Source organism: Panicum virgatum, chromosome 6K (assembly GCF_016808335.1).
Source record: "Panicum virgatum strain AP13 chromosome 6K, P.virgatum_v5, whole genome shotgun sequence".
Classification (NCBI taxonomy): Eukaryota; Viridiplantae; Streptophyta; class Magnoliopsida; order Poales; family Poaceae; genus Panicum; species Panicum virgatum.
The window spans coordinates 1,254,809-1,322,994 of NC_053141.1; the positions used below are offsets into that span (position 1 = coordinate 1,254,809).

General features: G+C 46.0%; 7 protein-coding genes and 1 pseudogene across 28 annotated transcripts; 2 read left to right on the forward strand and 6 right to left on the reverse strand.

Annotated features, from left to right (window-relative positions):
- Window positions 1–5,429: 5,429 nt before the first annotated feature.
- Window positions 5,430–8,940, reverse strand: LOC120711147 (survival of motor neuron-related-splicing factor 30-like). Of its 9 annotated transcripts, XM_039996577.1 has the most exons (10): window positions 8,781–8,851; window positions 8,091–8,168; window positions 7,813–7,900; window positions 7,650–7,709; window positions 7,450–7,557; window positions 7,164–7,243; window positions 7,025–7,100; window positions 6,319–6,504; window positions 6,074–6,202; window positions 5,430–5,868 (listed from the first exon to the last, which is right to left on the reverse strand). In XM_039996577.1, exons 5-10 carry the CDS (start codon window positions 7,549–7,551, stop codon window positions 5,698–5,700), a joined length of 744 nt encoding a protein of 247 aa, XP_039852511.1. In that variant the 5' UTR covers window positions 7,552–7,557; window positions 7,650–7,709; window positions 7,813–7,900; window positions 8,091–8,168; window positions 8,781–8,851; the 3' UTR covers window positions 5,430–5,697. The 9 variants fall into 9 exon arrangements, with proteins under 9 accessions (XP_039852511.1, XP_039852505.1, XP_039852510.1 ...); XM_039996571.1 differs by having other exon boundaries at window positions 7,450–7,709; window positions 7,789–7,900; window positions 8,781–8,940; XM_039996576.1 differs by lacking the exon at window positions 7,650–7,709 and having other exon boundaries at window positions 8,781–8,936.
- Window positions 8,941–9,626: 686 nt separating this feature from the next.
- On the reverse strand, window positions 9,627–13,398 carry LOC120711149. Of its 5 annotated transcripts, XM_039996581.1 has the most exons (7): window positions 13,037–13,398; window positions 12,764–12,916; window positions 12,288–12,406; window positions 11,319–11,453; window positions 10,647–11,186; window positions 10,403–10,552; window positions 9,627–10,307 (listed from the first exon to the last, which is right to left on the reverse strand). In XM_039996581.1, exons 2-7 carry the CDS (start codon window positions 12,819–12,821, stop codon window positions 9,897–9,899), a joined length of 1,413 nt encoding a protein of 470 aa, XP_039852515.1. In that variant the 5' UTR covers window positions 12,822–12,916; window positions 13,037–13,398; the 3' UTR covers window positions 9,627–9,896. The 5 variants fall into 5 exon arrangements, with proteins under 5 accessions (XP_039852515.1, XP_039852513.1, XP_039852514.1 ...); XM_039996579.1 differs by having other exon boundaries at window positions 10,647–11,453; window positions 12,764–12,906; window positions 13,037–13,328; XM_039996580.1 differs by having other exon boundaries at window positions 12,764–13,328.
- Window positions 13,399–25,973: 12,575 nt separating this feature from the next.
- On the forward strand, window positions 25,974–30,108 carry LOC120711150 (putative methylesterase 12, chloroplastic). The gene is made up of 5 exons (XM_039996584.1): window positions 25,974–27,218; window positions 28,738–28,977; window positions 29,071–29,214; window positions 29,292–29,426; window positions 29,520–30,108. Exons 1-5 carry the CDS (start codon window positions 26,919–26,921, stop codon window positions 29,850–29,852), a joined length of 1,152 nt encoding a protein of 383 aa, XP_039852518.1. The 5' UTR covers window positions 25,974–26,918; the 3' UTR covers window positions 29,853–30,108.
- Window positions 30,109–31,636: 1,528 nt separating this feature from the next.
- On the forward strand, window positions 31,637–33,998 carry LOC120713841 (annotated as a pseudogene).
- Window positions 33,999–35,982: 1,984 nt separating this feature from the next.
- LOC120711151 (putative pentatricopeptide repeat-containing protein At1g68930) lies at window positions 35,983–39,477 on the reverse strand. 3 transcript variants are annotated; one of them, XM_039996587.1, is made up of 2 exons: window positions 36,909–39,477; window positions 35,983–36,502 (listed from the first exon to the last, which is right to left on the reverse strand). In XM_039996587.1, the coding sequence occupies exon 1, from the start codon at window positions 39,403–39,405 to the stop codon at window positions 37,162–37,164; it is 2,244 nt and encodes a 747-aa protein (XP_039852521.1). In that variant the 5' UTR covers window positions 39,406–39,477; the 3' UTR covers window positions 35,983–36,502; window positions 36,909–37,161. The 3 variants fall into 3 exon arrangements, with proteins under 3 accessions (XP_039852521.1, XP_039852519.1, XP_039852520.1); XM_039996585.1 differs by having other exon boundaries at window positions 35,983–36,808; XM_039996586.1 differs by having other exon boundaries at window positions 35,983–36,832.
- Window positions 39,478–39,769: 292 nt separating this feature from the next.
- On the reverse strand, window positions 39,770–41,997 carry LOC120711152 (splicing factor U2af small subunit B-like). 4 transcript variants are annotated; one of them, XM_039996592.1, is made up of 3 exons: window positions 41,806–41,992; window positions 40,270–40,992; window positions 39,770–40,239 (listed from the first exon to the last, which is right to left on the reverse strand). In XM_039996592.1, the coding sequence occupies exons 2-3, from the start codon at window positions 40,965–40,967 to the stop codon at window positions 40,068–40,070; spliced, it is 870 nt and encodes a 289-aa protein (XP_039852526.1). In that variant the 5' UTR covers window positions 40,968–40,992; window positions 41,806–41,992; the 3' UTR covers window positions 39,770–40,067. The 4 variants fall into 4 exon arrangements, with proteins under 4 accessions (XP_039852526.1, XP_039852524.1, XP_039852523.1 ...); XM_039996590.1 differs by having other exon boundaries at window positions 39,770–40,992; window positions 41,800–41,997; XM_039996589.1 differs by having other exon boundaries at window positions 39,770–40,992.
- A 1,137-nt stretch (window positions 41,998–43,134) lies between these two features.
- On the reverse strand, window positions 43,135–46,466 carry LOC120711153. Of its 4 annotated transcripts, none has more exons than XM_039996593.1 (4): window positions 45,977–46,184; window positions 44,833–45,105; window positions 43,784–44,582; window positions 43,135–43,703 (listed from the first exon to the last, which is right to left on the reverse strand). In XM_039996593.1, the coding sequence occupies exons 2-4, from the start codon at window positions 45,058–45,060 to the stop codon at window positions 43,246–43,248; spliced, it is 1,485 nt and encodes a 494-aa protein (XP_039852527.1). In that variant the 5' UTR covers window positions 45,061–45,105; window positions 45,977–46,184; the 3' UTR covers window positions 43,135–43,245. The 4 variants fall into 4 exon arrangements, with proteins under 4 accessions (XP_039852527.1, XP_039852530.1, XP_039852528.1 ...); XM_039996596.1 differs by lacking the exon at window positions 45,977–46,184 and adding an exon at window positions 46,446–46,466 and having other exon boundaries at window positions 43,149–43,703; XM_039996594.1 differs by having other exon boundaries at window positions 43,149–43,703; window positions 45,997–46,233.
- A 1,968-nt stretch (window positions 46,467–48,434) lies between these two features.
- LOC120711154 (phytolongin Phyl1.1-like) lies at window positions 48,435–50,152 on the reverse strand. Of its 2 annotated transcripts, none has more exons than XM_039996597.1 (2): window positions 49,900–50,152; window positions 48,435–49,735 (listed from the first exon to the last, which is right to left on the reverse strand). In XM_039996597.1, exon 2 carries the CDS (start codon window positions 49,650–49,652, stop codon window positions 48,807–48,809), a length of 846 nt encoding a protein of 281 aa, XP_039852531.1. In that variant the 5' UTR covers window positions 49,653–49,735; window positions 49,900–50,152; the 3' UTR covers window positions 48,435–48,806. The 2 variants fall into 2 exon arrangements, with proteins under 2 accessions (XP_039852531.1, XP_039852532.1); XM_039996598.1 differs by having other exon boundaries at window positions 48,435–49,707; window positions 49,900–50,148.
- Window positions 50,153–68,186: the final 18,034 nt, after the last annotated feature.

Genomic DNA, 68,186 nt, shown 5'->3' on the forward strand with positions numbered 1-68,186 from the left:
ATGACAAGCGCGGGTGGCATGTTATAGCTACATTCGAATCTGTGGAGTGGGCAAACGGGCGACAGTGGCATCACCAGATCATCTCAGAAGCAATTCAGGCAAGATGCAGCCGTTTCAGATGCTGGTTTCTTGTCGGTGAATGGTGATGGTTGCAACGACATAACCGTGTTGGCAGCTGGTCCTTCTTTAGTTCTAAGGGATGAAAAGTTTGATGCCTTCATGTTCAAGTCACCTCCCAAGCAGTGGCGGACCGTGAAGCAAAATGTAGGGGGGCCAATTTTAAAAAAAAATCCAAGTGACATATAGCTGACGTCAGAAATGACATTATATATATATATATGATATATAGCACCGGTCACATATAAAGTGACTTGATAATGTTGCAGTAACCATTACAAGTCTATATAGAATAACATTAGCTATATATTTATGTAGTTGTGTCACAATTCACAAAATCTCTGCTGGTTCTACTTCTGCCTGTTGGTTTTCTTCTTCCCTTGGGGAATCCAATCCTAACTGACCTGCTTCCCTTGGAGGTTCCAATCCTAACTGACCTCCTGCTGTTCCTTCTTGTTCTCCTTGTCCTTGCAGTTCCAAACCAGGTAACCCAAGGGGCAAAGCTAGTTAGCGCGCGCGCGCCAGGAGGGGTTGCAACGCTCGATCTCGGACAGCGTGTGTTTTTTCTTTTTAAGGAAAGTTTATCTCTCCACAATTTTCTACTTTTAGAAAGTTTCTTACGGCCAGCGTGTATGGATACCTTTTTTCATCGGGTAATATTTTTCAACATAACCATAGGTTTTACAGTAACTTTTACGCATAAACTTTTCCAACCAATTATAGATAATTTTTTAACATGACAGGCACAAATTTTACGCATAACTTTTTTCCAATCTACTTACTAAATCAGAATTTTGAATATAACTTTCACAAAATTTTCGTACACAACTTTGATGCATAAGTTTGTCAACAGCTTGTAAAAATACAACTTGTCGAGATAAATTTTCAACACAAATCCTATGAATATGTAACCAGAAAGATTTCTCGGACAAACTTTTACATATAAGTTCATCATACAACTTCTAAGCACAATACTTGATACAATATTTTAGTACAATATTTTTAAAATATTTATCAACAAAATTTCTCTAGAGAAACACTGTAGAGTGTAAAAAGGAAAATTCAAACTAAAAAGAAAGAATGATAAATGCTACTAGCTGCTGCCCAAGTGAAAGCAGATTAATACCTGAGCAGTCACGTCTGGGCACGGACAGCCGGTCAGCCGCGTCGCCAGCTATAGCATCGCGCGCCACGAAGCGATACAGCGCGCAATTGTTGTTTTGGATTTGCGTAACCCAAGTACGGGAGGACAATCAAAGATGTCTTCCCCTTCCACAACAGCCTGCTCATCATCTCGTTTTCTTTTGTAAAATGAATGGAGAGTTTTCAGTTGAACCATTGCTACCTCTACCTGATTCAACCATTCAACAATCACATCTACTCAATTAATTGCTAGCTTGGCAGAATCGGACTTATAAAGAAACTAGGGCAAAAATTGGGGATCGCAAAAATCACCTGCGGGCTGCAACCAAGTTCCAGGAGTTTCCTGCAGTCGAGTCTCGAGTGTGACCCTTGATGGCTTGATTTGTACCTACGCTAGGACGACGACGAGCGTGCAGGTGTATTTGCGGTGGCCGCCTGGCTGGAGCGTGCGGAGCCGCGCCGCCAGTACCCGCCGCCGCCGCCCGTTGCGACACGAGAACGACTGCTGGCTTCGGTTGCTTGCTCATGTGTGGATGGGCTTCGCTAGCTTCTTTGTTTCAGCGTTGACCCGTTCGTGGGCTACTGGGCTTAAGTTTTATGGGCTGCAGAGATATAGTTTGAAAATTTCTTTTGGGCAAGGGGGGGCCGGAGCCCAGTTTCGCCGCCAAAGCGGTCCGCCAGTGCTCCCAAGTCCAGCATGATACATGTTCAGAGTTCAGACCAATATTTTCAACTGCAAGCAACGTTAGTTCAATAAACGCAATCGCGGCAGTTACGCAACACTTGTATCGTCCCTTTTCTTTTCCAGCTTTAGTAGGAGCTTCAGTTTGCAATACTCATCAACTCCAACTAACAACGGCCTCAAAAAATGAAGTCCTTGTACATGCTTCACCAATAAAAGAGCAAAGTATACTTTCAACTACTAAGCCAAAAACAACTTAATCCACCTTAATCTCACTAATTAGTAATTGAATTTGATAGCTAATGATTTCAAAATATAAGCAAAAACAATAAAATGCTGACAAGGATCATGTGACAGATTCAGAAACTGCAGGTTGTTTTATTGTCTAACTGGGAAAGAAAAACAGAGGAGCACCGAGCGGACTGGTTGCAAGTTACTTTCATCTAGAGATCAGAGAAACACAAAGGAGACTTGAGTGAGCAAGCTTTGGCAATGTCAAGAACACAAAATGGAGATGCAGCTCCCACAGCAGAAGAAGACAAAATGGAAGCTACCAGTTTAAGTAAACAGCATGACAAGCACGGGTGGAATGGTATAGCTACATTCAAATTTGATAGCTAATGATTTCAAAATATTAACATGAAGGCATTAAACTTTTTCGAGGTCTGCATGACCAAAAATTGATAACTCTTTTTGGTCTGCACTACTAGCCAAAAAAAAAAAACTTATCGTCCGTTACAGCCTAAAAAAAAATTCTATTTTAGAAGGAAACGGTGCTCGTAGCCTAAAAGAAGGAGATGAATTAGACAAACTAAAAACCTTAACATATGACTCCAACTAAATTGCAAAAAATATAAACTAGAGCAAGCTATCTAAATGTACAACTGCAGTTCATTTAGTGTGGAACTCTTATCCCAAAATAAGTTTTACAACCTATAGTCACTAATAAGAATGTAAAGGCACACAAGTTGCAAGAATGAAATGCAGAAACGTAAAGAAGGGATGAGAGAAGCAAACTCTCAACACAAAGATTTATTCCGTGGTATCAGTAGGCACTGAGTCACTTCTAGTCCACATTGTTAAATCACTCAATTGAGAGTATTGCTTCTCGGCAACCAAGTCTTCTCTAAGGACACCTTGACTTGCCACTAAGGCTAGGCCACCAAAGCTCATGTCAAGTTCCCAGTTAGCTTGATCCCGCTTTCCACTAAGGAGCTTCTCCATGAAGGATGGGGTCTGCACGTGACCTGCACAAAGCCGTCGACGCCGCTCCACACCAAACTAGAGGGTCAAAGACGTGCCGGCGAGTCACCAAGACTCCAAGGAGTCGGCACATTGTGATACCAGATGAGGTTCACTCTAGAATCGGCCCCAAGGCAAACACACCTTGCACACTCACTCAAACTTGAGCTAGTCTAACACTCTCACTCACAAAGCATGTGCTAAACCTAAGTGTTTGATCAATGAGCTCTTGGAAGGTTTGGAGAACTTCTTCAGTACGTGGGTAGCTTCTCACGAACTCCAGCAACCTCAAATGACCCGGGGTGAGTCATATATATAGCCCAATCACTCAATAGAGCCATTGCAAACTTTTGGGCTGTCAGTGCACAAAGCGTCAGTTAAACCATTCACATACATTGGTTTAACCGGTCAGACTGAACCTTTCTTCTAGCCGTTGGACTTCTAACATCCTTGCGTTGTTGACATCATTGCACGACGATTGCACCGACCTGTTGGTGACGGTTTAACCGGTCCTTAAGGCTTGATCCCTTGCTGCTTGACATGCTCTATGGACAATGCTAGCACCATTGTACTGATGCTTTTTATTGTACCCTCGGTTCAACCAGTTTTGAAGGCTTTATCCCTCAGCTTCTTCTGCAGCTCGACACGCTCTCTGGACAATGGCAATACCAATGCACCGATACCTCTCATTGACCCATCGGTTTAATCGGTGCAATAAGAGTTTCTTCACTTGCATCAGCATTGCGCCATCCAATACACTGACCAGTTGATTTTTCAGGGCGTCGGTTTAACCGGTACACTATCTTATGCTGAACTTATCTAATTCGATGTTTCTTTGAGTATCCATTTCTTGTTTTGCTAGGCTTTGTACTTCATCATTGGGACCTAATATCATTCACTTGATGCACTTGTTAGTCCCACAATTATATTGTCACACAACCACCAAAATCACGAACAATAGTCTAATGGGGCCATATTCCTTACACATTTTTATCCACCTATCAAAAACACTTTATCGAGGCTACATGACCAAAAAGGATCTGCACAAGTTACACTGTTTTAGAGAGAAAACAAGATTTAAGTTTTCGCCGATAGGTGTTCTGAAAGAGCTTCTAACTTATCTTCAATTTAGAAAATTCCTGCCTTTTGTTTGACATCCTTGCATGGGAAAAGAATAGTAGACGCACAGGTCGCAAGTTATTGTCTTTTTTATCCTAAATAAAATTTAGAAAAACACTATGCAAAAGGCTTGGGAGGAGCTACAAGTGCATGGGATTGCCAAGATGAGAATGAGATGCAGCTCCCTGTTGCACAAGAAAACAAGCGACCGAGCAGCTGCAAGTGTGACTGGATAACAAACTGAAAAGTAAGTTATTGAGTTTGACAAACCGGCAACGATGGCCTCTTGCTCTGTGAATCGGCAGATTTTCACTCTAGGATGGAGAAATTTGCATGCTTACATGTTCAACTCGCTCACCTCCCAAGCTGCCCTGCGTGTACTCTGTATCTGTACCTGTCAAATCCTTCTCCTACGTGTTTTAAGGGCTCAAGGAAGGAAAACTACAAGTGCTAAAACTGTATCTACGATTGAACGGTGCCAGCTCTGAAGAAACCGAATGGAAATTGCCTAAAAATTAAGCTAGCTTACAAGCTGCAAATCTCGATCTTATTACCAGTGAAACAAACGCAGAGATCAGCTGACGGTGTGCTAGCTCCTGCAGCTGAATGAAAAATCTCTTGGCCACCGTCATCGGAGTATATTTCTAGCCGCCTGGAGGACCCTGGTAAGTGGGCAGGAAATTGCATTTGGCATGCAAGGGATCTTGTTGTGTTGTCAGCAATGCAGTCCAGACTGTCCAGTGCAGGTGCAGCGCTTCAATGAGACAGTAGGCAGACTCAAGGCATCATATGCATATACTGCGCTCCTAAAGGGGTCACCGGCCGGCATCAGCAGGTTTGCAAAGCATGGCGCTTTATTTGTAGGATTTGTCAGATTTCAGAGCTTGTGATGAAATTGATAACAACATATATACAGCAATACTCGGTTCAAAAAAACATATATACAGCAATTGGAAAACCTGACAGGAGAGCAACAACTCTTGTGGTACGACCTGTAACTGAGCAACAGCTGAGACCGAGCCTGAGCCAACGGAAAACCTTGTAACCTGCAGGCAGAGAATGTTTGCAGGACCGATCGAATATGATATTACAACAGCGACGACGGACAGCGGCTACAGCCGGTCGGTGCTGGAGACGACGACCCACTGGGGTTGAAACTACACACAACGACATGGTGTCTATCTTGGCACAAATTTCATAAACATGAGATGGGGGCACCAGAAGTCCAGAATGCAACATGAAATCATTGATGATATATCTGTGAGAATTCTAGATCCGACAAGTTTGACATACAGAACTGGCGCCCCTCAGGACCAGCTCAGCAAGCAATAAACACCAGGCATGGAAATGTTTGGTGATAAGCTCGCGAGCTAACAGGGCGACGGCACACCAGTCTATTCCTCATCATCCAATGCGTCCCCAGAGCCACCCTTGAGGTGCAGATGCTTCTCCCTCCTCTGGAAATCAGTCAGGCCTTTGCCGCTCCCGGTGACACCCACCTTACCTCTGTGGTCGTCCGGCGACTTGAAGATGCTCTCCTTCTTGCGACCAGAGAAGAACCCCACCTGAAAAAGCAAACCACCCAACTTCAGCTGATTCTGTTACATGAAAAGTCTCAACTATTGGTCCACTGATGCTGGGGATGTTTTTCAGTCATGGGAACGCGAAAGCTTGATGAATTAGAAGGCTGGTACCTTGAGATACAGACTCAAAACTTAGCGGACAAGCATCTAGCCAAATTAAAAGAGAGCGGAGCACAGAAGGGGCTACCTTTTTAGCTTTACCCTTGGTCGTTTGAAACTGCTGCCATGCATTCTGCCGCTTGTTTTGCGCAAATTCAAGCTGCTCAAACCGGGCTTTTGATTTGAAAGCATGTATTTTCTTACGCTTAGCAGCTTTCTGTAAATGCAAAGGCTAGTCAGAACACATGATAGCTAATGATTTAGATCAGCTGCAAGGCACATCAACTTGACTGGCAGTGTAAATACGTGGACAAGAATGTGGCATTCACTTACCACGTCCTCAGGATCACTTGGTTCGATGCGAAGTTTGGCAGGCAAGCTACGCGCTTGAAAATCAGACGTTGCAGCTTGTTCCATTTTCCTCTTTATTGCCATTTTTGTGGCTTCAGCTTCCTTTTCAGCTTGCCGCAAAGCATCTGCCGCTTCTTCCTCAAGCGGCCTCACATTATCTGGGTCTACCTATATAAGGCAGCGAAATCAATAGTTTGGAACAAGAATATTATTAGAAGTGAAGGAAAAAATACATGAATATAATATACAAATACTATAAGATAAATAAACATAAAGCAGGAGAACGATATAGGTAGGATGCTACAAGAAACTTTTAGCTGAGATGCAAAGTAGATTTGGCACATGTTTACAAGAACAATGAAAATCACTCATATAATAGCAATAAACTTATGTCAGCCATTTGATAAAACAATAAGATGAATGTGCAAGTCCATCACATGAGCATTATGAGAAATCATTCAGTTTCGGCTAGTGAAGGAGCAGCTTTCTGCTCAGTAATCTATACTCGTGTGTGAGTACACCTCCGATATTTAAGAGCAAAAAAAGAACTGCTATTTCCAGAGAAGGAAGCATCAGTTTCGGCTAATGAAGGAGCAGCTTTCTGCTCAGTAGTCTATACTCGCGTGTGAGTACACCTCCGATATTTAAGAGCAAAAAAAAACTGTTATTTCCACAGAAGGGAGCATACCTCTTCACTGTTTCCCCAGCCATCATAAGCCACATAATATCCATTTGGTGTCAAAGCTTCAACTGTTGCATTATACCTGACAATTCAGCTAATCAACATGTTGCAATGGAATGATGCACAAAATGTACGACAAACTCACCATTCCCCATCTTCACTCCAGACAGCTTGCACTCTAGCCCCAACAGCAAACTTATGGGAATGTGAAAGGTCATCCAGTCCCTGCCATAAGACTAAATGTGTCAGTAGTGTAGGAAGATAACAGGCCATAATATTTCCGAAATATGTAATACAAATATATTCATCAGCATATTACATTCATCTATGGAACGACTGGCATGAATTTCTGTTGTATGCAGTGAATAAAGGAAATGTTCAACGCAGCTGCCTGCAACAAAAATGCAGCCATCTAATGAAGAACAAAGTACCTCTGATTGCACTCCAGCTGAATAATTCGGTGGTGATAGACCTGCAACATTCTGGGCACTCTCAGCTTGCTTTGCAGTTGCCAAAAGCTCTTCGGTTAGCATGATGACCTGCAGTGGTCACAAAAAAAATGGTATTATGCATCATAAACATAAGGAACATCCCAGCATTATTAAATATGCGCCCATTTTCGAGATCCAACTTAGAACAGCAGCATCGACACCCAAAATCAGGAGGAGGTACTCTAGCATGAGACACAAACCTGCAATCAATCAAGATAAAGGGTAATGGACAACTTTGAAGCTTTATACAGTGTTCATTTTTGCTCAGACAGTCCCTACCATTGTTTTAACCAACCTTCTCACCTTTCATCGTTACAAAAAATCTAAATTCCCCAAAAATAAATCTTCTGTTGCAAGCTGCCTTTTCATGCTACCTTGCCGGGCATGGCTCCTTGTAACAAAGAAGAGAAAGTAATCGATAGAAACATTCCCCAAAATCAGAGAAATCAAATATCCTTTTGTGAGAATCATTAATACAACTTGGCTTTGATGCAACAGAAACAGTATCTGATGGGTAGGCAGGTAGCTAATACCAGCACAGGAACATTACAGTCTAAAAGACAATGTGGACAATAACACACCTCCTGAAGCTCTTTCTCCATATCGAGATATTCAGAAATTCCAGGGTCATTCTTTTTGTCCTTAATAAGCTTCTTAACCTGCGAAGCATGGACATAAGACACATCATAAATACATGAATAACAAGATGTATTTCACAGAATAATGAATTTATAGCAAGGAAAATAAAGGCAACGAAGTAGCATGGGACTGCAATGAGAAATAGGACAAATAAGGACAGTGAGAATATTAATAAGTGATCGACAATTCCACTCTCAAGTGAAGCTAAGACAGGCACAAGTCGTACAGCATCAATACAATTAACTTACTACCCAAATGCCTTAAATCCCCTAAGCTGAATAAAACTCGATAGGTCACGCTAAGCCTAATCCTACAAATCGATACAAGATACAAAGAAAACTAAAACCTAGATTTTCTCCAAGCTTACCTTGAAATCTTACACGAACATCCTTAACAAAAAATGAAACCTAAATTGACCAATTTAACTGATCGATTAAAAAAAAACTAGAAGCAGCACCCGAGCAACGCCCAACCCTAATCAGCGAATAGGCAGCCCAAATCCTCACTCGCAAAACAAGGCGCCCGCTAGAACGCAGCGACATAGAAGAAACCTCAGGCGCCAAGGGAAGGGATAATCCCTCCCTTGACGGGAGGGGGCAGACGAGATCGAGGAGGGAAGTGGGAGAATAGACCTCGAGGAGCTGGTCCTTGTAGGTGGAGAGGTTGGAGGCGAGCTCCTCCACGCTCAGGTCCTCCATGCCTGCCTGCCGACGCCTCGCCGCCGATCCCCTCGGCTCTGGTACTTATCGAACTCGATTGGGGATTTGGGGTGGTGTCTTTTCTCTCTCTCTTCCCCCAAATCTGGTTTCAATTCTTTATGCGGCAGTTTTTTTTTTCCTTAGGAAGATGCGGCAGATAAGAGGAAGGCCGACGAGCCGTCTCCCCTCTCTCCCCCATGGGCTCCTGGCAAATTTGAGCCCACTTTACTCGGAGCTTCTTATGGGCCGAAAACTCCTTGGACTCAGAAATCCTATCCATCTTCCGGAACAGAGGAAGGATGGGTTGAATCTTACAGGAAGAATGGGTTGAATCTTCTGGAACAGAGGAAGGATAGGTATAGGCCCTGTTTGGGACCGCGATGACGTCGCGAATGAGCAAGAAAAGCGAAAAAAGCCCGCCGAACACCTCGCGACAGACGCGCGTCCGCTGGCCGCGTGCGAAGGCAAAACGCAGGATTTGAACTGGGCGGCCAAAAATCGCAGAAGCGAGCTCGCGGCCGCGTTGCGCTTATTCGCCTCGCGCTTATCACCCACGCAGTCCCAAACAGGGCCATAGATAGATATAAAGATTAACTTTTAGGTCTTGTTCTCTTCAAAATTTCAAAACTTTACAAGATTCTTCATCACATCAAATGTTTTAACGCATGCATGAAATATTAAATATAACTAAATAAAATAACTAATTATACAGTTTGCCTATAATTTGCGAGACGAATCTTTTGAGTTTAATTAACCCATGACGGGACAATAATTATCAAATACAAACGAAAGTGCTACAGTGTTGTACAATCTGTACACCTAGATCATCCAGGTTCAAAATCCTCTTATCTTGGAGAATTTAACGTAAGTCCCTAACTCCCTATATTTTCTCTTAATTCCTTCTAACATATACACACACCTAGTTCAAAATCCTGAGCTAGCATTGGATACATCTCCATCACCAGCCCTCCCCTCATGCATAATTAAGATAACTTTATGACAGCTTCCACCCTCCATCATCGTAGCATCATCATCTGCAACTTGCAGGATCTACATACCAAAATAATCCAGTACTGTAGTGGTATGACACCATGGGCAAGGTTCCAGAACCACCAGCTTAGCTGTAGACGGGACTTTATCCTCAATGTACTTCCTTATCGCCGCCACCCCTCTAAAGGCTTCCTTGACCACAGCCTTGCTAACAGGACTGCAAATTTGATCCGAGGAATCACCATCATTTCGCCCAGAACACCTACCACCACCCCGAAGGGTGTCCAATGTGAGTCGCTCGAGTGAGACTGCGCTCCTGACAATACAGCATGTTAGCTCAACCAAGCACCTTGCAGAGCTGAATCCTATGATCTCAACAGTCTTGAGGCTGTCGTGACGGTATTCAGGCAGCTGCCTCAAATCTGAAGAACCTTCGAAAACCGATTCATGTTCCATATCTTCCGGATATACCTGAAGACGAAATGAGGAGATTAAATCAATGGACGCGCCCAAATGAGTGACCACTAATGATCTTAATTCGCAAGATATAGTGGACAGCGCCTTACCTCTAGGTACCAAGTCTCCAAGGAAGGAGACGCATCCAAGAAAGACACGAGAGAAAAATAGTCATATGATGGGGGCAAGGTCTCTCCACTAATCTGAATGGTTAGGTGCTTGAGGTTGAGGAATTTAGTGGACAGCATCGGTGTATTCACCTGCACAACAATTCAACAAATATGTCATTTTCAGATTATTATTATACACCTGCACAGAACAGTTTGATTACTGTTGTCTGGATGCATAGCTTACCTCAGCACTCGATCCTAACACAAGAGTTTCAAGGTTTGGCATAATGGATGGAAGCTTAGCACGAGCATAACAGACGACATTCGGGTACTGCAAGCTCAAGACCTTCATCATTTGCGATGCTTCTCCAAGTGAGAGTTTTGAAACTTGCCCGACAAGGGTAAAAGTGGAGAGACTTGGTGCTTTATTCTCTATAACTTGCAGATCCCAACATCCACAAACCCTCAGGTAGCTGAGCTGCAGCAATGCAGAAGGTATCTTCAGGAAAACTATCTCCTTGCAAGTACAGAGGTCCAAATGCTCCAAAGCAAGGGAGTTGGAAAGAAGGCACTCTAACTCCTCCCCCGTAATACACACATCCCTTAGTATCAGTCTTGTTAGGCTTCTCAATGGGCCAAGTTCAAGCATGGGATGGAAGACACAAGAATCAAGTTGAAGAGACTGAATCGAGCTTCTAACCCCATCAGATAGAAGTGAGCATGGAAATTTGTACTTTTTATGTAGGCAAAGTGTGAGCTCTTCAATCCCTGGTGTAACAGCAACCTGAAGCCAATTGTCAATATAAGGAAAGCAAATGCTTGGAGAATGTAAACGGAGCCTCAATATCTTCAAGCCAATGCCTGAGTGATTTCTCAGAATGTTGTCAATTCTGCCTCTTAAATTTCCATCACGTGCCTTTGAGCAGAGCGTATGCCAATTCAAAATGAGTTTGGGATAACATCTCCAGGAACTTAGAAAGGTGTGAGAGAGGCAAGCAGCACGAGCAGCAGCATCCACTGGCATTAAAGAATGTATATGGCGCCAGATATCCTATATGCACAAGCAAGGGATACAATTTCAACTTTAAAGCCAAATGGAATTTCTATAAGAGAAAGAAAAACAGTGGAACCACATGGAGCACCGTCTACCCCAGATAGCTCACTGCATGAGTGCCGTAGGTGCACTATATGAAATATTTAATGGGAATGGAGAAGTTTTTACCTAAAGGTGTTATTATTAGTGGTTTTTTAAGTTCTGACAAGAAAAAAAAAGGGACAATAATGGCCAGCACTGATCAACTGTTTGATATCTATTCTTGCTTACATTCACAAAATAGCCAATGATATAGGTTTATGTGCATTCATGTCAACCAAAATGCACAGAATGATGTTTTATTAATACAATGGCATGTTATAAATATTAGGCCACAGCAGCGAAGGGAACAAATACTAACGTTTGCATAGGGTACAAACAGCACACCTGAATACCTATACAAACCCCCATAAATCAAGAAGTTTTCACAGTCACGGAGCAAGATATACGTTGGAAACAAATCTTGCAAAAAAAGATAAAGATATGGCATATTGCATTGAAACAACCATACAAATAATAATAAATAAATACATCACCAAATAGCAAACATAAACCCAAGCTCTACCTGAGCAACTACTTGGATATGTACACTCAGCAGTCAGGTCAAAGCACATGCTAGGGAAAATTGGATCAAGTGACGCAAAAAGATAAGCTGGAGCTCAGATTATTGTGCATGAAGTTCAAGGATGAATTCGTTACCCCTCAAGGGGCTTCCCCAAAATTAGCACGGTAGAGTAGTCTCGGTGAAATTAAGATTGCAATCTACTATGAGAGTTACTTGCTGCCGTATACCTCAGGGAGGAACGGGATTGAATATCCTGATGTTTCTCCATCTTTGGAATCGCCACCGTCAACTCCATGACAGGGTGAAGGTGAGCCCTGAATTTCATCCACTGTAGCAACAGATTCATCTGCGACCCAACAAGCATGGTTATGATAGATAGATCTAAGAGAAAGAACTCAAACTGACAAGACAATAGTTCTTTGAATATCCTCTCAAAGCCGATTTTTTATTACGAATCAGACGCACACACTTATGCTAATACTTTGGTAGGAAAAGATGAGGCTGCCATGAGGATACTAAAACGAGTCATATTGGAAGATTAATCTAATCTACCAAAGTGGCAGCAGTCAGTGAACCTGTTGGCGAACAAAAAACATTTTTGTTTTGTTTTATGAAGTGCTGATAAAGAAAACTGCAAGCTCATCGGAGAGAGAGAGAGAGAGAGAGAGAGAGAGAGAGAGAGAGAGAGAGAAAAGAGACTTACTCCGAGCTAGGGTTTGCCGAGGCAGCTGCTGCTCGCTCTGCAGCGCCAGCATCTCCATGCCGAGGATGCCGCGGTTCCGTCTCCCCTACTCCAGAAGAAGTCCAGATCTCCGCTGCTCTATCTATATTTGCATCTCCCGCGCTCTGTTTTTGGCTGTTCTGAACTCGATCAGATTGGATTGGAATCATATCGGACTGCCTACCTGCTCTAACCTGCCACGGAACTGGGAGGGAGGAGATCGAGGAGGAAATCGAAGAGGACCTTTTCCTTTACCTTGCCCTTTTTGTTAGGCCCCAACGAAATCGCTTCTTCACGGAATCACTCCTTCCTCTACCCCTGTCCCCCAGATAAATTCAGTGCTTATCTGAATCAACCTTGTGTGTCGACAGAAACTAGTGCAACGACCCTGGAGAAGGTAATTTTTACTTGTTATTACTTTGCAACTCTTGTGCAGCGTTCACGTGTGATGCAAATAGCTACATGTATCCTCAGCCAGCCTAGTCGATCGTGGACCTTCCATTGCGCTGTTTTGTTTCTGATCTCAGGAAACCTCATGTTTACTAGGTGAACCAACGCGCTCCGCCGCTGGTGCTATGTTCGGCAGCTCCACCTCTGTCTATGCCGCGCCGGAAGGCTGGTGTTGGGCTTTTGCTGCCTTGCGAAGCAACACTCACTGGAGCAAACGGAGCGATTATAATCAGGTGCACGAAGTGGAAACCCGCAATAAAAGCAGCAACAAATAGGAAGGTCTAGAAGAAGACTTGGAGCAAGGGGACCAGCACAGGATGCAAAAGTACTTATCTAGACAGTAAACCAGTGACATAAATGGATAGATCTAGATCTCAGGAATCCAACAAAATTGGTTTCATATTTTTCCAACACTCCCATGATATACTATGATTTTTCTAAGATCTAGGACATTTTCTGAAACAGAAAAAGGAAACCGAGAAAAAGGTAAAGGTAACTTTGCGCATAGCCCCCCAGACTTTCTAGAAATAAACCCGCTGCTTTTTCTACACTATTCACATGAGTCTTGTGCTTTGCAAATAAACCCCCCGTATTCTTGGTCTTCTCACATGGGTCCGTAGGCTCTATGTATTTATACAGCGTCGGCAACGGGGCTCCGGTGGACGGCGGCGGGTAAGATCGGTACCGATGCGAAGCACTCGATGCCGTGGATCCGTTCGTGGGCTCGGTTTGCTTGGCTGAGCGTGAACGAAGGAGGTGCGGCAAGGCAAAGATGACGGCAGGCATTGATGCTTCTTGCAAGCTCGTGAGGGAGAGGCTGTGGCGTTTGGGGAAGCTAGGCACGTGAGGGAGGGGATTACCACGGGAAACGTAGGAGACGGCGGGCGTGGCAGGAGGCTTTGCTTGTCGGGGGAGGCGGCGGGGGGCTTCGGCGTCGACGGTTGGGGGAGGCGCCAGAGACGACGTGCAGTTCAGACAGCTGCGAGGTGGAGGGTGCTAGCAGACCGATGATCTAGTAGGCCGGACCCTGGATTTTTTTCATTTTTGTATTTAAAAAAATTAAAATTTCAAAAATATATGGCGGTTTCAAAAAATTTCAAAACTATACCCCTGTCGCCCCTTGCCTGGGCGACAGGGGGTCTGTCGCCCTCTGGCGGGGCGACAGGACCTAAATGTAAAAAAAATTACATTTAGGTCCTAGCGCCCGGGACGCATTAAACAGTGAACTTGTAAAATAGATATAAAATCGTAGAAAAATCGGAAAAATACAAACTCAACTGTTCTGGATTCTATGAAACAAGATCTACAACTTTTGTTATATAAAGTTTTTCATTTGATCAATGTATCTTGCTCTATTTTAAATACTAGTTTAATGCATTTTTATTTAAATCTCAAGATTCATCCTTTGGATGCATGTCATCTTTGGCCAGAGTGTTGCATATGGTAAGTATAGGCTTGTACAAAATTGGTAGACCCAGAAAACATTTCTAGAATAAGTTTTTAAATTAAATCTTGCAATATGTCTAGTTTAAATGAGTTATTTATCCATGCTGCTATACTGAGTTTTAGAAGCCATAACTTTTACAGTACCATTATTTTATTTCCTAAGAGCTACAAAAAAAGTTTGGTAAATTTTAGATAAGCACAACTAGACCAAATGAATTATTTCAAATTTTTCTAGGTACAAGAACTATTTTTCTTGATTTAGTGCATTTACCTTAGTCATAATTCATTTGGTCTAGTTGTGCTTATCTAAAATTTACCAAACTTTTTTTATAGCTCTTAGGAAATAAAATAATGGTACTGTAAAAGTTATGGCTTCTAAAACTCAGTATAGCAGCATGGATAAATAACTCATTTAAACTAGACATATTGCAAGATTTAATTTAAAAACTTATTCTAGAAATGTTTTCTGGATCTACCAATTTTGTGTAAGCCTATGCTCACCATATGCAACACTCTAGCCAAAGGTGACATGCATCAAAAGAATGGATCTTGAGATTTAAATAAAAGTGTATTAAACTAGTATTTAAAATAGAGTAAGATACATTGATCAAATGAAAAACTTTATATAACAAAAGTTGTAGATATTGTTTCATAGAATCCAGAACAGTTGAGTTTGTATTTTTTCGATTTTTCTATGATTTTATATCGATTTTACAAGTTTGTTGTTTAATGCATCCCGGGTGCCAAGGCCTAAATGTAATTTTTTTTTTACATTTAGGTCATGTCGCCCAACCAGAGGGCGACAGGCCCCCTGTCGCCCAGGCAGAGGGCGACAGGGGTATAGTTTTGAAATTTTTCGAAACCGCCATATATTTTTGAAATTTTAATTTTTTTAAATATAAAAATGAAAAAAATTCCCGGACCCTCGAGGAATGACAACCGGCCCAGTGACGGAGCGGCCGGCTGGCGCGGCCCACACGCAGCGAGAGCCGCGCGGGGGAAACGACGGGACAGCAAGGCCAAGGCCCGCGTCGGGCGTCCTCCCTCCCTCTGCGACATGTCGACTGGAGAGTGACCAGCGGCTCTCAGGCCTTCTCCTCCGCGCCATATAGTATGTATAGTAATAGTAATAGTAATATTAAAGTAATAGTAAGTATAGTATAGTATAGTATTTTTTTATCTCGATACTCTGCTGCTTTATTCAAAAGACTGCAGGCCCAGGCAAATCGCGAGCCAAAAGGTCCTTTACATAACCAGGGAGGGGATGAATCCAAACAAAGGATACCTCATGGTTTTTCCGTGTTTGGATGACCCTTGAAAAAATTTACATGAAATTTTTTCGGTTCTTTGATCATTAATTAGAGGTATTAAATAAAATTTAATTACGAAATCACAACTATACTACCGTAGCAGTTACTGTAGCTAATAAGATCTCTGAACGTACGAGCCGAGGATGATCAGGCACAGTTACTGTAGCATCACTGTAGCCAATCATAATGGAACTTGGCTCGTTAAAATGTTACACTCATCCGTGAAAAAATTTCACAAATAAACTTCGGTTAGTACTACATGCATACATTCGTGTTTTTGTGAAAAAAATTTCACCGTCTCATCCAAACAAGGCCTGAGCCCAACTTCCCTGGCTCAGAAAAAAAAAACAGCAGTAGGCACAGGAACTACCGAGCCGGACCGCGTGAATCAAACACAATCCTATACGTGGCGGATATACATGTAGGAGTAGGTACCAGATATACATGCCGGCTGGTGGCCACTGCCGTCCTTTCGCCGGCGCTGTGCTTACCATGTTATATATTGATCTAAATTCATTGCATAAGAAAATATTAACTTCCGACGGAGCGAAGCGGAGATCCAGTTTATATACCCTTTAGAATTTGCTCCTCATTTGATTATTCCTCTTATAAGCCGGTGTTGTAAACACACATCTAATATAGTAAAGATTTTTTTTGCTCGTGCTCATGATTTTTCCCTTCGGTATTGAAAGAATTTTTCATGTTAAATTCTTGTATCTCCTGCAATTGATCTTGTTGTTCTTCATCGTTTATTCGCTGTCATTTCTAACAGACCCGGCGCCTCCCGGGCCCGTAGCATGTTCAAGCGGCCTGGATGGTGTGGCTGCTGCGCGGTCTGTGGTGCCTACCCCTAGCTGCCGCCGCCCCATGCGGATCCGGTGCCGTAAATCAGGTATCTAAGGCGTTCATAAAAAATTTTCTATAATACCCGTCATGTCGAATTTTAGGATAATTGCATGAAACATTAAATACAATTAAAAAATAATTAATTACATAATATAATTGATTCATGTGAGATGAATCTTTTAAAGTTAATTAGTCGATAATTGGACATTAATTGTCAAATAACAATAAAATGTGCTATAATACCAAAATCCAAATTTTTTCGCGAACTGGTCCGTACTCAACCTTCCATTACTAATCAGCCCAAAGGCTGATGCTGAAATCTGGTATCCAACACATACGAGGAACGACACCATTTCATAAATATGGCTCTACCTGAAACAAAATGATTATTATAGGCTAACCTAACAGTACATATATTGAGATGGAAAATTAAAAGGATCATCATAAAACCATTAGGTATGGTCAAATAGTGAGAGCTACAGACAAGCTTAACGGCCCCATATTGCCCCGGCCAAGCGCCAATAATAGCTCTTATTATGTCAGTCTTAGTGCACAGTTTCATGACATAGTCAGCTAGACTGCAAATTGGATAACTATACGAGATGAGTTTTACGGAGGCAAAACCCCTCTCATATCTCATGAAACTCTCTCATTCTCTCTACTTATCATGTCAGCAAAATTGATGATGTGGTATAGAACTTAATGGCATAAAACTCTCCATGAAACTCCGCTGATACTGACATTAAGGATCCAGGTTGTTGGCATCACAACTATGGTCATAGGGCAGTCTCAGTGGAGTTTTATGGGCACAATTAACTAGACTGAGAATTAGATAACTGTGCCAGATGGGTTTCATAATGATAAAACTCTCCTCAGATCCCATGAAACTTCATTATTCTCTCTTCTTGCTATGTCAGTAAAATTGATGATATTTAATGTCATAAAATTTCCATTAAAATTGGCCTTAGCACAACAACAATGTCATTAGTAAGGCATTAATGGCATGAATGCATTTCACCCATGCGCCCAAATCCGACAAACTAATCAGATACTTAGTTAAGCACAACCGCTGTTGACAAGTGAAAGATGCTAATTGCAATTCCTGCAACGAATATGCCTACATATTGTGTATGCATCATTATTACCCTCCATATTATCATTACATACCCTTTAATCTCGATAGATACTAATTGAAATAGAGTCTACAAACCAGTTTGTTGTTGGCAAGCTGAACAACAACAAAGAAAATTTCAGAAGACATCTCTAGTACCAGTTTCTACGAGGTTTGGCCACGATGGAAACAAAGGTCTGTTCGACTGGAAACTGGAGGAAGAAGAAGATAAAATATTTAGAGCATCTCTAATAGATTACTCATCTTTCTCCTCAATACTAAAAATATGTTCATTTGGTAATGAGATGTGCTCCAGCAGATTACCAATTCCATCGCCAATAGCTAAATTTTTTTTGTTGATCGCCAAAACACACGTATCTCTTGCTCAAATGTAGGGGGGACTCCTCCCTCCATCATATTCTTTGTGTAATCTGCTATGGCACTGGCTACTAAAAATATAAATAATATTATTGGTAACAGAGAGACAACATATATAGGATATGAAAGATAAGTAATATGCTAGAAATGCTCTTAGATTTTAGACTTTTGGGCCGTCAACCCATGACTAGCCCATTTTCTGAAGCTGAATCATCAAATTGACGTCCGAAGTTGTCATTGCCCCTCGGTCCGTCGTTCTCGGCTGCCTCTGCGGTTCCTCGCCCTCCACCGTCTGTGCCTCCGCACCTTCGCCATAGGTAGATTTTAATCCTGACTCCGCCACTGCATCTCACCCCACTTCAACCTGAAAAAATCATAAGACCACATCTCATCACACTGTTGCAAGAAGAAGTAAACCTTTTACTTTAACAGAAACAACAAATACACAAATCTACCTGAACAGAGTTGTTGATGCAAGTTCTGAGAAAAATGAAATCAAATAACGGGACTAGATCACTCGAATGGAGCTAACAACTATTTAATGCAAACAAACTGAGCCAAGTTGGAAGACTAGCTTACATCAAATCAGTTTTTGCCTCCATCCCAATCTACTTCATGTTCAATGATTGTTTCACCTAAAAAATGATCCTAACTAAGATCACAATATTATCAAAAATTTCTAGTGGTCTGGGTTCATGAAGATGATACAACCAAACCTTTGCAGCTCCGAGGCAGGGAAGACATCTGCCAGCCAACACCATTTGGAGGCCAGGGTATTTGAAAATGAAGGCTAGTAAAATCAAAGCCTTCTCATCAGATAAGCCCGAAACATCATTACAGTAAAAGATCCCAATCTCTCTGCTATAATGTTGAAATATGCAATGCGTAATTGGAACATTCTAGAAGATTGTGGAAATCACAAGAAACTAACTTTGCAATGCACAAGGATAAGATCACGACAAGGTAAGAAGATTCTAGAAGACTGGAGAGCAAGTATGAGTAATAGTTGTCATGCTTCATGGTGAAGTGTGGAATGTTCTAGAGAAAAGATATTTGTATGGTAGGATAAAGATGGAGAAAACTCTAGAATTGTAGAAAAGTGTAGAAGATGGACACATGACAATACCATATGAGCTATGGAGTTCTATATATGGGGTTACTCCCCTCCCCCAAGCCATTCCAAGTAGTAGAAGTCATTTGGAGATGGCATAGGTAGTCACCATGGAGAGTTGAGTGACATACCATTGGATGTCATGAGTAGATAGTGGTAGGGTAGCCACATAATAAAAAGTGTAAGAGTTGCTGTGTTGTACTAAGTTCTGGTTAATAAAGAATTGAGTCCCCACATATAGTCGTCTCCTATATTGGTGTCCAGGTGAAGGTTTTTTTTGGTGTAGTGTGGGTACAGGATCCGCAGAAGAATTGGTATCACACTACTTTGATACCGCTTCTCAAAGTTGGTGTTAAGTTAGAGGCACTGATTTCTCAACATATAATAAAGGCAAAATACTTTCCAAACAATTCTTTCCATACAGCCCTTTAAACCCTACCAAATTAAAAACCAGACCACCACCTCCTCAACAATTGCACCTAGCAAATCTCTAGAGGAAGGATATTCACCCAAGTTCAAAACCTTCACATGGCACTTGCTGCAACAAGCTCATGCAACTGGGCACTACTCAACACACACCGACAAACAATGTACCAGATGCAGCCGAACTAAAATTGATGATCACCTATTTTTCACATGTGCTTTCGCCGGGGGTAGTTTGGTACTATTTACCGATGCCTCTACGAGCAGAACCAAATGGTCAGGGAATTTAGGCACAAATGGCAAACCATTCTTCATGTAGAAAGAGACAACATAGAAATCCATAGTTTCATAAAAAAATAAAACCATAGAAATCTAAAGAAAAAAGGGGAAACCCATCATATAATCAAAAAAAGAGGGGGTGGGGATGGGAAACAAAAAACTGTGGCATTCAGATTTTACTTCATCAACCAACCAAAATTCTGGACACGACTGGTTTATGTTCATAAATTTCCCAAAATAGAAACGCAATTCTCTATGTGCTAACTCTATAGCACTAGTACTAGTAGCATTGGATGATGACTACATGTATTGATGATATTTCATGCTCACAGTCATGAAGGCAAGATCAAACCTCGGTAATGGCAAAGATAATTTACAGAATGTTCTTGATGCAAGTGATAATCTTCTGGATCCAGTTCGCCATGAGCCCGTGCGCCCTCTGCACGGGTGTGGCGTCGCAGTAGCCCTTCATGAGATTGCAGAGGGTGAGGACCTCTGTCTCAAAGGTGCCCCCGACGGTCGCCGCCTTCACCCGCAGCTCCCTATTGCTGTCGCCGAGCGCCTCGATGAGCGATCGCGACTTGCACGGCTCAATCAGCAGCGCGGGGAGGAGCGCCTTGTTGAGAAAGAGTTGGGTAGCGGCAGAGGCGAAGTGCTCCATGGCGCCGAAGTTGGTGATCGTCGGGAGCAGCACACCACCCTTCCGCGTCTCCTCGTGCTTGCTCAGCTTGAGGAGGGCAACAGTTGCGGCGGTCTCCCGCACGCGGACGTGGTGGAAGTCGGCGTAGTAGGGGCGGTGGTGGACGGGCATCTCGACCAGCGTCCTGAACGCCTGATCGAGGGTGTTGAACTGGGCCATCTCGCTCGCCTCGGTCTCTCTCTCTCTCTCGCCTCGGTCGCTCCCTCTCGGTCTCGGGGTGGGGTGGATTTGGGTTTGGGTGGGGGAATTCCGATTTGAAAAAAGGAAGGCGGCGGCGCCTGCCGACCGGGCCCGAGGAAGGTGGAGGGGGGTCTGGCTGGTGGCAGCTGGCACCCATCAGGCTGCATCGGACGGCTGGATTTGATCTGATCAGCGGGGCCTCCTGATTGGGCGGTTGGGAGAACGTGGCATCCAACGCCGCTGGGGCATTTTTCCTTTGAATTTTCTTTGTTTTTTTTGTCCAAATGTAAGTTACTCTCCCCGTCCTAATTCTTAGTCCTTCTGGCATTTCCTGATTCATAGATTCGTAGACATAATATATATATATATAATTAAAATAACTAATAATTTAGAATGGATGAGTAGTGCTAGTACTGTTTTCCTTCTTTTAAAGACCCATTTTTTGCCACTATATATTCCAACCTTTTAATTTGCACGTACATGCATCCTATGACAACTGTAGCATCTTTCTAGTGCAAGAATGCATGCATGTTTTTTTCTCGAGGGACTTGAAATAGGTGAGGTGGTCGCCGATCTAGTAACTGAGAAAATATCACAAAAGTTGCAGGCACAACGCGATCGACTCAGATACTGCTTAATTGAAAACAATCTATAATCTGATTTCTTTGTTAATTCACAAGTTGTATACAGCTTAATCCCAAGTTGCCACTGACGAACGACACTTTCTTAGCCCATTCTCAGTTGGAGTGTCATGGACATTAAATTTGCTAATATGTACCAATAATATGAGGAGAGAGAAAATATGAGTGTCATGAAATGTGATAGGAGTGTATTGACTCAAAAATCAACACACTGAAATCTGAGGACAAGTATTCGCCAAGCTCCGGAAAGTCAACCAAGCGTGCCAGTCAATTTGACCTGCAATTGACAAGGAGTAAACAAAAGTTAAATTTGAGAGCGTATCGGTTGGGATTCCGAATATCTCTCACACCAGCGTATCGGCAAGCTCTGCCGATAGGGAAAACTACTGGTGATTGTATTCTCGATCGTGTTATTTAACCAGCTACTAGATTATTAGCAATTGTTTTGCAAACATCCAATAATGGATGCATTTCTATGGATTGTGTTCCGTTTTGTCAGATAACAGCACTAGCTAGTTCCATTCAGATAACATCTTGTGGTTATAGTCAGATATTCCAGCTGATTCAGCCCTTTCTGGCAGTCAAAAATATGCGTGTCCGTATCCTGTGACATGCCAAAGATGGCCTCAAGTTTGAGATGCTTACTTGCAGCTTGGATCATGAGGGTGTTGTACTGAACGTTTTGCATCTCTCAACGTTTTGAATAAAAAAAATCCTAAGTCAGTTCTTCTAAATCTTTAAATTTGCACTATCTATTCAAAGATCTAGGTGGGCATAAAAACCTTGTGGTAGGTAAAGCCGAGGGCCAAGGATGATAAACTAACATCTTTCTCTGTCAGTTCCTTTTTGTTTCTTGCAACAAAGAAAGCACAGCTTACTCTGCCTGCAAACAACAACAGGCCGTTTGAGTGCATTGTTTTTGGGACGGCACGGTTCGAATGTATAATCTAGCACTACTAACACAGGCTGAAGAGGATGATCTCAAAAAGAATACAGTTAAAGATGTGGCCTTCCCTCCAAGCACATATATGGATATGGAGCACTCTTTCCAACCTGCACTTTGAAAGCCAAAGCCAAGAAAGATTATATCAAGGACCCTGCTGAATCAAAGACTGTATGACCGTGTTCCAATTCGTCCAGGACAAAAAGAGTGTGAGTGGTTGTAAATCAAACAAGTTGGAGATGGTTGTGTGCCTATACGCTATGTCTTTGCTTCACCGCATTAGCAAGTAGCAACCCATGATTACTTAGGGCCTTGTTCATATACTTCAGATAGTGGAAAACAAAAAGGTCAAGCAGTAGCATACAAGTTTGGCAGAATTCTAAAAAGTAACAAAATCAAAGCAACCATTGTCTCGAACCCACTAATCCAACCGGTTCTATTAATTAATCGCGGTGTCGGTCATGAATCAACCGTCACATGCGACATGTGTACGATTAGATCACATCTCTTAATCTTAAAGATTACCACCTCCCTGATCCATCCACATGCTTATCGCCATCATTGTGCAATTATGTCACTGGTTCTAGCTAGAAACAAACGCGAGGTGGTCGAACATCCCTTCGCTTTTTTGGATGTACAGTTAGAACACATCATTTGCAGGACCCTGTTTGCCTGATGCAACATGTGCAGAGCATCGCCCCTTTGTCCTCTCAAGCTTTCTGACCGGCGGCCGATTGAACGAGAGCTTTTTGCTGCACTGCATCTGCATATGAAGATAGAAAAGGCCTGCAGAAAATGATATGAAGCGTGATAAATTTGTCACTTGTCTGCATCCAGCTTTTCAGCTCGGAGGGGAAAGCTGAAGAGTACCTGTCTGTGAGCAGCATGGTTGTTTCATGAACACACATTCTGTCAGACAAAGAGTGGTATACTTTTCTTTGTGTTTATTTTGGAAACAGCCACCACTAGGCTGACAGCTGATTGCTGAGAGAGTGAAAGGAGCCTTTGCTTGATCAGGCCAGCCCTCAAGTAGGAGTTATCCAGATTGAAAGGCAAGCAGATGAAAAGCTACATGTACATTTATACCAGCAAATATCCGACAAGGCGTTTCAGAAGATAAAGAAATCTAAAAAAAGGGGGAAATGATAGAAGAGGAAAAGGTGTTGCATTGCATTGACAGGTAAAGTTCACGAATAAATTAAAGATGCGAACAGCTAGCACTATCTCCAGCAGTAGTATCTTGAGAATTCAGAGGAACAACAAATCTGAAGAGGATATTTATTATTGTAAAGGATGCTGCATTACTAGTTTAGTTTCGTCAGGCCGGACAGTTAAATGGAAGTAGAGATAAAATGAGATTACGCCGTGGAAACGCGTTGAAGAGATGAGAATGTATGGTCGGTCCTAGCTATTGACAAAGACAAGCGCTGACAAGGGATTTTGCAAGGGATCGTGTGTCTCCCTGGCAGGGGGGGCAGCCGCCCGGGAATAGTATCCCGTGCTCTGTACATGAGCGAGCTGTGGCTGCTGAGCTGCCCCCTCATCTTGAAGACCAATAATCAAGTTGCAGGCAAAGGGCTTAACGAATGAACTCGACAGTGATGGTTGGTTACTACAGGACGCAATTGACAGTGAAATTACCGTTCAGTTCTGCGCTTGTTCTGGTGGCGCTACCTGCTATCCTACAAAGTACCGGTGACAAATGAATGGCAGAATGGGTGATCGATATGAGATGAATGAATGAGACGAATGAGATGAATGAGTTGGTTCAGGAACAGTCGATCTCGATCACGAGAGGCCAGTTAACTTCAGAGTAGATGGTGATGATTAGGGGCGGGTTATTGGACCGATCAATCCGTCGTAAATGCTTGCCAACGTACTCTCTTGCATGCAGGTTGTTAGCAGTTGAAGTGTTTGGTGGTGTGCTATCGTCTCTTCAAGTCCATATATAGATACACCAGCGTCTCTATCAACCAAGACATGCATGATGTGTACCGGTCGCTGTCAAATGCTTGGGGGTGGAGTTGTTAACATACATACACAAGAGGGGAAAAAAATAGCTGCATTTGCAATTGCAGCATACAATACGTGCCGTTACATCCCCGTTGTCATGATAGTATAGTTGTTTCAAAAAAAAATGATAGTATAGACTAGCTAGAGCCTGCCTGGTGATCATATTGTTTTATTGTTGATTCGATTAATCGTGTCGTGCTTAATAGTCTGCTAGAAGCTCTTCAAGAGTTGACTACGCACACCTCATCGCATTCGCATCCCAAGATCTCAAAAGAGTTTTCTTCAAAAAAAAAGAGAGATCTCAACAGAGGGCAGGGAAAGATATATGAACACAGCATGTGAAAAAGAAAATTAATCATACTCCTAGGAAACCGGCCTGCAGATGGCTAGCTATTATGGTCAACGAAGCCACATGCAGCTCCGAATAAAATATTTATTTGCAAGGCGCGTTACAAATTTTTAAAAAAGTATTTACAAGTACAATTAACCACTATAAAAACCAGTGTCATATTAACAGACGCTTGAAAAACAAAATCTACTCATACGACTTTTACATGCTAACTGTATATACGTACACATGTTGACAAATTATGAGCTAAAGCTTATAAAATTATATTATTTCTAGGCTAGGAATTTCACATGTAATCCGGATACAAAGGGAGTTGAAATTGCACGAGCAAAGTAACTCTTGTTCAGTCCTCCCACAATTATGTTCACTTTGTTCTGGTGCTTTTTTCTCACACCAAATCAACACCAGCCAGACAGCAGTACTTTTCTCTCATAGCTAAATTGCATTGCATTTTTTTTAAAAAAAAAACTGCATTACATTTGAGCACGTCACTGTTCCAGCGCTATTTCAATGGATGGATTTATTGGGGGCAGTTGTTGAACGGAGCGATCGACGCAATAATAAAGAAATAGCACAAGGACGACAAGGGTAACTTCAACAGCCCTTCCTCATCCATTCTGTTGTGTTTGTCAGGTGGCGCTATTTCCTGCAAATCAAATCGTAGGTGCAACCAAACCCCTGATCGGATCAGGCTCGAGGGAATTCTGGAGCTCAAAAGCCAGACACACCTACACTTTTGCATTTCCTCGTCAGCTAACAAACTTGTATTGTTGCATGAACGAATCCTGCATTGCAGATTGCAATTGCATGCTGATAATAAAATTGAAGAAGGCAGGGCCCGGGATCTGAAAAAGGCAGACCAGGATATCCCCAGAAATCAAAGAAAACTAGAGGAAAAGGCCACCAGAAAAATATACTAGTGTTTGAGAAGGAAAAGGAGCTGCTACTTTCATCTTTATCTGAAGGCGATGGAGAGGACAAGGACAGCGTGGTGGTCAAAAGCTAGACCAAACAAGACAATCAGTGAACTTGTGTAGAAAATAAAAATTAGAAGAACATAAAAGAAACCTATTCTTTTCTGTTTTCTATACACAAGAGAACAAGGATGGAGGATTGTACAGCTAGTCTTGACGGTACACGCTAGCAGGTAGCAAGGCTGCAAGCAAGAGACACAATTCCCCTGAAACCGCCCAAAAGCTTCCTGCAATCCTGCTGCTTTGGCGTTGAACTCCCTCCTTGATTAATCGCATCAGCTGCCAAAGATTTCTCTTTATTGTTTTTTTTTGGTTCAGAAGGGGAGCAGAGGCGAAATAAATTCCTCCGGCGAGATTCGTGTGGAGATGAGTTAGGTGCCAGGACCACTCATAAATTCTGCCTGTTCTTTCGGATCTGCTCCGTGCTGTGCTTTGCTTTGCATGAGTAGTTGTTCAGGCGCTCTAGCTCCCTCTCGGCTTCTTCCAGTTCCAGGCTTGGGGCTCTTCGGTTCGAATCTCTCTAGCGTCTAGTCACTCATGCGTCGTCGCCGGAGTCCAATCTCGCCGCTGCTCAGAGTTTCTTGATTTGGTCTGCTCGGAATTTCCCTTTCCATTTCCCCCGGAGAAAATTTGTTCCTACCAAATCAAAGGTGATCCTTTCCCCCTCGGGATTTTTGTGCTGGTTTCGCCTTGTGAGTCCATAGCAGCGTTGGAAGCAGACATCAGTTGCTGCTTAAAAATCCTCCCTTTTCTCTTGGTTTCTTTTCTTAGCAGCGCAATCACGGCCTCCGTCCTTGCTTGAATCCCGCGACAGCCTGCAGCTTCCCATACTCGTTTCTAGTCTCGATTTCGTCGTGATTTCAGGTCGGCTCTTACTCGCCTTTGCCGATTTGTTTGCTCCCGAGAGCCGGCCTATACGAATCCCCCCCCCCCCCCCACACCTTTCCTTCTTCCACTCCACGCGCTGCTGCTTTTTCCTCCCAATGGGCAACGCGTTCGCGTGCATGCCGCGCAAGGAGCACCGGGGCGCGGCCGCGGTGTCGCGCAGCAAGCGGATGGGGAGCGCGCGGTCGGCGCGCGGCGGGCCCAAGCTGACGCCGGCGGAGGAGGAGCTCCTGCACCGCCAGGCGCTGGCCATGGCCATCCACCAGCACCTCGACTCCGGCGGCTCCATGTCGCGCCGCATCGACGCCGGGGCCTCCCTGTCGCGCCGCATGGCCCCCGGCTCCACCAGCTCTCGACGCCGCGGCGACCTGCCGGACTCCGTCACGAATGCCAAGCCCGTAAGGCCCCTTACCTACCCCTTTCTTTCCGTCCCCCATTTTTTTTTCACATGCTTGCTTCTTGACTTCAACTTTGCGTTGTATTCTTGCATAATCCAATCTTAGAATCATTCAGGTTTTGTTGTTAATTCTATCTTAGAATTATACATTTTGGTGTTCCTGTTCCCATGAACTCATGTGTCTGATCAGGGCTGCGAAACTTCGGCAATTCATAGTGTGTGGCCATTTGCAGTATATACTTAGGTGTAGTGCCTTAATTGTTTAACAGTAATAATTCTGGATAATTCCTAGAGATTGTTATGGCAGCATCTTGTCGTTAGGATATTTTGATTGAGGTGTTTGGTTGGTACCATTCTGTTCTTAAAATCAGTACACTACCATTACTGTGGCTAGCTAATGTTTGTTGCTCGGTCATTGCCTTTGGACTTGACTCCAACATTGGCTTGGTTGCATTGATTTGTATGTAACTGCTCCAGGTTGAGCTATTGACTTATAATGTGGTTGTTGGTGTTGGAGTGCTTGTGATTGGGAGTTCAACCAGTTCTTGTGGTGTACTCTTTTCTTTGTTGAAGAATTTGCCTTCTTTTGTACATGGAAACTGTCCTAGATTTTGAATTATTTCTGTAGCTTCCTTTGTTTGGTAAATTTGATTTGTATTTGAATAGTGAGCTGCTGTCGGTAGTTGAATCGAATGATAACAAGTTGGCATACCAGGTTCAGGAAGATGATACAAGTAGCTCCATTGTATGGACATGTGCCATACTCCATAAGAATTTATGCTTCTGTGCTTGCTTGGTGCTGTGCTAAATGCCGTTCAATTATATATTTCAAAACTAAACATAAAACAGAGCTTGAATCTTCTGATGCATTGTAAGCATATAGAGTTTATTCTGTTATGACTTGGAACTTTGGTCTCCTTCCAATAAAATGGTGATTTACTTGTTTTTTCCCAATGGTTTCCGGCAACCAAAATGGAGCTGCTTTTCCTTTTAGTTCAGTTTTCCTGATGTACATGCCTTTTCTTTTGCTCTGCATGCTTTCCACCTATAAAGCATAACAGAAAAAAATATTCAAAGTTCATGCACTTGCTAAGTCTCTAAATATTTTTGAATTATTTAGTAGCCTATGGATCATTGTCTATGCCACTAAATGTCGAAAAGGTATCTTCTTATGCAACTGTTGTTTCAAACGCAAGTACAAGATGTGGATGTGTATTCTTGGAGGACTTATATGTCATTAGGACTACAAACAAGACAATGCTACCACCTCAGCAGCGACCTAACTAGTTCGACAGCATGGTTCCATACCCATAGTTTTGTCTCATTTATAACTTGTTTGCTGGTTATAGTTTTTTTTTCTGCCCCAGCTTGTAAATAGCTAATCATACTTGATACTTTATCTCTTTGTCTTTAGCTTTGTCAACATTTCAAGTAAGGAAAATGTCTAATATTATCATACAAACATTGTCTTGTGGTTCGTAGAAAAAGGTTTTTATGGTACTGCTGGTATATGCTTTCAGGCACAAATTGTTCTGGAGAATTTAGAAACAAAGAAAATTGTCCTTGTTCATGGAGAAGGATTTGGTGCTTGGTGTTGGTACAAGACCATCTCGCACTTGGAGGAAGCTGGTCTTGAGCCTGTTGCCTTAGACCTCACGGGTTCTGGCATAGATCATACCAATACAAACAGCATAGCTACACTAGGAGATTACTCCAAGCCATTAATTGATTACCTTGATAAACTTCCCGAGGATGAGAAGGTGACTATTACATCTGCTATTCTGTATATATTTTTGTTGGGGAAAAACAAAATTCAGCTTTCTGAGCGCTTTTGGGTAACGGTGATAATACAGGTTATTTTGGTCGGCCACAGCTGCGGAGGTGCATGTGTTTCATATGCGTTAGAACACTGCCCCAAAAAGATCTCGAAGGCGGTGTTTCTTACTGCTACGATGGTGAAGGATGGGCAGCGGCCCTTCGATGTGTTCTCAGAGGAAGTATGCAATCTCTCTTTATATGTTACCACTTCCATATGCATATTCAATGGGAACTTACCTTGACCTGCATTTCACAGCTCCGGTCAGCAGATGTTTTCTTGCAAGAATCACAGTTTTTGGTTTATGGAAATGGAAAGGACAAGCCTCCTACTGGTCTGATGTTTGATAAACAGCAGATCAAGGGGCTCTATTTCAACCAAACTCCTTCCAAGGTACGCTGTGTTTCAGTTGAAAGGAGTACTCTATTCACCACTGTCATGCCAGATCTTATTGTGCTGACAAGCTTGCACGCACTTAAAATGCAGGATATGGCGCTAGCTGCGGTGTCCATGAGACCCATCCCTCTTGCCCCAATCATGGAGAAGCTCTCCCTCACCCCTGAAAAGTACGGCACTGTGCGCCGCTACTTCATCCAGACACTTGACGATCACATGCTCTCACCTGATGCCCAGGAGAAGTTGGTTCGGGAGAACCCGCCAGATGTCATCTTCAAGATAAAGGGCAGCGACCACTGCCCCTTTTTCTCGAAGCCGCAATCCCTCAACAAGATCTTGCTGGAGATTGCACAGATCCAAGCTCCAGCTGCGCTGCTCCCGGGTAAAGCAAGTTCGGAGGAGACCGTGGCAGAGAAATCATGACTGCATGTATGTAGTGTACATGAAAACTGAGTAGCACATAGGTTGCAAAAGTGTGGTGCGGGGGTTAATTGAAATCAGTTTGTCAGATAATAATGTAGGGAGGCAGAAGTGTTGTTTTCTTCTGTGATCAAGTATAGAGGATGTGAGATAGTTTTCTTTTACCTTGTGAATCAAATATGAAGTCAAAACAACATATCTTAATGTTTTCCTGAGCAATGATGAGTAGGTTCCTGTGGAGGCGTTTAATTCCACAGAATACAGTTGTGCAAAGCATTCTGAGGTATGGGTTCACATCATAGGTGCACATCTTTGTTTCGGTCATTCTATGATGGGATTTCCATAAAAGAAATTATCATACAGTTTAAAATCTGGGCTAGTTATGGTGATTTGATGCAAATTATGATTATATCCAACATGGCTCAAACTCAAATCTCTCGGTTCAGTTCAAAATATGGCCTTTTCAGAAAGAGTTAAATGGGCTAAGATGGGCTATTGGTTCATTGCGGGCCTTTCAGCCCATGGGGCGTGCGACTCCTTGTCGGATTCCAAACCAAGTTGATCGAGTTCTATAGATGGCCAATGGGCCGGCCCGACCCGGCACGATGTCGGGTTGGCCCGGCCCGAAAGGCATCGGGCCGACACGAGCTGACGGGCCTCACGGACCGTGCCGCTGCGGGCTTCGTGCTTGGCCTCCGGCCCAGGCACGGCCCTATGGGCCTTTTTTCGTGCCGTGCCGGCCCAATCCATGGGCCGTGCCAGCCCATGGCCCATAACGCTCAAAATACCTCAAACACTTCAAATTTTTTCACATTCACAGTTACTCAGCAAATTCATAGAATACAAAGCCACAAGTGACAAGTCTCAGCTAATTCAAAGTTACTCAGCTCACAGAATACATTTACAGTGCAATACAAGTTACTCAGTCAGAGGAGGAAGACTCGGCATCGGACACCGACCTGTGCAGAGGACAAAGGAGAGTGAGTGAGAGACAGCGAGAGATAGCCATCGATCTAGATCTAGGGTTAGGGTTAGGTTTCGAGGAGTTACCTGCGCTACCGGAGCCCGGTGCCGGACGAGGGCCACCCAAATGAGACAAGACAGAACCAATTAGAAACTGGAATCGATGGCGAGCGGCGGAGGGACTGGACAGTAACACGAACTCACATAGTCCGCCGAGATAGAGAGGACAGAGTAGAGGAAGGGAGAGTAGGGAGGGAGGAGACGAGGAGGGAGGGAGATGGAGGAGCGTCGGCGTGGTCACCGGAGCCCGGGGACGATCGGAGGCGAGCGGTGGCCAACGGATCTACAGCGAGACTGCGAGAGCCGAGAGCGGAGAGCCCGAGACGAAAGCGAGAGCGACTGAACGAGTGCGGCGGCCGGGAGGGGAGAGGTCGGGTTAGGGTTTGGGGGTGCGTCAGGTTTTATAGTGGGCGGGGCCAGCGGGTGTGGTGGGCTGGGCCGGCGCCTAAAGAGCCGTTGGGGGGAGTTAACGGGCGGTACCGGGCCAACCGTTGGAGCGGGCCGTGCCGTGCCGTGCCACGGGCCTAGGGTGTGGCCCAAGCACGGCTCGCTCCCTCGGGCCGTGCTAGCCCGGGTCTGTTGGCCACCGGGCCAGACCGGGCTTGGGCCGGGCCATAAAAACGGGCTCCGTGCCGGGCCAACAGGCTCGGACTGCATGCCCAACTATATCGAGTTCAAAACGGAAGACGTTCAAAACAGGACACACGAAGAGAAGAGATAGAGGAGCTGAGATCTCAAGGCCGGCCGCCGCCCCGGAGGGAAAACCGAAGAACCAGCTAGGCAATCGTCGTCTACTTGCACGATGGGGATGCTGGCGCCGCAGTGCGAGCAAAACCTAGCCCGGAGTGAGAGTGAGCCTCAAGTGTCCTGTCAACGAGATGGTGATGGAGAAGCATCGATCCCGTACCTTCCTGAGGTATGCATGTATGGCAGCAAGCTGAACTTTTCTGAATATTTTAGATTGCAAACAAATCGTGCGAAACGGTGCTCCATGTAGAGTAGTAGAGGTTCTACTGTTTTTCTGCTCAAACTGAAATTCCATTTAGATGGCTCCAATTCATAAAGTTGAAACTTGCTTTTGCTTGTGCGTGCAGGACATCTGGCGCCATATACATTCTTTAATGCCAATGGACGCTGCTGCTCGTGCTGCCTGTCTTTCTCACACCTTTCTGAATTCCTGGAGATGTTATCCCAGGCTCGATTTGAATCCGGGTACGCTTTGCTCCAAGACAGACTGGAGGCATTTCAGGTGTCGAGTTGACAGTATTTTGAGGAACCACTCAGGCATTGGCCTCAAGATATTGAAGCTTAATTTGTGTTTTGAAAAGATCAGTTGCTTTCCTTACCTGGACACTTGGCTGCAAGCTGCTGTTACACCAGGGATTGAAGAGCTCACACTTTGGCTAGATGCAGAGTACAACTTCCCATGCTCACTTTTATCTGCTGAGGGGGTTAGAGATTCAGTTCGGTCTGTTCATCTTAGCAGTTGTACCTTCCGCCCCATGTCTGAACTTGGCCTCTTGAGAAGCCTAACAAGACTGAGCCTACGGGATGTGCGTATTACAGGGGAGGAATTGGAGTGCCTTCTTTCCAACTCCCTTGCTTTTGGAGCATTTGGACATTCATTATTGCAATGAGATAGTTTTGCTGAAGATACCATCCGTCCTGCAGCAGCTCAGCTACCTGCAGGTTATTGGACGTGAGAATCCGCAAGTTGTAGAGAATAACGCACCAAATCTCTCCAGATTTTTCCTTGGAGTGATGGGAAAAGTTATTAAACTCTGTCTTGGAGAAGCATCACAAAAGGCGATGAAGGACTTTTCCTTATGCCGTAGCAGGAACGCCGTCAGCTATGCCCTTGCTGAGCTCCCGTCCATCATGCCAAATCTTGAGTCTCTTGTTTTAAGTTCGTTGCCTGAGGTATACTGCAGAGTAGCGATTGATTGATCCATTAGACAGTATGTAGTCATACCTTGCTGTGCTGCTTTGTATCTACAGTTAATCTTGTGAGCATGACATATTTGTTGTGCAGGTTCATACGCCACCAATGCTGCCCACAAAATTCCTCAACCTCAAGCACCTGGTCATTCACATCTGGGGAGGGACCATTTCCCAGCCATACGATTACTTTTCTCTGGTTTCTTTCTTGGAGGCGTCGCCTTCCTTGGAGACTTGGTGTCTGAATGTAAGGCCCTATCCACCCTCTGATTCCTGCAAATTAAGATGTACAGTATATTGGTCCTCGATCAATTGGATGCGTCCATTGATTCGGTTTCCTGGTTTTGTTTCGTCTTCAGGTATATCAAGATCGTGAGGAGCATGAGTCGGTCTTTAATGGAGGTTCTTTACATTTGAGGCAGCTGCCTGAACACCTCAAGTTGAAGAGTGTGGAGATCGTAGGGTTCAGATCTGCAAAGATGTTGGTTGAGCTAACATGTCGCATTGTCAAGTGTGCAGTCTCGTTGGAGCGACTTACGTTGAACACCTTCGATGGTTTCAGCAGGTGTTCAGAGAAAAATAACAGTGATTGCCGGGATTATATGTGCCGTCCCATTAGCAAGGCTGAGCTCGAGGAAGCCTCCAGAGCAGTGGTGGCAATAACAAGGTACATTGAGGATCTAGTCCCACCTACTGCTAAGCTGACTGTTGTGGAGCCTTGCCCTTGCCCACGATGTCGCCATTCCACTCCGGTTTCCGGTGCACGATGAGATCTCAGCAAGTTGCGGCTAATGGAGGGTGGAAGGGATTGTTCGGTGCGGTTTGAAGGGGATTGGAACGGGTTGGAAGGGATGAAATACCCCTCAATCCTCTTGTGGAGGGGATTTAACCTGATCTTAATGAAACATGCTTTAGTCTTAGACTGTTAGGCACTATCATGCTTTGTTTCTTGATGAATCATGCATGCTTTGTTTAGTCAAAAGTGTTTGTGTTTTTTTTTTCAGCCGATGTGTATTTTTTTCTTTTTGAGCGGGGAAAAGGCATTCCCATTAGACTTAAGACTTGAGCTGCTGCTCTCTGAATGATTCCAGTTCCACTCTCCTACAAGTTGTTGTGCCCTCTGATAATGCTTCCAGTTCCACTCTCCACCACCATCACATGCAACTCCTTCATCACCTGCTGCTGCTGATCGTTACCACCAGAGAAAAACAAACACTTTTGAGCTGCACTTTCCTGATTCAGGGCCTGAATTTTCTGGATCACTTCCTGTCCTGAACACTACACGCCAATACGCCATCAGCAAGATGCCATGTGTAACCTATCTATCTAAGCAGATTTATCACACTAATGCATTGGCCACCATTTCTGCTACCAAGTCAAGGCTAGAGTCCGGCAGCTTGTTGGTTTTGTCGAGGCAGCTTGTTTCCAATTTGCCGAAGGCTGTTGAGAAGGAAGTTTTAAAGGTTAGTACACTAAGTTGCAGGTATAGTAGTTGCAGAGATAGGCAGCTGAACACTGAGCATAGGTCCTACAGAATGACTGGCACGGTATAATCTAGCTAAGCAGCACGGATACGGATACGTGTATCGGTACTGGAAGGATACGGATGCGCGGATACGTCATTTTTCCAAAAAACCCGATACGCGGATACGTTCTACCTAAAAATATAAATAAATAGATAATAATGCATATTAAATAGCCACACTGAGATACAATGAAAAGCAGTTAAAACACCTAAAAACAAAGTGGGCATTTGACTTTAAAATTCATTTATTACCTTTACAGGGACTAAAATGTGAGAAAATAAAAGTTATAGGGATTAGAATGTGAGGAAATAGAAGTTTTAGGGACTAAAATATAATTATTGAAAAAGGAAAGGGGCAAAATAAAAAATGAAACCTTATCTGTTATCTCTCCCTCCCACGGTCTCCCCGTCTCTCTCTCTCCCATTCTCTCTTCTCTCTCTCGGTCTCCCCTCCCTCCTTTTCCCGGCCGGCCACCAGCGCCTCCCTTCCCCGGCCGGCCGCCGGCCTCTCCCTCTCCTGCAGCGCGCAACATCGAGGCTACCACCGGCAGCTCCATCTCCACGCGTGCCGGCAGCTCCTTCCCCACACGCGCCGGCTGTCGGATCCGGCTCGGGGTGGAGCGCGGCGTCGAGCAGGACGAGCTCACCGGCGAACTGGCGCGGCGAATCGAGCGCGGCTCGCGGGCAGGAGGGCCGCCTCGGGCTCGACCGCGCGGCGTTGGAAGGGGCAGCTACCGGGATTCTTCCCAGCGGACAGCGACCATCTCCCTCAACCTTCTTCCCCAGCAGCTCCTTCCCCACCCCTCTCGGCGCAAGCGGGTGCATCTGCGGGCGTGGGGCGGGCGGATGCGGCAGGGCAGGGGAGGATACTCCCATGGAGTTGGGCTACTGGGCCGTATCACACATAGATACGTATCCAATCTTGAGTTTCTAGGCCCAATGCTGCCCAGTACGCCGATACGGCTTGGATACGTATCTCCAACGTATCAGCGACGTATCCGTATCCGATACGTATCGGATACGGGATACGGCGACACCCCCACGTATCCGTGTTTCTGAGTAATCTAGCATCATAAACAAAAGAAAACAAATCTAAATTACTCCCCTAAACTATAGCTAAAGTTTGTATAACCCCCTAAACTATTGTTTTGTTCATTTTATCCCCAAACTATGCACTTTGGTTTAAATTAGCTTCCAATACAATTTGTCATCTTTTTTATTTCTCCATATTATATCACTGCACCATAATTCCTTGGCTATTAGCGACTACCAAGGAAAACAAATTACCTTGCGGCTACTGTCAACCAAGGAAAAATATTTACTTGGCGGAAAGCATTGGCAAAGAAAAGATATTTACTTGGCGGGATAACACCGCCAAGGAATGCCATTTAGTTGGGGATTGATAGCCATCATGGAAAATTATATCCTTGGCAGTCGTGACATTTTCTTGGCGCAACGGTAATTTTGTCGTCAATCTAATTTGCTTGGCGGACAAATCGCCAAGAAAATGATCCTTGGCTGTCAGCCGCCAAGCAAATCGAGTTTCCTTGGCCATCTATCCTTGGCAGAATTTGCTTGGCGGGTTTGGTATTTTGACCGCCAAGGTAATTCCATTCTGGTGTATATATAAAATAGAGATGTTGAGAGTTTTCGGTATCAAATAAGGAAGGCCCTAGCCTAGCTAGGTACCGACAACATATATATACCACTTCAAAACACACTTCTCTGTTGCCTACAACAACTCTAGATTATATTGTTCTCGCGCATACACAAATACTATACTGACTAAACATCAATGGTCGTTGCTTAAGATGCATGGTTGAATATATATTTTGAAGGCCGTGGATCTACCACCGGAGATGCGCTCTCTCAACGCGTCTTTGTCATGGTCAGTTCGTGGGAACGACCCTGTTTTTGTGAGCTCACACTCATCGCATGGCGCCTTCTCGCATATGTGTATCTCCTCCAGATGAACCGCTGCTTGCATCATAGAGCGTAAGAAGGCGACAATGCCTTGTGATCCAGTGTCGTAAAAGCCAAGGATTGTGAGCCGAGCCAGGGTGTAGTGCTTGAAACCGGCGGGTAGTTCCCAGACAACATTCGTCTTCTTGGTCGGGAGGTGAGGTTCTTGGTCGTCAAGCTGCAAGTCGCATTCATGGTCCCATAGCTGTAACACAGACAGCAGCAGTAGTAGTGCATCAGTAGTGTTATAATAATAAGTAGTGCGTGCATGTTGATCAAACAAAGTAAAGATAGATTAATTGAGTGAATATATATATACTACTAAGAGGATGTTCTGTATGACATAGCAGGAAACAGCTTCACACTTTGGCTGCCAAAAGGCATAACCATCAACAATTAGGAAGCTGATTTAAGATCAAAACCAATGAACTTCCAGAAGTGCACAATCATCAGGGATAACCATCAACAATTAGGAAGCTGATTTAAGATCAAAACCAATGAACTTCCAGAACTGCACAATCATCAGGAAAACCATCTACAATTAGGAAGCTGATGTAAGATCAAAACCAATGAACTTCCAGAAGTGCACAATCATGGTAACATTAACGCACCTCTTTCAACCCTGGACAGCCAAGGAACACGGCCGGTTACTAATTTCAGCTTTCGTGCATACCATCAAACAAATCCCACAAAGTCAACTGACATATTTTTCCGAAAGAGCATAAAGCTAGCTGGTAGCCACCACAGTATGCAATCAATGTTTGGCTTCAGGCTTCACTCAGCTATTTGTTTTCCTTTTGCTCATTAATAATTCCCAGTCAAACTTCGTACTTGGATGAATGGTCAGAACAAGAAAGACTGCCATCACCAGAAGTCTCCACAAGAGCATAGGCCATTGCTGAACTTGTGGAATCTGACAGCATCCCTCACAAGAATATCACGCCCAGTTATCTTAGATATGAACTTGGTAGCATTGTGACAATCTACACAAACCCGCAGATTCTTGACGATACGAATTGGCATTTCCTGTGGAACAAACATTAATCCAAAGGCAATTGCAAGCCTCTCGCTGTGATGGCTGAGCATGTGAACCTTGTCAGCATCTGCCACATCATGCAGCACAGAACTGACATCAGGTCTGTATCCTTCTTCAACAATCTTGGAGCTGAGCCACGCAAGCTTTTCATAAATCCCCTTGGAGAAGGGATGAGACTGGTCATCAGCTGAAAAGATGTGAACTTTATTCTTATACTTGATCCAGCTACAGCCTGGCTCCTTCTTCACTTGCCTGTCCCTCATCCCACGCCTTAGCTGGGCAACCTCATTCCATTGGCCTTTAGCAGCATGCATGCTGCACAGCAATACGTAGCTAGCGGGGTTCTGGGGATCGATCTCTAAGAGGTTCTCAGCAGCCCATTTGCCGATTTCCATGTCACCACGCAACCTGCAAGCGCTCAGCAATGTGCCCCATCCAATTGCATCAGGGCGCATCGGCATTTGCTTTATGAACTCCTCAGCCTCTCTTAACCTCCCTGATCTGCTATACAAGTCAATCATACATGTGTAGTGATCATCTATGGGCACAATACCATGGTCCTTCTGCATGGAATAAAAGTAGCTGCGCCCTTTCTCTACAAATCCAGCACGGCTACAGGCAGAAAGGACACCAATAAATGTTACCCCATCAGGTTTTACACCCTTAGATAACATCTTCTCAAACAAATCAATAGTTTCTTTTGCCTTCCCAAATTTAGCATACCCAGAGACAAGGGCTGTCCAGGATACCTGATTGTGGAACGACATTTCATCAAACAATCTGTGCGCATCCTCAATGCTGCCGCACTTGCCGTACAAGGTAACTAGTGCATTGGACACTGTGATATACGGCATCAACCCTGAAACAATAGCTAGGCAGTGGAACTGAGCACCTTCCTCCAGGCTTGCTAGGTTAGCGCAAGAACTTATTACACTTCCAAGGGTGAAGTCATCAGGATCAATGCCGTCTCTTTGCATCTCCGAAAAGGCCCTCACAGCCTCCTCGCTGCATCCATTCTGTCCGTATCCAACAATCATTGCAGTCCATGAGATGATGTTTCTGAACGTCATCCTCCTGAACACAGTTTCTGCCAGTCTGATGCTCCTGCATTTTGAGTACATGTCAACAAGCGCGCTCCCAACAAAGACATTATCATCGTAAAAAGTCCTGATTGCGTAGTTATGGATCTGTTTCCCCTGCTCCAAGGCTGAAAGGGCGCCACAGGCCGTAAGGGTGCTTCCGAAGGTGTACTGATCAATGGCGATGCCCTGTACCCTCATCCTCCTGAAAAGTTCCAAAGCCTCAGACTCCAACCCATTCTGCATCAATCCCGTAACCATCGTGGTCCAAGTAATGGAATCCCTGTCCGTCATCACCTCGAAAAACCGCCTCGCCTCCTGAACCATCTTGCACCGGAGCAGCCCAGTGATCATGGTGTTGTACATCACGACGTTCTTGCCCTCCAGTTCAACGAAGACCCGCTCGGCATCCCCGACGAGGCCCATCTTTGCATACATATCTACCAGCGGGCTCCCGACAAAAGAGTACGCCCCGAAGCCAAGCTGCAGGATCTGGCAGTGGAACTGCCTGCCGAGGGCGCGGTCGCCCAGGGCCGACGCCGCCATGACCATGGCCGACATCGTGATCCTGCTAGGCCTGATGCCGGTGTCCTCCCGGAGCAGCGCGCGGTACGCCCGAGCCGCCCGCGCGTGCGCGCCGGCGCCGGAGAAGCCGGCGACGAGCGCGTTGTGCGAGACGACATCGCGCTCCGGCATGGACGCGAAGAGCGCCTCCATGTCGCCGAGGAGCCTGGCGTGGGCGAGCGTGGTGAGGAGCGCGTTGTAGGTGAAGAGGTTGCGGTGGGGCATTGCGTCGAACAGGCGGCGCGCGCGCGCGTGGCGGCCGGCCTTGCCATAGGCGGTGAGCAGGTGGTTGAGGAGGTGTACGGGCTGCGGGTGCGGCAGCGTCCTGAGGATGAGGCAGTGGACCGCGCCGGCCACGCGCGCCCCGCTGCGTCCGGCGGCGGCGGAGGAGAGGAGAGCGGCGTAGTGGTTGCAGAGCGGGTGGCTCATTAGAATGCACCTCCGTCCAGATGAGCCCGAAACGCGTCCGCTCAAGGATGAGAGAGAGAGGGTTAGCCTCCTAGCAACCTAACCTGTCAAAAGTATTTGGAATTGTGACTTCCTGCTCGTATCTAGTATGTGAATTATTAATCCTTGATGCATCCTTACTGCAGATTTTCCTTCCTTCCGAAGAGTAAAAAAAAGTTTCCATATTTGTAATGACTCAGCCAAGTTTCAACAATGTGTCCCTGGCCCGTGAGACTGTTTTAATTAGTAATTAAAATCAGGCTAACACAGGTTCAGAGGTCGACAGAGTTTTTTTTTCCCCTTCAAAGTGCACACTAGTAACAGCGCAGACATCGACATACAACAATGTTTAAAACTAGCCACGGCCAGGGTGTTGCATCCGTGACATGGCAACATTCCTTAATATTTTAGAATATTTTAAGTTTACATGTCTGAAAATATTTTAAGACACAATACAGCTGAAAATATTTTAAGTTTACATGTCTGATTAACCAAAATGAACTTAGCAATCCTGCACTTAAAAGGTTACTTAGCCAAGCAGGATATCAACCAACACAGGTCCACTTCGAATATAGCTGTAACTGACGAGCTAAGAAACAACTCCAGCCAACAATGCTCGTCTTGAGGCACTTGCCACAGGGACCTCACTGCTTTGCCTCGCGTTCACGGTTCCACTGCTCAATCTTGGCCCTGCGTTCCTCGCTGCTCTCCCTGACTGGGCTCCTCCCACGCCTTGGGGGTGGGCTACCATGCCTGCGTCTTCCTCCATCATCATACCTGTCATGCCTGCCGCCTCTGCCCCCTCCATCATCATACCTGTCATGCCTGCCACCTCCATCATCATACCTGTCATGCCTGCTGCCTCTACCCCGCCCACCGCCGCCGCCGCCGCCACCACGGTAATCATCACGGTCACGATGGCCCCTCCTTTGAGGTGGGGGGCTTCGGCTTCTGCTCCTCCCATGGTACCTCCTGGAAGCAGAACGGCCATAGAGCTTCCTCCTGAGATCCCTGCCAATCTGCTTCACATGCATGAAATTACAGTAGCCACCACGGTTGCAGCTGTTCTCCTCAAACTGCCTACAGGTCGCTTCCCGGAAGTCAGTCACAGGAGAATACTCCACAATTATCGGGCGGCCAGAATAAAAGCGGCCCTGAAGAGCATTATATGCTGCAGCTGCCTGTTCTTCCTCCCTGAACTGGACATAGACATTCCCTATCATGTGGTCAGCAAGGTTGTCGCAGACGTTCAGGTTCTCGATCTCACCAAACTTGCCCAACTCCTCATAGATGTCCTCGTAGAAATCCTCAAAATGCTCCTGCATCTTCTCAGGATCAATAGGTTGGCCTTGAGCATCAACCCCAGGGGTTATCATATCAGGGCGCTGATACATGTTAGCAAGCACAAGAGTCGGCGATATGGTTGGCCTGTTGTGCAGGCGGGAGCAGCGATCCCCATGACGACAAGCCCCAATCTTGAAGTAAAAAGGGCAGTTGACCCTGTCCTTCTCAGTGCCAAAGATCGAAGCCAAGTGCTCCGCCATTATTCGACTCTGAATGGCACTAAACCTGGAAGCATAGCCAAGAGCAGCATCAGAAACCATCTTCGATAAAAGAAGAACTAGAGTTCCTATACATTCATGGACCAAGGCATCAACCAGGAAAAGGTGATGAATTCACCAGAGAAAAGAGATGAAACTTGAGTTGGAAGCAATTACAAAACTATGTGATCACTGCACATTTTTCATGAAAAACTAACTGATTGTGGCCAATTCAGTTCGAAGTGCCTGATAATATCAAATTCAAGGAGTCCCAAACTGAACTCAGATAAAGGGAACCAGAGTATGCCTGGATGACAATCTTGATGGTGTCAAGGCGATGAAGCCTAAAAGTAGATATACAATGTATTTTAAAATGGACATACAGTGATCCCTATAATTGAATTTAGCCAACACACACCGGAAGCGTAAAGTCCTACCACATGCTCTACTGTTTCTTAAGATGCAAGCATACTTGAGGGCAGGCAGGCAACAATTTAGAAGCCTCAATCAAGAACTTAATGCCAACAAGAGTACTAGTGCTGCAGATAAGCTACTTGGAGCCAGTGAACTACTGAACTATAGAAGTTAAGCTACTCGACCTCTATGCTACGAGACTGCCATGGCCCAGGGTAGAGAAACAGACTGCTTTCACTTTGAATCATGGAAGTTAGTTTGCGGCTACACGCGAACCGCACACATATAGACAAGAGCCGGTGAAACTAGACAAGAGCCGGCGAAAAGTAAATCTAGTACACGCGAGGCACACAGATAAAGAAACTGCAAGATCTAACTAAGAAGGGGAGAAACTGACTCGTCGTTGGGGGAATATACCTACCCGTACCTGCTTAGGGTTTTGGCGCCGGACGAGGCGGCGGTGCAGGAGGCCCTGGACTCAACGGAGGACGTGAGCCCTCCCTGCAGGCCTCGATGGCTCCGCCGGCGGCTTCCGCCCTCTTCCGCGAATCCGCCGCCGCCGCCGCCGCCCTCGCTGAGATGTGAGGAGGAGGAACCAAATTTCCCTTCCCAATAATGAACTGTAGACGGGCAGCCCGTGACGGCCCATTATCTTTCGGTGAGCCCACAGCCCATGCGTTTTTTGCTCATGGGCCCTCCGAACGACACAGCCCATTCCCTCCTACAGCCAGGGTTCACCAAACCGGTGGGAACCGGTCCGGTTTGATCGGTTACTGGTCAAACCGGTCCAGCCCGGTTCCGGTTTGGGCCGGTACCAAACCGGCCCAAATTCAAAATTCAAATTTGAATTAAAAAAATGAAAAAATTTCAAAAAATTCCTAAAAATACTTCAAGGTGGACGAATCTAATGGTGTCAAATTTTCTCAAAAATTCGTTCATTTAGTATAGTTTGCGGGGATTTGAAGTTAAAAAAAATGTGCATATAAAAATATACAAATACAATGTAAAAGTAGTACAAAAGAGGGTTGGAGGGTTCATTTAGGCTAAAATATATTATACAAATATTTATTTAGTATACTTTGCGGGCATTTGAATTTAAACAAAAAAAGAAAAAATTTGAATTTGACCGGTTACTAGTCAAATCGACCGGTAAACCGGTCAAACCGATCGGAACCGATTGAACATGTGATTTTGAATTTGATTTTAAATTTAACCAGTTTTCGGTCAAACCGGTCCGATAAACCGCTATCAGACCGCGCCGGTTTGACCGGACCGGTCGGTAATGTAAACCCTGCCTACAGCTCACCCGCCGCCATCCGCCAAACATGCAGGCATGAGATGGAAGGGCAATTCCACAAAGAAAACGGCTGTCCTCAGAAAACTCAAGTCCACGCTCCCTCAAAAAAAAAAGAAAACTCAAGTCCACGAAATGGTGCAATTTATCAATAGAATTAGGGCACTGCAGATAATGTTGTACAGAATTCCAACGGTTCCTGCGAAGCACAACTCTTTCCTATCCTGAATGCAATGTGGTACATATAGAATCCGGCTGTAGACTTCTGTAACTTTGATGTAATATTGCAGCTGTACAGATTACAGATTACAAAATTTGGACGTAAACTTTACAACTTTACAGGTGTTTAGATGGCTGCCAAAATTTGTTGGGCTGCTGGAAAAAAGACAGTTTCACCCGTATCTAATGCTTCATTTGGTTCAATAAATGATCTCCACGCATTTGTATGGATGCTGCTGCATGTTCACATCAATCAGTTTACTCAAATGCACATGGTCATTAAAACTGTTATCAAACAATACATGTCCTAAAAAATTACAACAACAAATACATGTCCCGAAACAGAAACATTTCTCAAACCCGGAGCAACATATCGAGCGCAATTGTATCACGAAATGCATTCATCTGTTCACATTCTAAACTACTAGGTGCTGGCTCGCACAGAGGCTGGTCTTCAGAGGCTTCAGGAGGCACATAGTTCTCATCACGGTCACAACGGCCAATGTCTCTATCACGTAACTCACTCATCCTGATGAAATTATGAAGAGCCATGCAAGCAACAATAATGTGTGTTTGTGTTTCAGGCGGATAAGTACTAGGGATGTTGTTCAATATCCGCCACTTCTGCTTCAACACTCCAAAGGCTCTTTCTATGACATTTCTAAGGGATGGATGTGCATAGTTGAACACCTCCTCTTTATCTTGTAGTTCTGCGGCATTTTGAAACTCTTGAAGATGGTACTTGGTCCCCTTGTAGGGCGCAAGGTAACCAAGACGGTTTGGGTACCCCGAGTTCACCAGATAGTACTTCCCTACAGCAGCAAAAAACTGTAAGTGTCCAGTGATTCAAGTTAGAAATCACAATGAAACAGCAGGTAGCTCAGCTGTGTACCTGAAGGGGGATGAGGAAAGACATTGCTGTACTTAGTCATTGCATCATCAAACACCCTCATGTCATGTACTGAACCAGGCCATCCAGCAATTGCAAATGTAAACATCATGTCAAAGTCACAACATGCCATCACATTTTGGGTAGTGATGCTCTTGTGACACAAGTGCTGGACAAACAGCTCTTTGGACACCACAACAGGGATGTGAGTGCCACCTATTGCCCCAATACAGTCCTTGAAAAAGGGATAGAACCTACGGTCCATCAATCTAGAATGCATGGTTCTGAACTGTGGGTCTTTAGGTTTAATGATGTCAGCAGCAAGCTTGAGCACACACTTCAACACTTTGTAAAACATGTTCTGAACTATGCCTGGTGATCTATCAAATCTGTCCTCAGCTTGCCTTACTGATCGTTGAGCTCCAACCATCCAAAGGAACATTCCTAAAGCCTCAATTGAGCTAGACTTGGCACTAGATTTCAGTCCATACTTTTCTACCAAAAGATCATGAAGCCGATAGAACACAGTTGGGGTCATTCTAAACATGTTGTAGCATCCCTTCCTACTTGCCAGCTTCCTCTCTACCCATTCCAAACCACCCAAACCAATGCCAACTTGCCTACACTCAGACCTATTGTAGTATTTGTCAAGATGCATAGCAATCTGAAACATACCATACATGAAACCAACTTCTTCAGTATCATCAAGGTAATTGGTTACTAAAAACTCCTCGAACTCGTCTTCAGAATCATCACTGTCCTCGTCACTGTCCTCGGCCATGGATGGAGCTTGAACATTCTCCTGTCAAGAATGAAACCATGACAGCAACTCAGTTATGAGTCCCACAAACAACTTCATGCAGCACTACCCAAACCGACATATGCCAACATAGAATGCCAACAACTTACTAAATTTAAATGACAACCTTACTACAATTTACTTGTTCAAACCACCGACATAAGGGACATAGTTTGAATCACAGACATAGTGTAAAACACAAACATCACTAGATGAAGCTTGAATGCATGGATAAGAGGGTCTAGTTGTCAACCCCGGCATAGTGCTCAATAAGGGCCTTACTTCCTGCAGGGTTGGAAGCAAGAAAGAAGGATATGGCATCTTCATCCTTGAGTATCTTCAGCACACCAACCCATAGCTGGGGTTTCTCTTCGGTTACACCACACTCTCTAGCCACCGTCATGATGCGGTCAACCAGCGCCCTCCTCTCTGCTCTGTCTTCTTGCTTATCCTTGCGCCGTCTGGCCAAATAGCCCTCCATCACTGCAGTCCTGTCCTTATGATTCAACTCTGACGGGCACTAAACCTGCAAGCGTAAGAAAGAGCAGTATCAGAAACCATCTTCAATAAAAGAAGAACTAGAGTGCCTATACATTCATGGGCCAAGGCATCCACCAGGAAAAGATGATGAATTGACAAGAGAAAAGAATGAAAACTTAATGTAGAAGCAATTACAAAAAGTATGTGATCACTGAACCCTACACATTTTTATGGAAAATGAACTGATTGTGGCGAATTCAGTTCAAAGTGCCTGATAATATCAAGTTCAAGGATCCCCAAACTGAACTCAGATAAAGCGAACCAGAGTATGCCTGGATGGCAATCTTGATGGTGTCGAGGCAAGAAATGCTCTGAAGCCAAAGTAGATATACAATGTATTTTAGAAATGGACATACAGTGATCCCTATAATTGAATTTAGCCAACACAGGCAAATATAGAAACGTTGGATATGTTACTACGAGGTGAAGTACATGAGAAGAACAAGTTACCCACTAATCTATATCCTACCACATGCTCTACTGTTTCTTAAGATGCAAGCATACTTGAGGGCAGGCAGGCAGGCAGGCAACAATTTAGAAGCCTCAATCAAGAACTTAATGTTAATGCCAACAAGAGTACTAGTGTTGCAGATATGCTACTTGGAACCAGTGAACTACTGAACTATAGAAGTTAAGCTACTCGACCTCTATGCTACGAGACTGCCATGGCCCAGGGTAGAAAAACAAAGGAACTGCCTTCACTTTGAATCGCGGAAGTTACTTCGCCGCTACACGCGAACCACACAGATATAGACAAGAGCCCGTGGAACTACACAAGAGCCGGTGAAGAACAAATCTAGTACACGCGGACCACACGGATCAAGTAACTGCGAGATATAAGAAGGGGATGAACTGACTCGCTGTTGGGGGAATATACCCGCTTAGGGTTTTGGCGCCGGACGAGGCGGCGCGGCGGGAGGCCCTAGACTCAGCGGAGGGGTGTTGGGGGCGCAGCCGAACCGGACGGGATCCCTCCCTGCAGGCCTCGATGGCTCCGCTCCGCCGCCGGCTTCCGCCCTTCCGCGACTCCGCCGCCGCCGGCGGCCATTGCCTTTCGGTGAGCCCACCACAATGGGTCCAAACATGTCAGCCCATGCGCTTTTGCTCGAGCTTCTTCGTGGGCCCTCGAATCGGAGATTTTTATAGGTATATCATTACAAAATATGACCCCAACGTACATATTATTAAAAAAGTTTAGTAATAATTTTATATCATCATATTTTTTTTATTTTAACATCTATACAATTTCATCCACCAATTAACAGATCAAAATTCTGACATATGGGTCGAATCTAGTAAAATAACCATTTTACTATTGCATCAAACCTCGTGCTCCCAAGTCAATCTCACGGCACCACATCCACTCCCAGGCCGCCGCCGCCCCCATCTCACGCCTCCGCCGCCGGTCAGGGCGCCGCCCCGCCCCTCCCCTCCGGAATCGCCTCGCCGCAGAGTGGCCCGCGCGTTGGGGCGCGCGTGCGCGGGGTCTGCGCGGCGCCGCGCCTCTGCGTGCGTTGGGCCTGCCTACCGGCCGCGCGTGGAGGAGCGTCGGGGCCCGCGTCGGGGGCCCGCGCTGGGGCGCCGCGCGTCCGGCGTCGGGGGCCCGCTAGGGCGCGCCGTCGACGTCCGAGAACTGGGGCGCGTCGCCGGCGACCTCGGACTCCAACCAGCACGCCGCCTCCTTCCCGCCGTTCGAGCTCGCCGCCGGCGACGTGCAGTTCGAGTTCGGGGAGGTGGTGTCCGCCCCTTTCTGCGCTGCGGCGAGCAGAGGAAGAAGAAGACCCGAGATTTAGGAGCTCTGGTGGAGGATTCGACTCGGGAGTGTCTCGAATGGATCTCTGGGGAGGCTGTGATGCAAGGAATTGGTGGGAGACGGCTTGACAACGACGAATTTTGGCAGCAAAGGTGAGCTCGAGCTCTAGTGATGCGATTGGATGAGCTCGAGCTCCGACCGTCTCTGCTTCTCCTTTCTTTTGCTGAACCTGCCAATGCTCTTATCCGTTTTTTTTCATTAGCTAAAGGTTTTGTAAAGTAGAAGATTTCGTATCGCAGATGTTAATTCGATAGGCATGTGAAAGTTTCTCGTGAATTTTACCACTGTCGTCCAACACATTGGCAGTGCAAACAAAGTTTGGGAGCTATTTATAATATGATAAAGCCATGAACGTTTCATCATGCATACTCCTAACAAAGTCTCCTCCTTTCTAATAAGCACCAAAAAAAGAAATTAATTGTTTTAGTAAAATAATTTTGGCCGTGTACTCAAACTTTGCAAAGTATATTCATTTCTGCGTCGAGTGGCATGGAGGGAAAAAAAATTTGATGGTGTACTCAAACTTTGAAAGCAAACAGAATGGCATGGAAGGCAAATCAAATTTTAGGCATCAAAGGATATTATGGATTTTTTTTAGCTCCGTTACCCTGCGTTACCATCCCTTCCATCCATAATGGTACAGACGTCAAAACGAAAAAAACACGATGATATAGAGGTATCACCAAATTTTTTAGTGGTATAGACGTCGGAGCCATCTTTTATAATGGTATATATGTAAAAGCCTCCTCGGATCGACACAGCCCATGAGCTTCTTCATTTTTGGAAGAAAAGTCTCCCTCCCGCTGAAAATATCCGGCCTCAGCTTTTCACAGAATGAAATGAAAACTTGCAGCAAATCAGATGCTACTTTTTTATTTTCAGTCTACTAATAACATATACGTACTAATATCTATGGAGCTCAATGGTTTCAAAAAAATATAGGTACTTCTGATTTTGAAAGCATGCAGATCCCACGCGCTTGTCGGCAGTTGCGGAACCGAACAATCATTTCTCCTCTGAACTGAATATGAGACGGAATGCAAAAGTTTCAGTCCAGAACTCTGATCATCACAGCTCCTTCCAGGCTCATATTTCGCAGGTAAGTTTCTGCATAAACGGACACGAAATCAGAAGAACCAACGCTGGCACTCCAGTTCCAGTTTCAGGGAAACACTGAACCTGAAGATACTGCACTCTCCTGCACTCACATTGGATGCTTCAGATGCTGCTGGATCGGAGGGGAGGGGAGTGGATTACTACATTCAGATAGGTACCTGCCTGCATGTGAAGGGAGCAGGTACCGTATTTGATGCATCTACTGTAAATCTCAACAGCTGTACAAATAACCAAGTCCAGAGAAGCAGCAGCATCTGGCGACCAACATTCTTTTCGTACGAGGCGTTCACAAGTTCAGCACCACACAGCTTCGCAAAAGCTCTTCATGTTTCCATGAGAGCATAAATCAACAGAAGGCCTCCAAGGGCAATGAAAAGACAGGTCTATTGACTCATATACTGTAAGCAAGGTATATATCATATCATCATCTGCACATCTATTATTATCAAAGGAATCATATATCACACACGCGGGGACCCGATATCTAGAAGAAGAAGAAATCCTACTTAATTCTCATGTACAGGGATGAAGCATATGTACATGTTCAAGACTTCAAGCCTCCTATTTCCATGATCTGATCATCAACATACTGTTACTTGGTAATTGTAGCATCCGCCCGCCAGAATGTTCACCGCCTTTTTTGACCACATGATCTCTAGTATATCAACATTTCACCGCCAATAAGGAAGGCGTCAAACCTCACCAAATTCAGAGCCACCTCAAAAACTGTACACAATCGATGCAAGGATTCTGCTTCATCACCCTGAAACACACTGGAAGCCCTTGCACACGGCCAGCCAGGCAGCAAACAACACCAGGCAGATGACGGCGTCGACGATGATGATGATCTTCACATGGCGCATCCACAAGGACCGCGAGGGCTGCTGCCGTCGCAGCCTGGACTGGCTTGAGCTCCGCTCCAGCGACATGCCGCTGACTTCCTCTGCCGACACATCTATCCTCACCCCCCTAGTCCCATGATGCTCATCCTCGCCGTCCCCTGCCGACGCCAACCTATCCTTGGATTTCTTCTTCTCCTTCCTGCTCCCACTTTTCCCCAGCAGAGGCACCTTCGACGACGTGCAGCCGGAGCTCTCATTCGCCCCTCCCCTCTCCGCGCTCTCCTCAAGGACGAAGGTGGCGTGGGGCATCTTCTCCAGCGACGCCACCAGCCTCTGCACCGCCGGCACCAGCGAGTCATGGAACCCGTTCCTGCTGGCGTTCTTCCTGAACACGTCCCGCACGCGCTCCAGGAACTGCAGGGCGCCGGCGTTCCCGACGCTGGGGTCGATGATGGCGAAGAAGGTGTGGGCGTCGGCCATCAGGTAGGCGTAGCTCCTGGAGCCCGAGGTGTGGATGTAATGCCGGTGGTGCGCGGGCGAGTTCTCGAGGCAGAGCGCGGCGGTGGCCTCCATCTGCGGGTCGCCGTCCTTGCTGTTGTAGCAGTAGATGACCTTGTGGCCCCTGGCGATGCAGCAGTAGACGGTGTTGTCGGCGGAGGAGCTCATCCGGGGGTCCTCCTCCTCCTCGGCGATGCCCACCTCGAGGGGCCGGTTGGCGCGCGCCGACACGAGCTTGACTGACCTGGACCGGCGCGAATTCATCAACGCCGCCGGATCAGCCGCGCCGCCCGCCCGCCCTCGTCAAAGGCAGCACCACCTAACGCCGCCGGATCACGGATCAAGAACTGCAAATTGGCAGGCCACAGTCAGTATCCGCCCAAGATTAGCGCGCGCGCAAGCCACCAGACGGAGCCGAGCTAGAATCGCGCATCAGGAACGAGGAAAAGACGGCTCCTTTCTCGACGAATCGATGGATCAGTGGCGGCGGCAGGGAGGGCACGGGAACTACCTGGACGAAATGGCGCGGCGGGGCGGCGGCGGCGGGGCCAGAGGAAGAAAACGCCGCGTCAGGGGTGGGGACTCGGAGGGGGAGTAGTGGGAGGGGTGGATGCGGCTGAGGAGGAGACGACCTGGGGGAGAGGAAGGGGATGGTGGAAGGGGAGGAGACTTGGCCTGGGTTGGGTTGGGGGAGGAGGTGGGGATTCGATTCATTCGGTCGCGATTGACTGGGCAACCATGCGAAGACGACGACAAGCAATCAGGCAGGGAGGGAAGGAATTAAATGGATGGACAAAAGCAACAAAAAAAATGAAAATCTCACGCGGTTTGGGATTACATACATGTGTCGTTGTTAAGAGAGAGATTTTTTTTTGAAAAGTTGTTAAGAGATAGATGATGATGGGAATGTCCAAGAGACTATGCTGCAATTTGCTATTCTTTTTTTTAAGGGAACATATCTAGTGCAAACCAAGGACTTCGTGCAAACTCGTGCAAACCTACTAAACAAAGTTTCAAAAAATTCTGAAAAAAATCATGAATGTGCTTCTAAGATTACATCATCTATATATAAAATTTCATGGTCAAATTCGTCTTACTCTAGAAGTTACAAAAAAGACAAATTTGAGATGCATTTGAACCATTATTGTTGTCAGAAAATTTGTCTTTTTTGTAACTTCTAGAGTAAGACGAATTTGACCATGAAATTTTATATATAGATGAGGTAAGCTGAGAAGCACATTCATGATTTTTTTTTAGAATTTTTTGAAACTTTGTTTAGTAGGTTTGCACGGGTTTGCACGAGGTCCTTGGTTTGCACTAGATACGTTGCCTTTTTTTAATAGGTGCAATTTTCCATTCTGTTGTGACTAAAGGAAGAGATGCGAGTGGTTATCTAATGGGCAGTCGGGTCAGTTATTATGAGCTCGTCGATCATCTTTTTTCTCTCTCTAAACCAGTCGATCATCTTTGCATGTAATTTGCAATAAAAGAAATTTGTGTGTCTAGTTAGTTAAACTTAGACTCTATTTTAATCTATGGACTAAATTCAAAACTAAAGTTTAAGTTTAGATTATTAGTTGACCTAAACAGGTGGACTAAAATGTAAACTAAAGTTTAGTTTCATCCTAACTAAAATTTAGTTCAGTAGTCCTTAAAAGTCATATAAGGTCCTGTTTAGTTCCACTCCATAAATCCCGTAAACGAAAAAAAAGTCACATCGAATGTTTCGACACATATATAGAGTAATAAATGAAGTTTATTTACAAAACTTTTTGCATGGATAGGCTGTAAATCGCGAGACGAATCTAATGAGCCTACTTAATCCATAATTTGCAACAGTGATGCTACAGTAACCATTAGCTAATTATTAATTAATCATGGATTAATTAGCATCATTAAATTCGTCACGCGATTTACAACCCATCTGTGCAAATTTTTTTGTAAATAGACTTCATTTAGTACTTCAAATTAGTAAGATTCCGTCGCAAATTTTTTTTGCGTTTCATCTAAACACACCCTAATTTGGACTAAACCAACCTATATCCTATATGTCCCGTTTAAAATTTAGTCTATAGATCCAAATACATAATAACTAGTTTACTTATCTAAAATTAGTCGAGTCAGTAAAATTTCATTTTAGGTGATCCAAACGAACGCCTTAGATCGATCGACAACTCTGTGTGGTCTCCCACGTCAGCTCACACCACCTGAGCTGTCAAGGTGAGGAGAGAAAGAAGATACGAGTCAGAAAAATGAAAAATGGCCACCACAGGCCACAGGTCCTGTCGAGTACTGGATTTCAATTTCAAGTGTTGGCTTGCCGACGAGGAAGGAGGACGGGAGATGGGGATGGGGAGACCCCACGACACAGCCATGGCTTTCGGCGGCAGCCGTGGCGGCGGCGACCGACTGACGAGTCGTCGACGACGAGGCCGCCTGCCTGGCTTTGAAGCGTTCAAAAGCTAGCTGCCGTTGACAGCGTGTCCAAAAGATGTTTCAGTCTTGTTGGCAAGCAAGACAGGAGCCTTTCTTGTGGAACCATTTAGACCATTTAGACGGATGCAAAATAATGGTTGGCCGGGAAGACCCCAACCATGAAGTTGACAGGAATAGACTCATTCCATGTGCTTCTTCCTGCAATGGATTAAAAATGATCTAGATGGATGATGTTCAAATTAAACTTGCTTCTGCACTGTGACCAAGAGAAGGTTTAGCATGCAAGGTCGGTGATTCGTAAAGTAGTTGTTCAGGCTCGCGAAAAAAACTTAGGAAAGAATTGCCAAAAACAGACAACACTTGAAGGTAAAAAGTAGTATACTTGAGTCCTAACTACCAGCAATTTTCAACGGCTTATAACAGAAGGTACTCCTTGAAGGTAAAAAGTAGTATACTTGAGTCCTAACTACCAGCAATTTTCAACGGCTTATAACAGAAGGTACTCCCTCCGTTCCAAATTATAAGTCATTCCGAAAATCTTGGAGAGTCAAAGTTTTTCAAATTTGACCAAATTTATATGACAAGATAATAACATTTATGATACCAATTAAGTATCACTGGCCACGTGCGACACGCACGTGATTTAAAAAATTAATTAGATTTTAACTCATAAGTGTATTGAATTAAGTATTAATTAAATTAATATTGGAAATAAGTTCTATATATATATCATGTTAAGCGTGACTGCTATCTTGTAATATTTGTCACTGTTCATCATATTTATTGGTTTGAAACCACAAGCTGTTATCGCCATAAATTAACAGGATTAATTTATGGGCCGAAAGCAAGATGAGCTTAAAGCAGAAAGTGAGGAAGGCTTGTGAATCGGCTCCTGTCTGAGCATATGGGCCACATTGGCCATGTATCTTTAGATTTAGTTCAAGATTAGAGATAGAGTCCAATCGGGATAAGATTAGTTTAGATTGTTTCCCAAGTCTCCGGACTATAAATATGTATCCTTTGTTATTCGTAAAGGAGAGCGTCATCACGTCTCGCAACACAACAACTCTCGGCGTATCGCCACCCCTAATCCTAGGATTTCATCCAAGTAAGCGCAATGCTGCCCTGATCGCTTCTTGCGATCAGGGCAGCGTAGTTCTTGCTTTTACCTTGGTATTACTCGTACTGAAGCGTTTTTGATGGCGAGTAATGCTAGTTATCCCGATGTTCGTAGCATGGCTTTTAGTAGATTTGTTATGCTTCGTTGCTTATCATCTACGAATATCACGTTGTCTCTGTGCTGTCACGTTTCAATCTTGTGCTATTTCTTGTCGCATAGAATTAGTCGCGCAGAGGCAACACCCTGCTTCTTTTGTGTTTAGTAGATCTAATCTGTTATGGTTTGCTCTTTTCTTAAGAGTTTGCGTAATATCTGCTAGGTTAGGCCTTACAAACGGATTAGATGATCCGGTGGAGTAGTAGACACTTTATCTTAGCCTTGATAGGAATTGTTCCGGGAATCGGCTCTTGCTAGTTCTTAGGCCTCTGTTTTGGGTTTTGGTGCAGTTGTCTGTTACGTTCATTAGGCCTAATCACGTGTAGGATGTTCCGATCTAGCCGTGAAGCTTTTACCATTGTGGATTATATTACCTAGATTTAATTGAATCAGCTTTACAGTTATTCGCTTTATTCATCGACATCTGGATAGTTACAGATCCAATCTGACACCGGGACTCGATCGGCTCTTTAAAGCCGATGCAAGAGTCGTCCCGGGGAGCCGACCACGGCTCGGACTTATGTTTACACGTGTCTTTGTATGCAGGAAACTGTTTGGAGCACGTCTGCACCCTCCTGATCGGGTATAGGTCAGGTGGCACGCCCGGCTTTCACACATTCTCCGGGCGCGTGACGGAATTGCGGGCCGTCGACGAGGGAGCAGTGCCTGCCAGCGCACCAGCAACCTCCCGGCTCTTCGTGTTGCCCATCGCTGCTCGCCGGTGGGTTTCGACCGACAACACATTCTGGCACGCTCGGTGGGACCACCCTTCTCGGCAACAACGTCCACTACAACAATGACCGGAGCTCAAGATCAAGAACCTGCTCCTAAGCCCGTCACGTATGAAGAGCTCTCTCCTGAACACAAGAAGAAGTATGGCGAGATCAAAGCTCTTTTTGAGAGGACTCGCAACCATGGCATCAGATGGAAGGGATTCTCCCCTGAAGGCGCTCTCGACAACGTGGACCTGTCTATACCATCAGAGGAGCGCACCAGGGCCTTGCGTCAGGAGATGAACTACATGGTGGCCCATTCGCTTCATCGGCATTCTCAGAGCCTGATGAACGAGCTCGAGCGTATGGCGCACCGCGTCATTCAGGAGATAATCAAGAACCAGTACTCTCCATCGGGGCTAACCCTGGGGAGTCACACAGAGGAAGCTACGCTGCATTCTAGACCGGTGCTGCCGTTCTCGTTTGTGGCCCCAAGACCACAAAATTCGCCGATCTACGTCGTCTATAAGATCGGCGGCGATCCTGGAGAAGGCCAAATCCTCACCGAGCCACCCAAGGAGATCCAGCACGGTTACACGTGAGCCTACATCCCTGACAGCGTCAGCCCAACACGCTCGACGCAGGTGGTCAGCCCAGGAGCTTCCGGAGTAGACGCAGAGAAACAAGCATGGCTGGCAAAGTACGCTACTGGGCCGAGTGCTGAGCCATCGGCCCCAGGAGTTCTTAGTGTGGAGTAGGTCAGTGCAATACTGAGAGATCAGTTTGGTATCCTGCCCAAGAGGAGAGCGGTCGGCTATTCCAAGCCGTACCCAAGTGATTATGACTTGATCCCGTTGCCGCCCAAGTATCGGCTTCCTGAATTCACTAAGTTCAACGGGTCAGAAGGAGCCAGCTCCATAGAGCATGTGAGCCGATACTTAACACAGCTTGGGATGATCTCAGTATCCGATCATCTGAGGGTTCGGTTCTTCGGCCAGTCCCTTACAGGTCCAGCTTTTGGATGGTATGCATCACTGGCTCCGGATTCGATTTGGACTTGGAGGCAGCTTGAAGATCAATTCCACACCCAGTACCATTCGGAGGCTGCTGAAGCTGGAATTGCCGACCTCGCCCAGGTCAGGCAAAGGCGAGGAGAGTCTGTGTCGGAGTATATACAGCGCTTCAGAGAAGTCAAGAACCGATGCTACTCGTCGCGCATCACAGAGAAGGAAGCAGTCGATCTGGCTGTCCTCGGGCTTGCTAAGCCGATCAAGGATGCGGCTTTCCAGTTGGAGTTCACATCTCTGGCGCACCTGGTACAGAAGCTTACGGCATACGAGCATTATCATCCTGAGCTGTACCAGGACAAGTTCAAGCGCCATGTAAACATGGCCCAGGCAGAAGAATCTGATGACTCTGGTGAAGAGCAAAAGTGGCCGTGGTAGAGTGGACTCGGGGGGCAAATCCTGTCCCGTGCAAGTGGATCAAGCAGCAGGGGCTTGTGAAGGGCTTCGACTTCGACGTGACCAAAGCAGAGCAAATATTCGACTTGCTCCTCAAAGAAAAACAGCTGAAGCTCCCAGAAAATCGCAAGCTACCGACGGCACAAGAGCTGCAGGGAAGGCTATACTGCAAGTGGCACCACTCGTTTACTCATGCCACGGGTGAATGCAAGCAGCTGCGTCATCAGATCCAATCGGCTATCGAGCAAGGCCGATTAATCCTGGCTCAACACACTATGAAGGTGGACACAAAGCCCTTCCCACAAGCTAACGTGGTGGAGCTGTCAGACTTTAGATCCGAGGGCCAGGATCTGGCATTCCAGATCAACATGGTGGGACCCATGCGCCGCCATGACAAGCAGAGGAGAGAGGCTGCTTTTGGCAAACGGCCGCAGAATGAACGCAAGTTGGAACAACAGCATGTGATTGAAGAGCAGGTGCGTCACGTCCGCAATCAGCTTCCAGCTTCTAATCGGCTTCTGGAAAAGTACCAGTACCAGTACAAGTTGCGCCGCCGATACGAATCGGAGGAAGACGAGTACGAGCATCGCACAGGGAGGACACTGGGGAGACGCCAGGCTATACGCGACCACTGGCACTGCCCGTTCTTCAGGTATTGCTGGAATTCCGGTATGAGCCGATTGCCTACTATAGATGATTGCTTGGAGTGCAGGCCTCGAGGACACCAGCAGGATGAAACATCGGTGTTCCGGCCCTTAGGGCCCAGAACACGTCAGGATGACCGTGTGAGGAGGCCGGCCAGGGGTGATTCCGAGCAAGAAGAAGAAGACAGGTACCATCATCCACGGTGGTGTCCTGACGGGCTTAATCGCTCGCAGAAGCGCAGAGTGCAGCGCTTGCGCAGTCTGGAAGAGGCAGAAGCAAAGTACCTCGACGTGCTGAGGAAGGCGCGTCCGGATCTCGCGGAGCAAGTCAGGCGACCGCGAAGGGAGGAGAGGCGCCCTCCGAGAAAAGAGTGGCGCCCCAAGCAGACAAAAGCCGATGACAAGCCATCGGCTGATGTGAACATGGTGTTCGTACTCCCGTCGGAGTTTCGAGCACCCCAACCAGAGGAATTGGCTATCGCGCAGCTAGATCTCGGCCCACGGCTAATCATTTTCGAGAAGCCCAAGGAGAAGAGCTACAAGCACCTGAAGGGGTTATACCTCAAGGGCTTCATCAATGGCAAGCCTGTGAACAGGATGTTGGTCGACACTGGTGCCGCAGTCAACCTGATGCCATACTCTGTGCTGCGCCGATTGGGTCGTTCTTCTGCTGATCTGATCAAGACTAATGTGATGCTTAATGACTTTAATGGACAGCCATCAGAGGCGATGGGGGTTCTTAACGTGGAACTGACAGTGGGCCGCAAGACGATCCCGACTTCGTTCTTCATCGTTAACAGCAAGAGTACATACACAGTGCTGCTTGGGAGGGACTGGATTCATGCCAACTGTTGTATCCCTTCCACAATGCATCAATACCTCGTCCAATGGGATGGCGATGAAGTAGAAGTGGTCCCTGCAGACGATTCCAGCGAGGTCTCGCTCACAAATATGAACGCCTGGGATACGGAAGGACAAGAGCCGATCTCAGGGATCGCCCTGGAAGACTGTGATCGGATCGAGGCGACAAAAAACGGACTGAGGCTGGTCTTATCCACTGGCCTCACAGAATAGATGCATCCTGGCATGCCACGGGGTGTAATAGAAATAGAGAGGCCGGTCCCAGCGATCGGCCCCAAAAAATAGAAAAATTCTGTTTAGGTTCGGAATTGTTACATCATGTACACACGATGGCCTGCTCTGGCAGTTGGCTACTTATCGACTATTTGGTTTCGAATGATGATAGAATTATGGGAGCGGCCAGCCCGTGCGGTTGGCTAAATAATTTTTCTTGTCATCTCCCTGTGTTTGCCGCTGATCTTATGGATAACGAAGACTCGCTTGCATTCGCAGCTGATTTTTCAGACGACGGCAAATTCGGATACGGGTTCACGTCAGTTGATGACTTGGAAGAGGTTGACATCGGTCCTGGGGATAAGCCACGGCCGACATTTATCAGCAAGAAGTTGGATCCGGCTTTGCGAGAGGAGATGATTGCGTTACTGAAGGAATACCGGGATTGCTTTGCATGGGACTACACCGAGATGCCCGGACTGGATAGAAGCATAGTCGAGCATCGGCTCCCGCTCAAGAAAGGGTTTCGGCCGTTTCAGCAACGAGCACGTCAGATGAAGCACGAAGTCCTAGAAGAAGTTAAGAAAGAGGTGGAGAAGATGCTGGATGCTGGGTTCATCAGGCCGTGCCGGTATGCAGAATGGATCTCTAGCGTAGTACCGGTACAAAAGAAGGATGGCCGATTGCGTGTTTGCGTCGATTTTAGAGATCTCAACAGAGCAACACCAAAGGACGAATATTCGATGCCTGTTGCAGAAACACTGATCAACGCAGCTGCTGGCCACAAAATGATGAGCTTTATGGATGGCAATGCTGGTTACAACCAGATCTTCATGGCCCCAGAAGACGTGAACAAGACTGCGTTCAGAGTACCAGGCGCAGTCGGCTTGTTCGAGTACTTGGTTATGACCTTTGGACTGAAAAATGCCGGTGCAACGTACCAACGTGCCATGAATTATATTTTTCATGATCTCATCGGCAAATTGGTAGAGATCTATATTGATGATGTTGTGGTCAAGTCCAAATCGGCTGGGGGGCATCTAGAAGATCTGCGTCAAGTTTTAGAGCGGACACGGAGGTTTGGGCTCAAAATGAACCCAAAGAAGTGCGCTTTCGGTGTGACGGCCGGTCAGTTCCTTGGATTCTTGGTGCATGAATGGGGAATTGAGATCGGTCTAAAGAGTCAAGAAGCTGTGAAGACAATGAAGCCACCTACTACAAAGAAGGAGTTACAGAAACTCTTAGGTAAAATTAACTTTGTCAGGCGATTTATTTCTAATCTGTCTGGACGCATTGAGCCGTTTATGGGTTTAGTGAAGATCAAATCCGATGATGAATTTCGCTGGGGGGCAGAACAACAACAAGCTTTCGATGAAATAAAGGAATATTTGTCAAAGCCTCCAGTGTTGGTTCCTCCTCAGCAAGATAGGCCGTTCTATGTGTACCTATCTGTGGGTGACACTTCCATTGCTTCGGTGCTAGTCAAGAAGCATGATGGCCAAGAGAGGGTGGTTTTCTACCTCAGCAGACGCATGTTAGACACCGAGACAAGGTATCCTGAAATCGAGAAGCTTTGCCTTTGCTTATACTTTACATGTACAAAGCTTCGTCATATTTTGCTCTCGGCGGAAACAATTGTCATATGCAAATCGAATGTCATAAAGCACATGCTGTCGGCTCCTGTCTTGAAAGGCCGACTTGGAAAATGGATGTTTGCGTTGTCGGAGTTCGATATCCGGTATCAGCCTGCAAAAGCAGTCAAAGGACAAGCACTGGAGGATCTTGTTGCAGACAGGATCAGCACCGATATTGCTGCATTATTTATTCGTGCTTGGGCTATGTTCTTTGACGGATCGGCTTGTGATGATGGGTGCGGTGTGGGAATTCTGCTGGTGTCGCCTCGTGGGGCGACTTACTCCTTTTCCATCAGAATGACTGCCCCATGCACCAATAATTTGGTGGAGTATGAAGCCGTTCACAAAGGGATAGAATTGCTAATCGAAGCTGGGGCAGAAGCAGTGGAAATTTTTGGGGATTCAAAGTTGGTGATTTCTCAGCTCACGGAGGAATATAGATGTGAGAGCGAGGCTCTTTTCCCAATATGGATGCAATTCCGTGAGTTGATGTCACAATTTAGGTACATCAATTTCCACTGGATACACAGGACTCTGAATAATGAAGCCAACGATTTGGCACAGATGGCTTCTGGCTACAAGGAAACAGCCGATGGAGTCGATGTGGAGGTTCAGTTTCTAGAACCCGGAGACTGGAGAGCCGATATCTTCAATTACTTGAAGGATTCGGCTTGGGGGCACCCAGAAGGATAAGACTCAAGGCCATGAAGTACGTTCTGATAGGGGATGACATGTTCTACAGGACCTTGGAAGGACTACTGCTCAAATGTCTGGGACCTTCAGAGTCAAATCGGCTCTTGCATGAGGTTCATGAAGGAGCCTGCGGTACTCACCAATCGGCTCATAAGATGAAATGGCTGATTAGGCGATCGGGTTATTACTGGCCCACTATGCTTGAAGATTGTTTCAAATATTACAAGGGATGTCAAGCATGTCAGAGGTTTGGCAAAATTCAGATAGTGCCAGCATCAGTGATGAATCCTATCATCAAACCCTGGCCATTCAGAGGATGGGGCATGGACATGATTGGATAGATCAACCCGTCGTCTAGCAAGGGTCACCAATGGGTCTTAGCTGCCACAGATTATTTCACAAAGTGGGTAGAGGCAGTACCCATGAGGTCAGTAGCATCGAGAGATGTGATCAGCTTTGTCAAAGAACACATCATCCACAGATTTGGGATCCCTCAGACCATTACGACCGATGGAGGATCGGTCTTTATATCAGAGGAGTTTAGAAAGTTTGCCGTTGACATGGGGATTAAGCTGATCAGTTCATCTCCATATTATGCCCAAGCTAATGGACAGGCTGAAGCATCCAACCAGAGCCTTATCAAGCTCATAAAGAGAAAGATCGATGAATATCCTAGGCGCTGACATGAGGTGTTATCAGAAGCTTTGTGGGCATATCGTATTTCGTGTCATGGGTCCACCAAGACGTCGCCGTACCATCTAGTCTACGGCTAGGACGCTGTGCTACCATGGGAGATCACGGCTGGATCAAGGCGTGTTGAGTTTCAGAATGATCTATCTGCTGAACAGTTTGCAGCCTTGATGAACGATAATGTGGAGGACCTGACAGAGCTAAGACTTTGGTCACTGGAAAAGATCAAGGAAAACAAGGCTAAAGTTGCCCGTGCATACAACAAGAAGGTCAAGCCTAAGGATTTCCGAGTAGGAGATTTGGTTTGGGAGGCGGTATTTCCATTGGGAACTAAAGACAAAAAGTTTGGTAAATGGTCTCCAACTTGGCACGGGCCGTACAAGGTTGATCAGGTTTTACCTTGGAACACATACATGCTCGAGGAATTGGACGGCGCCAAGTTTTCTGTTGCTGTCAATGGTCAGCATCTCAAGAAGTATTTCCCGAGCATGTGGGAAGGCGAGTAATAAGAGCCGATGATATCCATCTGGCTATATCATCACAGGCCAACACGTTGAGTTGGCCGCGCAAAAAAAAAAAGAGTCATGAAAGGCCAACACGTTGAGTTGGCCAGTAAAAAAAAAGAAAAAAAAGAAAATCATGACAGGCCAACACTTTGAGTTGGCTATATGAAAAGCGAACAACCGATGTGTAACCATCGACTTAAGATGTTTTTAGAACAGTTACAAGTGTCAGGTCAATACACAGTACTAATTGTCTCTTGAGCTGATCTACTGGTTCAGGAATTCTTCTATGGCATGGATGGCTTCAGTTCGGACGGTGTCTGCTCGTGCTACAATCGCTTCGTCATCCTTGTCATCGCCTGTAACTATTGCCGACTCAAGGTGCTGATTTCTGCAAACTCTGCTTGTATCTGCTCGGCTATTTCCTGGGTTTCTTGTTTGGAGTTTGCAATGGAGGTTTCCTCGGCCTGGATGAGTTCTTTGGTGGTGCGGACCTTTTCTTCGAGTTCCGCCAGTTCTTTCTTCAGGAGGCCGAGTCGATTCATGTTGGCAGATACGTCAGTTTTGATATCTAGAGTTGCCTTCTTCTGGTTGAGGGTCTTGCACTTTTGGGTAATGTCAGCCTTCAGAGAAGCTTGAGAGCGACGTGCTTCCATCCTTTGTTGTGCTTTACTGACTTCTATCCGAAAGAATGGAAGGTTGCTCGCTGACTAGAGCTTGATTTGCAATGGCTCTGGAAGTTGGGATTCTATTTGCTCGAAGATGTTCTTTATTCTGCTGGAATCGTCAACCAGAGCAGTGATCGGAGCAGATAGGAGGTATTTGATGACTTGAAGCTAATGTGCCAAGTTAGCCAATTGCTATAAGGAAGGTGTTTCTGCTCCAGGGACAGTCAGACCCATCGATGCGGGGTCAAAGGAAAGCAAACCTAAAATGTCAAAGCTCTATGGACATATCTGGAGTTAGAACGACTTGCATTTATGAAGCTATCGGCTGGTTCAGAATTGGTTTTGGAATGTTACCTGTTCTGAAGATGAGGTGTTGGATGGTTCAAGAGCAACTGTCCTGTTAGAGCTGGTGTTGATACCAAGAACATCTGCTGCATCGGCTTGTTCTTCGTTTGTCTCCACCAATGTATCAGGAGTAGTAGTCATCCCATGTTGTACTTGGCTTTCTGCGTTGGGGATTTCTTCAGCTGCATCCTGAAGCTGGAATTATAGTCAACCAGGGTACATATGTATGAAATAAAAAAAGTTCTTAAATGATGAGTTACCTGGTTGGTGTTGGATTCTGATGGATTCGGAGAAGATGGTACTGGTTTCTTGATGACACGCCTCGTGATCATCTTCCTTTTCTTGGTCAAGACTCGGGGGGGCAACACTTGCAAAAGTATGTCTTCGCTTGGAAGCCGACTGAAGTAAGTCTGGCTGAACAGTCATTATCACTTTCTTCATTGGTGGTGATCTTTTGCAAAAGAGTATATCAGGAGCAGTTGGAAGAAAGTGGAATGGTTCCCCAGTGCTGGTCATAGGTTCTGGACCATCTTGTTGCTGCAAACAGGGTGAGTTAGAATTAGACAGATGCAAAGGATGGAGGACGTAGAAGGATGAATGCGTAAATTCAGTACCTCTTCCTCGGGGATTACATATTCAGGATCGATTTGCTGCAGTCGAGGGCCTAGTGCTTTTCTGAAGACATGGGTTTTCCAGATGTTCCACCAGGTATCAAAGTCGATTGATGAAGAGGTGAAGGACAGATCGGCTGATATTGGAATGTGGAGATTGTCAAACATGCTGTAGCATCTCGAGCTGGTGAGACCATCAGGCAGATCAGCTCTGCTCTCCACCAAGTGGTGAATATGGAAGTGGGGAGGGACCTGTCCTTGGCCAAATTGCCGAGCTGCTATGACTGGCTGGTAAGATTCATAACCTGGCTTGATAATCCTATTAGAAGTGCTGATGCCAACAGGAAGGAATCCGGGTCGGATCATCAAAGAATATAGATGCCGAGTGCTATCGTCATCGGCAAAGTTATCTAATCTGAAGGTAGTTGGGTTCTCAAAGGATTCAGATTCAGTAAATGGGAAGTAGAGAGGATTGTTTAGTCCCTTGTAGAAGACTCTAAACCAGTTTGCTGCATCTGCCGAATTTAGTTTACTGCCAGGGAGACTGAACAAAGCTTGGCCGTAACTAGTACATCTGATTGGGTTGCCACTTTCATCGGGGAAAGAGTTCTTGGTCAGGCCTTGGAAGTTGGGAATATGATGCTGGAAGTACAGTTGTGCCCACAACTGAATGAACCACCAAGGGCCTCCAGTTCTCAATTTCTTTTTGTTGAGCAAGTTAGACGTCATCAAATGGAGATATCTGTAGGTTTTTCCAAGAAAAAGTTTGCCTAGGCCGATGTGATTGCCATGGGCCAGATGGTAGGCCAAGGGGAGATAGTTCTTAGTTGGAGCTAGGGAAGGGCCACAGAAGATGAAGTGCTCTAGCCAAAGATTTAAGAAGGCTGTGTGTTCCTTCTCAGTCACTGGACCTTTTGTTTTCATGTGCTGATTCATGTAAGTACCCCAGTTTGTGCAGTTAACTTTGGAAGAAAGTTTGAAGAGGACTTCTGCCATTTTGTGAGCTGCAGGATTGGGAGAGCTAATGTCTAGTCCAGTAATCATGGTAACATCCAGCAGAGTAGGGGTCATGGGTCCATGACCAAAGAGGAAACAATTCAGAGCATTAGACCAGAAATAGCCGATGGTTTTTAGAAGATTTTCATCTTTGTCAAGAGGTGATAATGATAAACTAAGTGCATCGGCTATGTTCAAATCCTGCCATAAGGGCATGTGAGCCTTTGCCACTCTGCTGTACCATGTAATCCAGCTTTCAGGTGGATTAGGCCAGGCTCTTAAGCAGTTGGCCCAGAGGTTCAAATTGATGTTTTGACTCATAAAAGGAATCCTATTTGCTTCACAAGAGATCAAATCTATGGGGTTTTCATGGGTTTGTGGGCCAAGACGGAAAGATTTTGGATTGGAAGGATGCGGCAAGAGGATGTCTGACACCTGAAGTTCAGAAATTCAGAAATATGCGTATGGTGTCATGTTTCGGAGTTTCAGTTTCAGAGACTTGGTAAGCTGAAGAAAATTAAAGGTTTAGGCCAAATATTACCTTCAGGCCATGGGTTGCCGCATCATCAGAGCTTGTCGTCAGAGCTGCAGAATCCGCCATGGTTCAGATCTATTGACTTAAGGTTTGGTTGTTGTGGGTTCTGATTCGGATCCCGGCTACTTGGAGAGTTCTTTGCTCGAATTTGTAGAGCTTGGTTTTTGAATTGCGCTCGGATCCGAGAGTTCGTCGAGTTCGGTTCAGGCTGGAAGTGTTATTCTTCTGCGGGTTGCTTCTAGTTTGAATTCCGTCGGCTCTTGGATATTTATGGAAGCCTGATGCGTTGCCATTGGCTTTTTGGAAGGTAAATGAAGACACACGAAATTGGGGAAACTCGATTTCATTAAAAGAAAGTTTATTACAAGGGAAGCCGATTTTACAAAGGAATCAATCCTTCGGCTTTGTGATCCTACTCCTACGATACTACTACTATTGTTCGTAGGTACCTAGTACCTACGACGCTTGGGGCTTCGGGCCGGCACATCCCCGCTGTCGTCGTCGTCGCTGCCGTTGTCGTTGTTATTGTCGCTGCTGAAGTCGCTGCTGCCGCCTTCAGACCCGGAGTCGCTCCAGCCGTCGCCGTCGCCGCTGTTCTCCTCCTCGCTGTCCTCCTCGGAGGACCCGAGGAACCGGAAGGGCTTTCCGCCCATCGGCTCGTCGTCATCGGAGGGGGAGTCGATCTCCTCTTCCGAGGAAGAGTCGACTCCGTCCGAAGAGGGGTCTTCTTCCTCGCCCTTCTCCGACTCCTCTTGGAACAGGAGCCGGAGGTCTTCTCCTTCAGTTTCGGGTTCATCCTCCTCGGAGGCGACCCCGAAGTCGAACTCCTCTGCATCCCAGTGCAGAGGAGCCAGCGCCTCATAGGTTGCTATTGGGTCCCACTCTGGCGTCGGCTCCCGACTCTCCGGGATGGAGTCGACGGAAGAAGCAGGAAGGGGGGAAGAAGGGGAAGAGGAAGTAGAAGAAGAGTCTCCGAAGGAGTTGGAGCCGGAGGAAGAAGAGATGGCCATGGCCGCTGGAGGATTGGGGTGGTTTTTGTGCTACTGGCTTTGGGAGGAAAAAGGAGTTTTGTTGTGAAGAAGAGCCGATGCGGAGTGAGGTTAAATAGTGAAGAGGTAGAAGACGGATCGGCAGTTTCACGTTCTACGAGGAGCCAGTTGCAGAGACGTTGCGTCTTCCTTGGTGGTTGCAGTATGATTATTGAACATTAACGGGAAGATGAAGCGACGGATTGGTTTTGGAATTATCATTGCCAAAACCAGGGGGGCATGTGTTATCGCCATAAATTAACAGGATTAATTTATGGGCCAAAAGCAAGATGGGCTTAAAGCAGAAAGTGAGGAAGGCTTGTGAATCGGCTCCTGCGTGAGCATATGGGCCACATTGGCCATGTATCTTTAGATTTAGTTCAAGATTAGAGATAGAGTCCAATCGGGATAAGATTAGTTTAGATTGTTTCCCAAGTCTCCGGACTATAAATATGTATCCTTTGTTATTCGTAAAGGAGAGCGTCATCACGTCTCGCAACACAACAACTCTCGGCGTATCGCCACCCCTAATCCTAGGGTTTCATCCAAGTAAGCGCCATGCTGCCCTGATCGCTTCTTGCGATCAGGGCAGCGTAGTTCTTGCTTTTACCTTGGTATTACTCGTACTGAAGCGTTTTTTATGGCGAGTAATGCTAGTTATCCCGATGTTCGTAGCATGATTTTAGTAGATTTGTTATGCTTCGTTGCTTATCATCTACGAATATCACATTGTCTCTGTGCTGTCATGTTTCAATCTTGTGCTAGTTCTTGTCGCATAGAATTAGTCGCGCAGAGGCAACACCCTGCTTATTTTGTGTTTAGTAGATCTAATCTGTTATAGTTTGCTCTTTTCTTAAGAGTTTGCGTAATATCTGCTAGGTTAGGCCTTGCAAACGGATTGGATGATCCGGTGGAGTAGTAGACGCTTTATCTTAGCCTTGATAGGGATTGTTCCGGGAATCGGCTCTTGCTAGTTCTTAGGCCTCTGTTTTGGGTTTTGGTGCAGTTGTCTGTTACGTTCATTAGGCCTAATCACGTGTAGGATGTTCCGATCTAGCTGTGAAGCTTTTACCATTGTGGATTATATTACCTAGATTTAATTGAAGCAGCTTTACAGTTATTCGCTTTATTCATCGACATCTGGATAGTTACAGATCCAATCTGACACCGGGACTCGATCGGCTCTTTAAAGCCGATGCAAGAGTCGTCCCGGGGAGCCGACCATGGCTCGGACTTATGTTTACACGTGTCTTTGTATGCAGGAAACTGTTTGGAGCACGTCTGCACCCTCCTGATCGGGTATAGGTCAGGTGGCACGCCCGGCTTTCACACATTCTCCGGGCGCGTGACGGAATTGCGGGCCGTCGACGAGGGAGCAGTGCCTGCCAGCGCACCAGCAACCTCCCGGCTCTTCGTGTTGCCCATCGCTGCTCGCCGGTGGGTTTCGACCGACAACACATTCTGGCACGCTCGGTGGGACCACCCTTCTCGGCAACAACGTCCACTACAACAATGACCGGAGCTCAAGATCAAGAACCTGCTCCTAAGCCCGTCACATATGAAGAGCTCTCTCCTAAACACAAGAAGAAGTATGACGAGATCAAAGCTCTGCTGGAAGCCGATCTCATCGGCTCTTTTGAGAGGACCCGCAACCATGGCATCAGATGGAAGGGATTCTCCCCTGAAGGCGCTCTCAACAACGTGGACCTGTCTATACCATCAGAGGAGCGCACCAGGGCCTTGCGTCAGGAGATGAACTACATGGTGGCCCATTCGCTTCATCGGCATTCTCAGAGCCTGATGAACGAGCTCGAGCGTATGGCGCACCGCGTCATCCAGGAGATAATCAAGATGAGATGATCTGTTCATCACAGCTTCTAGAATTTATGGTGATTCATATCTTACTTTCAGACAATAATTGGATCACCAAGTAAAATGAAGAAGTGATTATTAATTAAGATAATGTCGGTACCATGTAGAAGGGATACGCACTCCTACTACTGCAGTAAGGCAGAACTCGCGTAGTCATCCGTAACTACGCCATAAGGGGCGGAGCAGCCGGGCCCCACGGGTCAGGCTCTTACCATACCGGGCCAACGGCCCCGGACCCGCTCCCCGCTCTAGGACGGGTCCGGAGACGCCACGTGTCCCTGAGGAGGGGAAGCTCCGCGCCAACAGTCGAGGTCTCGGACCCCTCATAGGGGTCCGAGACATCCCCGCGCCCGTTCGGACCTCACACGCGCGTAGAACCAATACACCGCCGGGGCGGGATCCGGGGGCGCCACGTGTCCCGCAGGTGCAGGCGCGGGCGCGAGTCTTCCGCTGGAAGACTCGCCCATCCACCGCATTCAATGCGGGTGGTTGAGGCGTGCTCTGCCGCCGCGGCACGTGGGGCAGCTTTTGTCAGACCTCACTATAGACCGCATATTACCGAGGTACACAGTGAGCCGCATGCGCCGCATCCGCGCAGAGCCCATTTGCCACATTAAATGGATACGACGGCACGTCACCTTTTCATCATACCGCCTACGCCGCAAGCTACACGGCTCGTTCAGTTACGCTGCAGGCAACGCCGCAAGGTACTCCCTGGCGCCGTTTCGACAAGACAGGGCATGGCAATTCTGGACGGAAGATTCCCATGGGCAGAGCAAGGAAATCCTGGAATGAGATCTCCGTCGCCTGCAATGCCATAATGTCTGTACAGTATGTCATTTTATACTACATTGTTTTTATACTACATTGTTGGGCCCACCTATCGGGGACTCAACGGCCATGTACGCGCCTCCCTTGAGATATAAAGGGGAGGCGCTCGCTGCACACTTCAGACACGCCAAGACTCTCACAACACAAGCTCGGTTTCATGCCGAACAACCCTGCTCTCAACCTCTTGAGAGCACAAGCAATACAACATACAGTGGACGTAGGGTATTACGCTCCGACGGCTCGAACTACTCTAAACTGCTATGTTCATCACGTTCTTCCACCGAGATTGGGCTAATTCTAGCTAACCCCCGAGTACGCACCTTCAGGGTTTAGGCGGGTGCACTACGCCACCCGGCTGTGGGTTTGCACACCACAACATTTGGCGCGCTATGGTTCGGGTGGTTGAGCACTCCCACCACGACGATGACGTGGAGATGACGGAGGGTGTAGCGTTATCCGTGCCACACACCTCTCGCCTTCCTGCGCCAGGGGCAACCGTGCCCGTGGAGCAGCCACCGTCGGTAGCAGCGCGCGCTGCACGTCGGCAAGAGTCAGGGCGCCCATCAAGGGCCCCCTCACAAGCTGCGAGCGGCGGAGTTGCTGCAGCCTCGCTAGACGCCCTGAGGCAGTGGCGGGACAACGTTGACCGTCTCCTCCATCTGGCTCAGGCCTCCCCCAGTTCTGCAAGGACTGGGCAACGACCTCCGCCTGGCAATGCGGTGGTATCCTACCACCGGCGCCAGGGCGGTGCATCGGCGTCCATGCGCTCCCCCACGGTGAGGTTTG

What these genes read in the sequence shown, in the direction of transcription:
- LOC120711147 (XM_039996569.1), bottom strand. Translation starts at nt 8,846, where the DNA reads ATGGAGGACCTGAGCGTGGAGGAGCTCGCCTCCAACCTCTCCACCTAC. An exon ending in ACAAGGACCAGCTCCTCGAG is followed by an intron (nt 8,169 to 8,780) that starts GTCTATTCTCCC and finishes CATGCTTCGCAG; the next exon opens with GTTAAGAAGCTTATTAAGGA. An exon ending in TGGAGTGAAGATGGGGAATG is followed by an intron (nt 7,101 to 7,163) that starts GTGAGTTTGTCG and finishes CTGAATTGTCAG; the next exon opens with GTATAATGCAACAGTTGAAG.
- LOC120711149 (XM_039996579.1), bottom strand. Translation starts at nt 12,821, where the DNA reads ATGGAGATGCTGGCGCTGCAGAGCGAGCAGCAGCTGCCTCGGCAAACC. An exon ending in TCGGCAAACCCTAGCTCGGA is followed by an intron (nt 12,407 to 12,763) that starts GTAAGTCTCTTT and finishes GTTGGGTCGCAG; the next exon opens with ATGAATCTGTTGCTACAGTG. An exon ending in TGGAGACTTGGTACCTAGAG is followed by an intron (nt 10,308 to 10,402) that starts GTAAGGCGCTGT and finishes TTTCGTCTTCAG; the next exon opens with GTATATCCGGAAGATATGGA.
- LOC120711150 (XM_039996584.1), top strand. Translation starts at nt 26,919, where the DNA reads ATGGGCAACGCGTTCGCGTGCATGCCGCGCAAGGAGCACCGGGGCGCG. An exon ending in TCGATGTGTTCTCAGAGGAA is followed by an intron (nt 29,215 to 29,291) that starts GTATGCAATCTC and finishes TGCATTTCACAG; the next exon opens with CTCCGGTCAGCAGATGTTTT. An exon ending in TCAACCAAACTCCTTCCAAG is followed by an intron (nt 29,427 to 29,519) that starts GTACGCTGTGTT and finishes CTTAAAATGCAG; the next exon opens with GATATGGCGCTAGCTGCGGT.
- LOC120711151 (XM_039996587.1), bottom strand. Translation starts at nt 39,405, where the DNA reads ATGAGCCACCCGCTCTGCAACCACTACGCCGCTCTCCTCTCCTCCGCC.
- LOC120711152 (XM_039996590.1), bottom strand. Translation starts at nt 40,967, where the DNA reads ATGGCGGAGCACTTGGCTTCGATCTTTGGCACTGAGAAGGACAGGGTC.
- LOC120711153 (XM_039996593.1), bottom strand. Translation starts at nt 45,060, where the DNA reads ATGGAGGGCTATTTGGCCAGACGGCGCAAGGATAAGCAAGAAGACAGA. An exon ending in TTATTGAGCACTATGCCGGG is followed by an intron (nt 44,583 to 44,832) that starts GTTGACAACTAG and finishes CATTCTTGACAG; the next exon opens with GAGAATGTTCAAGCTCCATC. An exon ending in CTTTCCTCATCCCCCTTCAG is followed by an intron (nt 43,704 to 43,783) that starts GTACACAGCTGA and finishes TTGCTGCTGTAG; the next exon opens with GGAAGTACTATCTGGTGAAC.
- LOC120711154 (XM_039996597.1), bottom strand. Translation starts at nt 49,652, where the DNA reads ATGAATTCGCGCCGGTCCAGGTCAGTCAAGCTCGTGTCGGCGCGCGCC.